Source organism: Lactuca sativa, chromosome 3 (assembly GCF_002870075.4).
Source record: "Lactuca sativa cultivar Salinas chromosome 3, Lsat_Salinas_v11, whole genome shotgun sequence".
In the NCBI taxonomy this organism is placed as follows: Eukaryota; Viridiplantae; Streptophyta; class Magnoliopsida; order Asterales; family Asteraceae; genus Lactuca; species Lactuca sativa.
Genome location: NC_056625.2, coordinates 66,916,849 through 66,988,937, shown reverse-complemented (window position 1 = coordinate 66,988,937; position 72,089 = coordinate 66,916,849). Strand labels below are relative to the sequence as shown.

General features: G+C 36.0%; 2 protein-coding genes across 2 annotated transcripts; both read left to right on the top strand.

Annotated features, from left to right (window-relative positions):
- The first annotated feature begins 11,327 nt into the window (after nt 1-11,327).
- On the top strand, nt 11,328-14,626 carry LOC111888368 (putative potassium transporter 12). The gene is made up of 5 exons (XM_023884556.1): nt 11,328-11,920; nt 11,999-12,227; nt 12,298-12,546; nt 12,631-13,365; nt 13,448-14,626. Exons 1-5 carry the CDS (start codon nt 11,651-11,653, stop codon nt 14,473-14,475), a joined length of 2,511 nt encoding a protein of 836 aa, XP_023740324.1. The 5' UTR covers nt 11,328-11,650; the 3' UTR covers nt 14,476-14,626.
- An 18,003-nt stretch (nt 14,627-32,629) lies between these two features.
- Nucleotides 32,630-38,751, top strand: LOC111888319 (AP-1 complex subunit gamma-2-like). The gene is made up of 18 exons (XM_042900494.2): nt 32,630-32,661; nt 33,113-33,415; nt 33,512-33,653; nt 33,764-33,937; nt 34,063-34,242; nt 34,318-34,472; nt 34,574-34,664; nt 34,748-34,911; nt 35,015-35,069; nt 36,472-36,594; nt 36,693-36,788; nt 36,923-37,050; nt 37,146-37,250; nt 37,333-37,599; nt 37,692-37,921; nt 38,011-38,186; nt 38,305-38,409; nt 38,517-38,751. Exons 1-18 carry the CDS (start codon nt 32,630-32,632, stop codon nt 38,610-38,612), a joined length of 2,622 nt encoding a protein of 873 aa, XP_042756428.1. The 3' UTR covers nt 38,613-38,751.
- The last annotated feature ends 33,338 nt before the right edge of the window (nt 38,752-72,089 follow it).

Genomic DNA, 72,089 nt, shown 5'->3' with positions numbered 1-72,089 from the left:
AAAAGTTACAATGTAATACATATCTATTTTTCTATAATCACGTATAAATACAACATAAACAAAAATTTGAATAAAAATAATTAACTATTATTATATAATCATAAATGAATAAGGCGATATCTTTTCCACTTTGTATTGTTTGGCTGTATATTAGCACTCCAACATCCCGTTTGTAGAAGCATCTTGATTTCCTCTACACACCGTCAAATAAAGACATAAATACAATTAACAATCAATTAAATGAAAAGGATTTAGAAAAACACATATGTCGTCAAATTATAAATGAAGAGACATGAAAAAAAAATATAAAATACATGTGAATTCCTATAATTGTAATTATATTCATACATGAATATATATATATATATATATATATATATATATATATATATATACACACACATACATACATATCATTAATAAAATATGAATACACTTCTAATCATAAATTAATATCATAGTACAAATTACATTAGGCTCTAAAATTGTTTGATTCCCTTAAATCTTTACATCAATCGAGAAACAACCGAGAAAAAGTGAAGGGAAAACAAAAAATAACTCACATGCAGAAGCAATGCTTGGAAGGCAATAGAACAGTTAAACAAAACACCATAAGCCTATAAAACAAGAAACTGATTAATCATAAAATGGAATACTTCAGAATCATGCAAATTCAAAGAAAATAATAGTTAGACATTTCATCAAACACTTACTATGCACAACAATCATTTTCATATCACCTGATGTTATTTCAAAGCATGGTCAGAACCCGGTTCTAAGTTAAAAAACCGATTAGGTTTTTGTAGGGAGTGCGATATAAAAAGAAGAAGAAAATAGGGGAGAGAGGAGGTGGAATAGGAGGCTCCGGTATCAATTGAATATCAGATGACGGTTCAAAAAATTGAATAAAGAAATACCTAGTAAACATGTAGGTTGATGATGGCTCCGATAGCGATTGAAGAGCACTTGTTTTGCAATAATTAACCTGTAGGTCTTGGTCTAGAAAAGAAGAATGAAGAATGATAGTTTCATTTTATTTACTTCTTTTTATAGTTTATTTTATCATATTTCATCCATAATCTAGTTAATTTTCATGCATATTTTCCTTTTTGTTATTTTATGACTATTTCGGGCACTTTCTAGTTTCGTGAGCTTTATTGCAGATTTCATGGAGACTAGTGGAGCGGGAATGTTCGGGACGTATGGAAAGCGATGGGAATTGGTGGAAAACAAGGATCTTAGGCTTGACGGGTGGTGGAGATGATGCATGGAGCGAGCTTGATGATTATTTGAAGGCTTGGAGAGAAATAAACATTTAAATTTGCAAGATGCTGGAGTATATTCAAGCATGCATAGATTATTAATCGGGCGAGTTTACGAGCTATGAATCATTTGGAGAAGCCAAATTGGGCTTAAATTGAAGAAAACTTGAAGAAAAATGGGCTAGGAGCTGATTGGGCTCGCACTGGGCCAAGCGGGCTAAGCTATGGAGGCCCAAAACCTCAAAGATGCTACATTCAGGGACCACCCGCGCAACCCACCCGCGCAACAGCACGCGGGTCGCGCAACCTCCTGCAGGGGCAGTTTCGGAAATTCTTCTTTTGAGCTATTTGAGGAAGGTTGGTGCCCATCTTTTGGAGACTCTTAGACATCCGATTTTTGGAGATTCTCTCTGGAGTTTTGAAGACTTTTGAAGGCCAAGAACACTTGAAGAACATCATATTTTTACCTCTTGATTCTTGCTTAATGTTTGGTACAATTTTCTCTAACTTTGTTTCTTTGGGTTTAGCCATGCTTGGCTAAACTAATCTTGGTTGACTTTTGGTTAATCCTTTGAACTATTGTTGAATGTTGAAGAATCCATGAACATGTTCTTAAATCTTTATGGGAATGTTTTGTGTTTTAACATCTTATCACTACTTGTATGTTTTAGTTCATGAGTTTAAATGTGTTTGTGGTGATTAGTTGGCTAATTTCTTGATTAAGTAAAGGATCCTCAAATTAGCAAGCAGCAAATGATTTTTGTGTTGTTTTTGCTTCACACAATCATAAAAACATTTCCTCCAACACGGTGGTGAAAGCATTTGACCCCTCTTGGATTTGGTGACTTTTTGGTTCTTAATGCTAGTTGACTTTCACTAATTACATGCTATTTGGAGTTAGTGACTTTGACTAAGGAAATTGTTATGAGCTTCTCTAGCCATTTCAACAATTAAGAAAAGTCTAGGTAATCTCAAGCTCCTTGGATTACTATAGCCAAATTAAGGATTTAAATCAAAGTATTGCACCATTGGATTCTAATGATATGTTCATCAAAAGTCAAAGTGAGGAAACTTTAAGTCAACCATCTCTCCCTTATTGATTTTACATCAAACTCTTATTTTTGTTGCATTTGTCTATTTAAATCATAGTTAATTCTAGTTTGTTTCAAGTATTTCAAAACACCAAAACCCCCATTTTATTTTTATTATCATTTTACAAGTATTTTTACAAAGAGATTTTTCATAGAGTTATAAATTGAACCAATCTCCGTGGATTCGATCCCTTTACCACTATACACTATTTTAGTGTGTAATATTTAGGGTTATTATTTGTGTTGGCCTCGACAACCACCAAATTTTTGGCGCCGTTGCCGGGGATTGGTTTTGATTTAATCAGTTTGTTTCTCTATGCCTACATTTCATTGTGCAGGTAATCTAATTTAAAACCCCGAAATTAAAAAAAAGTATGATTTGGAAATGAACACTCCTTGCACCGAAGACCAACTTTCTGAGCTAGCTCAGTTAGTTATGATGATTGAAAGTGACCAGAGTGTGCAGTTCACACCTCTTCTTTGTGATTTTTGTGCCCAAAATGGACAACATTCCGACACGTGTTCATATTTACAAGGAGAATGGGAAGAAGTGCAAGATAAGGGAAGCTACTACCGGTCAAACCAATGGAGTTATGATCAGCCTCAAAATGATCAATGGTGGGACAACAACCAAGTTTGGGGAAATAATCATTACCAAAACCCATACCAAACATGGGGAAATAACCAATACCAACCAACTCCACTGTTCCAAGAACCCTATCCTTACCCTCCTCAACAAACTGAAACGCCAAGCATGTCCTTAGAGGACATTGTGAAAAGCATTGCCACTTCTACCCAAATTTTCCAGGAAACAACTCAAGCTAGCCTCAAAAGCTTAGAGCAACAAATAACACAAATTGCTTAATCAATTAGTATAATGGAAGCTCAAGAAAAAATACCATCCGAAAAGAGCCCATCGCATAGCGCATGTTCCATTCCTTTGAATGATGAGAAATTTTTTGATGGCCCAAGAGTGTTATATGAAGAAAAGGAAGAAGAAGTAGAAGTGAAAGAGGTTGTTAAAGAAGAAGAAGAAATTGAAAAAGATGACAATGAAACTATAGAAGAAGTGATATGGGTTAATGAAAGAGAGGTTGAGCCACCCACTACCATTGAGAAACTAACTCCATTGGTAGACCAACCACAAGAGCCAGAAGCGATAAATTTGTCGAACTCTTCAAAGGATATGTATTACAAGAAAGAAGACGCCCAACCGGTCACCTACTCAAAAACCATGTCCAAGAGTTTAGAAAAGAAGGAAGAGTTGGTCACCTTAATGAACAAGTACAAGAAAGAATATGGTTGGATGATTGCTATTATCAAAGGTCTGAGTCCGGTATGGTTCTCCCGTAAAAAGAAAGTCAAATACAAGAAAAGAGTCCCAATGGAGGTGTGGAAATTAAAAAATGTCGACACGGGGAAAATTTACAAGGTTAATGGACATCGATTGAAGCCATTCAATGAAGTTTTTGATTCACATGTCCAAGATGTCGTCCATTTGGACGCCCTAAAGTGTTAAAGTGATGTTTGGAGGCGTCTCGCCAAAGACGTTAACGAATGGCATTTTTGGAACGCATTGTGTTTTCGTGTTTTTAATTTCAATAAATGAGTTTTGAAGATGCTTTTGGGATTCAAAAGAGTTGTTTTTGAAGAAATCAAGAGTTTCTAGGTGTTTGGGGCCTTCCAAAGAAAGAACGGGTGAAAAACGAAGAAAAATGAAGCAAAAATGAACATCAGGATCAGGATGTTGCGCGACCCGCGTGCTGTTGCGCGGGTGGGTTGCGCGACCAGGTGTAATGAAGCGACATTGGCCCAAGACTTAACTGCAAGGTCTGCGCGACCCGCGTGCTACACTGCGCGACCCGCGCACTGTGCTGGGCAATTTGGGCTATTTTTGGCTATTATTTGACCAAGTGTTGACCAAAGGTTTTAATGAGTTGACCTTTTGACTTTTCTTGACCAACATTGACCGAAATTGACCCTTTTTGACCCATAGATTAAAATGTTCAGCTTCCCTTCTTCTTCATTTAATCATCTTGACCTCCCACTCCATTCCTCTTATATAACCTTCCAGCAACCACCTCGCCGGAAAATTCAAGATTGTCGGAATTCTACCGGTCGTAATTTCACGAAACCACCGCCACAAACATCTCCCGTCATCCAATCCTCCGATTTAGGTCGTTTTTGCCCTTACCTTAAGCATTGAGGACAATGTTTGTTCTTAAGCTTGGGGTGGGGCATTTCATTTTCCTTTTATATTTTTTTTCCATGCATTTTTAATTAGGTTGCATAACATTTTAGATTTAAGCTAATTTTCATTCATTTTTTTTTAAAATCCAAAAAAAAATTATTTTTTCTTTTTCACCTTTTATATTTTTGCATAACATTTAGCTTAGGCATTAACATTCATGCATTTTTGTTGTCTGTTTATTCTCACCCCTAGATGCCATGGAATAGGTTCACAGTTATTGTATCATTATTGGTCAAGGATCTTGTTGTTATCTCACCCATCGAACCGGGACCATTAGCTGCAGTTTGGGATTTCATACATGGGATCAGATGCTGGTAGCTTAAAGGGGTAAGTGATCATGGCCAGGTAGTTTTCATGAAGAATTATGCATACAATACTAATGACTGTAGGATATACTATAGCAATGGATGTCCTAGCCTTGCGGTCACTACCGCCGAGAGGATCACACTTGATCATGTTTGAACTGTTAGGATGAAGCACTAGTGCTTGTCCCCGAGTAGAATCTATATCCGGTCTCTTTACATCACCATATCTTTTTGCGATTTTCTTAGGATTTTAGAGAAGTCTTTTAGTCCGCATGTGGACATTTTCATTATTTTTGAAAAAAAAAATCACAAATTTGAAGAGGAGCTTACATTATATCTTTATGCTCCACACATGGTCATTTATTTAGGTATTTTTTTATTGTATATAGATCGAATTGTTTTTCGCAAATTGGTGATGTTAGGGAGACTGTCGAGTCAGATACTACGGGAGGTTTGGGCCAACACCAAGTGATCCGATTCCTACAACGGTGCCCGAGCGATTAAACCTAGTCCAACATGAAAGAAACCGGCAAATGTGAGATCAGAGTGTACACTTACAGAAGAGCTCCACCCGAGCCCATCCAGCTGCTTTCTCCCTACTACAGATATTCTTCATTGTATGCATGTTCCATTGAGGCTGCGACTACTCATCCCTCCTTACTCACCTAAAGGAGTTATCTTGGCTGTGGTTTATGGTCCCTTTGTCATCGGATGAAAAAGTAATGAGATAATAGAAAGATCAGTTCTGACCATGTTGACTAACAGTGCTCAAGTTCTGCGGTTCTATCCATTCTTTTTATTTTCCTTAGGATAGTTCATCCCGAGTTCATTTTAGTCTTGTCTTACTTGAGGACAAGTAAGGTTTAAGCTTGGGGTGATTTGATAGTTTCATTTTATTTACTTCTTTTTATAGTTTATTTTATCATATTTCATCCATAATCTAGTTAATTTTCATGCATATTTTCCTTTTTGTTATTTTATGACTATTTCGGGCACTTTCTAGTTTCGTGAGCTTTATTGCAGATTTCATGGAGACTAGTGGAGCGGGAATGTTCGGGACGTATGGAAAGCGATGGGAATTGGTGGAAAACAAGGATCTTAGGCTTGATGGGTGGTGGAGATGATGCATGGAGCGAGCTTGATGATTATTTGAAGGCTTGGAGAGAAATAAACATTTAAATTTGCAAGATGCGGGAGTATATTCAAGCATGCATAGATTATTAATCGGGCGAGTTTACGAGCTATGAATCATTTGGAGAAGCCAAATTGGGCTTAAATTGAAGAAAACTTGAAGAAAAATGGGCTAGGAGCTGATTGGGCTCGCACTGGGCCAAGTGGGCTAAGCTATGGATGCCCAAAACCTCAAAGATGCTACATTCAGGGACCACCCGCGCAACCCACCCGCGCAACAGCACGCGGGTCGCGCAACCTCCTGCAGGGGCAGTTTCGGAAATTCTTCTTTTGAGCTATTTGAGGAAGGTTGGTGCCCATCTTTTGGAGACTCTTAGACATCCGATTTTTGGAGATTCTCTCTGGAGTTTTGAAGACTTTTGAAGGCCAAGAACACTTGAAGAACATCATATTTTTACCTCTTGATTCTTGCTTAATGTTTGGTACAATTTTCTCTAACTTTGTTTCTTTGGGTTTAGCCATGCTTGGCTAAACTAATCTTGGTTGACTTTTGGTTAATCCTTTGAACTATTGTTGAATGTTGAAGAATCCATGAACATGTTCTTAAATCTTTATGGGAATGTTTTGTGTTTTAACATCTTATCACTACTTATATGTTTTAGTTCATGAGTTTAAATGTGTTTGTGGTGATTAGTTGGCTAATTTCTTGATTAAGTAAAGGATCCTCTAATTAGCAAGCAACAAATGATTTTTGTGTTGTTTTTGCTTCACACAATCATAAAAACATTTCCTCCAACATGGTGGTGAAAGCATTTGACCCCTCTTGGATTTGGTGACTTTTTGGTTCTTAATGCTAGTTGACTTTCACTAATTACATGCTATTTGGAATTAGTGACTTTGACTAAGGAAATTGTTATGAGCTTCTTTAGCCATTTCAACAATTAAGAAAAGTCTAGGTAATCTCAAGCTCCTTGGATTACTATAGCCAAATTAAGGATTTAAATCAAAGTATTGCACCATTGGATTCTAATGATATGTTCATCAAAAGTCAAAGTGAGGAAACTTTAAGTCAACCATCTCTCCCTTATTGATTTTACATCAAACTCTTATTTTTGTTGCATTTGTCTATTTAAATCATAGTTAATTCTAGTTTGTTTCAAGTATTTCAAAACACCAAAACCCCCCATTTTATTTTTATGATCATTTTACAAGTATTTTTACAAAGAGATTTTTCATAGAGTTATAAATTGAACCAATCTCCGTGGATTCGATCCCTTTACCACTATACACTATTTTAGTGTGTAATATTTAGGGTTATTATTTGTGTTGGCCTCAATCTTTATATCAATCGAGAAACAACCGAGAAGAAGTGAAGGGAAAACAAAAAATAACTCACATGCAGAAGCAATGCTTGGAAGGCAATAAAACAGTTAAACAAAACACCATAAGCCTATAAAACAAGAAACTGATTAATCATAAAATGGAATACTTCAGAATCATGCAAATTCAAAGAAAATAATAGTTAGACATTTCATCAAACACTTACTATGCACAACAATCATTTTCATATCACCTGATGTTATTTCAAAGCATGGTCAGAACCCGGTTCTAAGTTAAAAAACCGATTAGGTTTTTGTAGGGAGTGCGATATAAAAAGAAGAAGAAAATAGGGGAGAGAGGCGGTGGAATAGGAGGCTCCGGTATCAATTGAATATCAGATGACGGTTCAAAAAATTGAATAAAGAAATACCTAGTAAACATGTAGGTTGATGATGGCTCCGATAGCGATTGAAGAGCACTTGTTTTGCAATAATTAACCTGTAGGTCTTGGTCTAGAAAAGAAGAATGAAGAGCACGAAGAGCAGAAGTGTTTCTTTTTGTTTTTGCTCTTGCGTGTCTGTGTATATTCGTAGCCCAGGAATCGAGAGAAAGGTAGACGCCTCATCTGGACTTAGCGGCGCCTCTTCTGGTGACACCGGTGTTGGACAAAAATAGTGGTTGCAGCGTGAGGTGATGATACGAGAAAGATGAAGGCAACTTTATTTTGAAACCCTAGAGAGAGAGATAAGAAAGGGGGAATATAGATACGAGAAAGATTTAAAGGAAAGGGGTGAAAGGGAGAGAAATTATAGGAAATAGGTATAGTTGCAATTCCTATTATGCCCTTCTGATCATTTAAAACTTACACTTTAATACCATTAGTTTTAGATTTTTTCATAATTCGTCCCTTTAATAATAACCTTAGATCTAAGTATTTAAATAGTCCAGATCTGTTCTTCCGTTCTCAACCTTTTAGGTATTCTCATTTGATCCTACTCCTATATATATATATATATATATATATATATATATATATATATATATATATATATATATATATATATATATATATAGGTTTAGGTTCTATGGAAAACAAAAAACCCTAAAAATGCATAAAAAAAACTTAGTGATCACAAAACTTTCTTTTTTTTTACTTTTTTTTATGAAAAAATCGAAGGTTTTTAAATAAATTCGCTGATTTTTTTTGAAAAAAAATTGAATTTTTTTTTAAAATTGATTTTTTATTTTTTTTTTACAGCGAATTTATTAAAAAACCTATGATTTTTTTATATAAAAATAAAAAAAAAGTTTTTTAATCTGTAAGTATTTTTTTATGCATTTTAGGGTTTTTTTTTTCAAATAACCCTTCAATATATATATATATATATATATATATATATATATATATATATATATATATATATATATATATATATATATATATATATATATATAAAGAGCTAGGTTCAATTGTTTCTAGCAACTATTGTGTGCATGAATGCACCAATAGGAATTTAGGAAAAAATAAATAATTAAATAAATCATTTAAGGGTATTATAGTAATCTTTGTATATTTAATTATGGTAGATAATTAATATGTTCATTATTCCTTTAAATATGGGATGTCAAAGTTAAAATCTGTTGAAAAAAACCCTAGCCAATTCTTTTTCTCTTTCTCTGGAATTCATCTTCACGCTCCAAAAATCACCACCGACATCAAAATTGAACCACCATTCAAGTTGATTTTGCAATTCGCTGATGAAGTCCAACTGCTGAATCAATGGTTTGAAGGTTGGCCTCTACCACTAATGTATGTTTATTTGATTTCTGATTCTTCTACTTCTTGATTGCCATTTTCTTGCAATTCTTCCTCTGAATGCTACTGATTTACGATTCTTCACATGAATTTTCCATTTGATTTGTTCTTTGATTTTCGATTCTTTGATTATCCAAATCAAAGCTTGATCAAAGTAACAACTCAACTTATGGGCAGAGAGAAAAAATGACGCTGAAAGTATATGTCGATCGACTCTCCCAGATATCTCGTTCTATTCTCCTCTTTTACAGGTAAATTACATTATTCATTTACATTAGGTGTTTTTTTTTCTGTTCCAACCTTTACTTTTTCACATTTGGCAGCTTCATTGTAGAAATGACATGAAAGAGAATTTGATTACTATGTTGCACGCCAGGTGTTTGTAGAAATGCCTCAAAGAGAATTTGATGTTCAAATTCTTGAAGAACACAAAAATATTTTTAACTTGGTTATTTATGTTACTTGGTTCTAACATGTGGTATGCTTATTTATTAATTTCCTAAAAGAGTATTTCTTTTATTTTCTTCATTAAACCTTTTGATATGTTTTTTTTTTGTTGTTGTTAATTCCTTATTTGTTAATTACCTAAGTTGCATCAATCTTTGCTATTGGAATTTGATTTTTTAATCAATTTAGGTTGATGATTTGATTAACGGTTTATAAGAGATTTCACAAATTTGAGTCAGTTTAGAACTTAAATATTGTATGAATGAGAAAACTCTTCTCAAAAACATTTGTAATCACCTGATTAAATAAGCAATATATGGAAAATATCAAAATCTAACCGTCTAATATTTGCAAAATATTAAACTTAACGTGTTCCACTATTCCAACAATTTTATAATCTTGATTTACTAGCAAATTCTATGGATTCTGTCAGAATGTATTTTACGTATTTTATCATATTCTATATATTCTTCCAGAATATATAAAGTGATAGGAATTGCAAGTAACATTCTAGTAATTCTGACAGAATGCATTTATACATTTTATGCTTTAGAATGTATATATATATATATATATATATATATATATATATATATATATATATATATATATATATATATATATATATATATATATATATATATATATACACACGATTGATAATAGCAAATCGCATGCTTTTAATTATTTATAGTGACATGTAAAGTTATAACTAACATATTTTATTTTATGTATTCTGCGAGAATGTATTATATGTATTATGCAAGATTGTGTTTTATATATTCTACCAGAATGTATTCTATGTATTCTGTCAGAATGTATAACTTGATAGTAATTGCAATGCTTTTAACCATTCTTAGTTTTTGTTGCATTTTTGATAGGAATGGTCGGAAGAATGACTTGAAGACCTGATAAAAAATGACTTGAAGAATGAGTCAAAGATTGATCACATATACAATTTAAGAATGTTCTTATTTTTTAAGAATTACACTTGTATTTATTCATTAATTGTATATTCAAGAATGCTGATTTTTTGTGATATTCTTTTAGAATACGTATAAATATATTAAAATGTATAAGGCTATTAGTATGTTAGTATATGTATAATTTTGTATTTAAGTTCGAATGTATATGAAAATATTAAAATGTTGTTATTCTTCAACGGAGAGTTCAAGAATTCTGTTATTCTTCATTAATATTCTAATAGAATAAAACTTTGAAAGAATATCAATCCAACAAAAAAACATTATTGACAGAATAAAATCGGTTATGTTTACAAATTATGTTTAGATTTAAACCGAATTAATTTAAAAAATTCAGATTTTTTAAATTTGAAGTATTAATTATCCCTAACAATCTGAAATTTTTTTCTTTTTTAAATATATTTAATTGTCCAAAATACCATTATGCTGAAATTTGTGTGATTATATGATATATATTACCATATCGTCATATCATAAACTCTCAGATCATTGATCATTGATTTTATTCAATCTGTGGTCCAAATCTGTGCATTCTGCTACATAATAATTAGTAAAAACAAAATTCGTTAAATAAAATACATTTCCATTTTATAGTTATTTTAGCGAACACGTAGGACTAGGGATGGTTACAAAATGGACCAATCATCTTAGAGTCACACACCAAGTAATCAACCAATACAAAACCGCCGCTACTGGATGTTGATCAAGTATTTAAAATCACAAGTTCTTCGTTCAAGGACTACAAACTCGAATCATTGTCCTGAACCAACCATGTTATCCTCGCCCCCACCCCAATACATGTCACAACAAATTTCCCATTCTAATTTCTATTTCTCTATCAAACACACACGTCATTCTATCTTCTTCACCTAGTGAACTACCAATAATTCAATATTATATGAAAACGATAAGAAATCATCAGAATATATTCCTTCAAGATTCCGAAGTTGTTTAACTTGATTTCAAGACACCTAAAATTGATTGCTTTCAAGATTTTTAAACTAGGGTTCTTGTGGGTTTTCGATTGTTTGAAAGAAATTAGAGATGGATGACGATGGGATCGAAGAGGTTAGTAGTAGCATTAGTGCTAGGTTACTAAGAAGGAGGAGCGGTGGTGGTGATTCAACTTCACGGTGGGTGGATGGTAGTGAAGTTGATTCAGAGTCACCACCATGGTCATTGGTTAACGATGATGAAAATCGAAGCGAAGGACATGGATCTATTCGAAGAAGGTTGGTGAAGAAGGCGAAAAGAGTTGACTCTTTTGATGTTGAAGCCATGGCTATCTCTGGCTCCCATGGCCACCATGACAAGGTTAGCTCAAACGTAATTACAAACTCTGTTACGAACTTTAATCGCTAATTAGAAACCTTCATCGTACGACAACACCAGGAGGTGTCGATATGGCAGACTCTTGGATTGGCTTTTCAGACGCTTGGAGTCGTGTATGGTGATATGGGGACGAGTCCTTTGTATGTGTTTACAGATGTTTTCAGCAAGGTCAAAGTCGAGTCAGACATTGATGTTTTGGGAGCTTTATCACTTGTTATATACACGATTGCTCTTGTTCCATTAGCAAAGTATGTTTTCATAGTGCTTAAAGCAAACGACAATGGCGAAGGTATGAATTATGAAGCACCCAATTCATTGGTTGACTTTACTTGACGCAAAGTTTTGTTTTTTACTTGCAGGAGGAACATTTGCACTGTATTCACTGATCTGCAGATATGCAAAGATCAATCTTCTACCAAATCGTCAAGTTGCAGATGAACGTATATCAAGTTTCAGGCTCAAATTGCCAACCCCAGAACTCGAAAGGGCATTGAAAATCAAAGAGAAATTAGAACACAATTCGTTTTACAAAACCCTTCTCTTGTTACTCGTTCTAATGGGAACTTCTATGATCATCGGCGATGGCATTCTAACCCCTGCTATCTCAGGTAACAATAGTAAATTAGTAATCATCTTCTCCATTTCGCCACTTAGAAATCCATAATCGAAACGTAATCTTTACCTTGTTGTAGTCATGTCGGCTGTGAGTGGTCTCCAAGGTAAAATTGAAGGATTTGGCACAAACGCTTTGGTCATCGTCTCAATTGTGATTCTCGTGGGATTGTTTGGGATTCAGCGATTTGGGACTAGTAAAGTAGGGCTGACGTTTGCTCCAATGCTCGGTTTGTGGTTCTTTAGTCTCGGATCGATTGGATTATATAACCTAATTAAACACGATGTATCAGTCGTGAAGGCGATTAACCCTGTTTACATTTACCTGTTCTTCAAAAAAAATTCCGTCAAAGCCTGGTCGTCTCTCGGTGGTTGTGTTCTATGCATTACAGGAGCAGAAGCCATGTTTGCCGATTTAGGGCATTTCACTGTTCCATCGATTCAGATTGCTTTCTCGTTTGTGGTGTTTCCATGTCTTCTGTTAGCTTACATGGGTCAAGCTGCGTATCTTATGAAACACCCTGATTCCGCCGCTAGAATCTTTTACGATTCCATTCCCGATGGACTTTTTTGGCCGGTTTTTGTGGTTGCCACCATTGCGGCTGTGATTGCTAGTCAAGCTATGATATCGGCTTCATTCTCCTGCATTAAGCAATCCATGGCTCTTGGATGCTTCCCAAGGTTGAAAATTGTTCATACATCAAGAAAGTTCATGGGTCAAATCTACATTCCTGTAATCAATTGGTTCTTGATGATTATGTGTGTTCTCGTTGTAGCCACATTTCAAAGCACAACCGACATAGCCAATGCATACGGTTCGGTTTCATAAACTATTAGTAAATGACCATTTTAACCTTTCACATTCAGAAGCTTTAAAAAGATTTATAATTTGTGCAGGGATAGCGGAAGTCGGTGTAATGATGGTTAGCACGACATTAGTAACCCTAGTGATGCTTCTAATATGGCAAACAAACGTATACATAGCCCTATGTTTCCCTCTCGTCTTCGGATCAATCGAGCTCCTATACATGTCAGCAGTCCTTTCCAAAATCACCGAAGGTGGTTGGCTTCCTCTTGCTTTCGCATCCTTCTTTCTCTGTGTCATGTACATTTGGAACTACGGAAGTGTCTTAAAATACCAAAGTGAAGTCCGAGGCAAAATCTCAATGGAATTCATGAACGACCTCGGATCAACTCTGGGAACTGTACGGGTCCCGGGAATCGGACTAGTCTACAACGAGCTGGTCCACGGGGTGCCCGGGGTTCTCGGGCGGTTCCTGTTAGAGCTGCCCGCAATCCACTCCACACTCGTTTTTGTCTGTATAAAGTATGTTCCTGTGCCCGTAGTCAATCAAGATGAACGGTTTCTTTTCAGAAGGATCTGCCCGAAAGATTACCATATGTTTCAATGTGTAGCGAGATATGGGTATAAAGATGTACGTAAGGAAGATCATCATGCGTTTGAGCAACTTTTGGTTGAGAGTTTGGAGAAGTTTATGAGGAAAGAAGCTCAAGAACTTGCGTTGGAGAGTGAGGTAAATGATGCTGAATTTGAAAGTGTGTCGGTGGGTGTGGGCCCGAGAAGCCCAAGAAGCTATTCTGGGGAATTGAGTGTGCCATTGATGATGGAAGCAGAGGGAGAGGGAGAGGGTGATTTGGTGTTGCCACCGAGTGTGATGGGTGACGTTGATGATGATCCGAGCTTGGAATATGAGCTTTCGGCTCTTAGAGAAGCTACGGAATCTGGGTTTACTTATTTGCTTGGACATGGTGATGTTAGAGCGAGAAAGGATTCGTTTTTTCTGAAGAAACTTGTGATTAATTACTTTTATTCGTTTTTGAGGAATAATTGTAGGGGTGGAGCTGCCACGATGAAGGTTCCGCACATGAATATCATACAGGTTGGGATGACATATATGGTATGATATATGTATTGTATGTGTTAGGGTGCTCTCTTTGTTATATTTATTCGTTAAGTTATGGCTCAAATGCTCAAGTCAAAGATCTCTGACTTGTTTGAAGTATGAAGATAATTTGTTTGTTTTGATGTGGCGATAGAATGAAGCCTATTAACTACTTTGTTAGCTTGTCATATTAATTGTATTAGTAATTAGAACAATAAAATAATTTATATAATAAGAAAAATAATACAATTGCAAAGAATAACTTTTATATAATAATTGATGCATATTGTATTATTGTTAACTCCTTAATTCCGAAGATAAAGATCCTCTTACACTTAATGATTGTAGACTCGTTAGTCTTATTGTAAGTCTATACAAGATTATTGTGATAAGACCTAAATTCGAGTACATACAAACTCCAATAATCAAAAGTTAACTTTTTATTCATTCCCCCTCAATAACTATGGAGCGTTATGTTTATAACGTCCTGCTACTAACAACAAATCCTAAATAATTGGAAAAGATAACTCCAACAAATCAAATACCAAATAAATACTAAATAAATACTGAATAACTAATTTTGTAAATTAAACCTAACTCCAATGATCGACCTTATCCCCTCCTGCGGTACACCAGACCAAACTTCTTTGAAATATTCCCTGACATAACATCACTCCCCGCCCAATTTTGAACCTTGTCCTCAAGGTTAAAATCAAGAAATTGCCCATTCAACACTTCAAACTATTCCCAAGTCGCTTCATACTTAGGTAAGTCCTTCCAACGAACCAACACTTCACGACCCTTGACACCCTCTCGAACTCCTTCCACGACATCAGGCTGTAAGATAACCTCCATGCCTTCAGTAAGGGTAGCTGGTAAATGAGGAACAACAACCCGGTCCCCAATGGCCCTTTTTAATTGGGACACGTGAAAAACAGCATGAATGCGAGCTGTTTCTGGCAACAGGAGACGGTACGCCACATGTCCGATCTTCTCAATGACTTCAAAAGGTCCAAAATACCTAGGTGCAAGTTTCTCATTAACCCGTCTCGCCACAGTGCGCTGTCGATACGGACGAAGCTTTAAGTAAACCTGATCTCCAATATCAAAACTTTCCTCTCTCCTATGTGCATCCGCATTTTTCTTCATCTGCTGTTGAGCCTCGAACAAATGGACTTTAAGTTCTTTTAGCACTCGATCCCGCTCCTCCAAATATTGCTTGACCATGCCTACCACCGTTTTTGTTTTCCCGTAATACACCAAATGAGGCGGATCCCTACCATACAATACCCGAAAAGGTGTTGTCTTTGTTGAAGTATGAAATGAAGTGTTATACCAGTATTCTGCCCACGGTAGCCATGTGACCCATTTCTTTGGTGCTTCCGCTGCAAAACAACGCAAATACGTCTCCAAACAACGGTTGACCTCCTCGGTTTGACCATCTGTTTGCGGGTGGTAAGCCATACTTCTTCTCAACTTGGTGCCCATCGCTTTAAATAATTCCCTCCAAAAATTACTAAGAAATACCTTGTCGCGGTCAGAAATAATGGACTCCGGTATCCCGTGAAGCTTCACGATCTCTCTTACAAATACATTTGCTACCGAAATGGCTGTGTACGGGTGTTTAAGGGGTATAAAATGCGCGTATTTGCTGAGACGATCCATAACAACAAAAATGACGGTATTACCCTCCGACTTTGGTAGCCCATCAATAAAATCCATTGTAAGCTCGGACCAAATTGTAGATGACAACTTGAGTGGCTGCAATAACCCACTTGGGGCCATCGTTGAGTACTTGTGTCGTTGACACGTGTCACACTCGGCCACCCTTTTCGCCACATCACCTTTCATTCCCACCCAGTACACTTCACGGGCAAGGCGTTGATACGTTTTTGTACACCTGAATGCCCGCCCATCACACCTTCGTGAAACTCCTTAAAAAGAACCGATACCCAATGCGACCCTTTGGGAATTACGAGTCGCCCTTCAAACAACAACCACTGCTGGTCCACCGAATACCGTGGTCCCTTCTTCGACTTTTTCTCTCATGGAACAATTCTCTTGATCTGACTACAAGTCAGCCCATAATGCCCCCCAATCAAACCCACAAGCTATAGCTATGATAGTACCCAGTTGTGCCTCCGAATTAATTCTTGATAACGCATTAGCCACTCTATTCTCGTTTCATGGCTTATAAACAATGTCAAATGTGTACCCCATAATTTTCGAGAGCCATTTCTGGTGATCTTCCGTGACACCCCGTTGCTCGAGTAAAAACTTCAAACTCCGTTGGTCGGTTCGAACATCAAACCTCCTACCCAGCAAATATGGTCTCCACTTCTGAATAGCTAACACAATGGCCATTAACTCTCTTTCGTAAACCGACTTGAGACATACTCGTGGTCCCAAAACATGACTATAATAAGCCAACGATCTACCATCTTTCATGAGCACTGCTCCCAAACCATACCCGGACGCATCCGTTTCAAGTACAAATTCCTTATAAAAATTCGGCAGCGCTAACACGGGTACATGGGCCATTGCCACCTGCAATTTTTTAAACGCTTCGGTTGCTTCCGGGGTCCACTTGAAATTATCTTTCTTTAATTGCTCTGTCAAGGGCCACACCATTTTACCATAATCCTTCACAAACTTACGGTAGTAACCGGTCAAACCTAAAAACCCCCAGAGTTCCTTCAAAGTCTTGGGTATCGGCCATTGCAACATGGCTGAAATCTTGGTTGGGTCAGCCAACACCCCTTCTTTGGATACGATGTCACCCAGGTACTCCACCTGCTCCTGGCTAAACAAGCATTTTTTCTTGTTTGCATATAAATTATTTTCCCTTAGAACCATGAGAACCCTTTCCAGATGTTCTAGGTGTTCCCTCTCAGACTTACTGTATACTAAAATGTCATCAAAAAAGACAAGTACAAACTTCCTTAAAAATGGCTGGAATACCATGTTCATGAGGGATTGAAAAGTCACGGGTGCGTTCGTAAGCCCAAAGGGCATTACCAAAAATTCGTAGTGGCCCTCGTGTGTTCGGAAAGCGCTTTTGTGCACGTCCCCCGCCTTCATATGTATTTGATGGTAACCGGACTTAACAACATCGAGTTTAGAAAATACAATCGCCCCGTGAAGCTCATCCAACAATTCATCAATTACCGGTATGGGAAACTTATCTAGCACCGTCTCCTTATTAAGTGCGCGGTAATCCACACAGAACCGCCAACTCCCGTCTTTCTTCTTAACTAACAATACCGAGCTTGAAAAAGGACTCGTGCTTGGTTGGATTACTCCCGCCTCGAGCATCTCACGGGCTAGTCTCTCGATCTCATCTTTCTGTGCGTGCGGGTACCGATAAGGCCTAACACTAATCGGTCCCCTACCCTCCCGAAGATTGATGGCATGTTCATGGCTCCTCTTTGGAGGTAGGCCTACCGGCATGTGAACCACATCGTCAAACGACTCCAGCACGGTCTGAACCCACTATGATGTTCCTCCTGATTTCCGTTCCCCTTCGATGGTCCCCACGTGGATCATGTATCCTTTCACCTCCTGCTGTAGCATCCTACACAAGGATTTACATGAAACCAAAGTTTTGGCCAAACTAGGGTCACCCCGGATAGTAACCAATCTTTTCCCCATTCCAAAATTGCATCCATAACTCCCGCCAATTAACCTTCATATCTCCTAAGGTTTGAAGCCATGACATGCCCAAAATCAGGTCAGACCCTCCCAAGTCTAGTGGAAAAAAGTCCTCTACCACCTGACATTCCGTAAGGCTGAGCACTACTGCCTTGCAAGTACCCCGACTCCTATCGCGTCGTCCGTTTCCTAGTGTCACATCCACTGAACCGGTGTCCTTCACTTCCATGCCGAGCTTTTCAATCACCTCTTTAGAGATGAAGGAATGTGTTGCCCCGCTGCCAATCAATACCACGACTGGTGCCCCATGGAGCTCTACCCTCAGTTTCATTGTTCGTGGTGATGTGAGCCCACTCACGGAATTAAGTGATACCTCAATGGTTTCAAGGTGCGGGTGTTCTTCTTTTCCCTCGGGCTCATCTTCGTCCTCGTCTACGTCACCCAAAATTAAGACCTGCAATGACTTGTTCGGGCAGCGATGACCAGGTGAGAACTTTCCGTCACACCGGAAACAAATTCCTTTGGCCCGTTTCTCTGCCAACTCAGCTGTTGTCAAACGCTTAAACGTCCCACCCCAATTCCTTTCTTCTCACCAGCTTCTATGTTAGAGATGGGGTCCCCTTAGCAGTTACACCGCTGTTCCCACGTGTTGATCTGGTCCCTCCTATACCAACCTTAACACCCCCAACGGCCCTGTTCTCATCGATTTTGATAGCCATACGGATGGCCTGGGCAAGGGATTCTAGTTCCGCAATTCGGACAACTGAACGTACCTCCGCTTTGAGCCCCTTGATAAAAGTACTCTCTTGAACCGACTCGGGTATAACCGACAGTTGGCCCGCAAAACCTTCAAACCGGTCCACGTATTCACGAACGGACCCTTTCTGCTGTATGTCTAAAAATTGCTCCTGAACACTACCCTCATGGGAGGATTGGAAACGCTCCAGTAATTTCCGTTTAAACTTCCTCCAAGAACAGAAAGGTGTTTTTGAGTCATGTCAGTGAAACCACGAGAGAGGAGCCCCCTCTAAACAAATTGCCACCGCTTTCAATTGATCCTTCTGACTGAATTCTTGAACTTTGAAATACCTTTCAACATGGTAGATCCACCCATGTACGTCCTCACCGTTGAAGATTGGGGTCTTCAATTTCCGGCAATCCTTGAGTGCGTTTCTTTTCTTGTTTCCTTTTTTTGATTTCTTTGAGCTCTGTGAATCTCGATCGGTATCATCGGATTCATCATCTTTATTTTCACGATCAGTTTCTGAATCAGAGGATGAATCAGAATTGCGATTCCGGTTTTTCTTGATGGGTTTCTTGATCGCCAGGGTTAAATTAGTCATTGCCTTGGTGAACTCTTCCATTTGCGTTGCCACCTCCACCCTATGAGCCTCCGTGGAATCCAAGATTCTGTTGACAGATGATTCCAATGCCGCCAAACGCTCCCCATTAGTTCCCTTTCCCTCTAGCTTCTCTGCCATCATAACCGTACAGCTCTGATACCAAGATGATAAGACCTGAATTCGAGTACAGGCAAACTCCAATAACCAAAGGTTAACTTTTTATTCATTCGCCCTCAATAACTATGGAGCGTTATGTTTATAACGTCCTGCTACTAACAACAAATCCTAAATAATTGGAAAAGATAACTCCAACAAATCAAATACCAGATAAATACTAAATAACTAATTTTGTAAATTAAACCTAACTCCAATTATTCCCATACATAACATATTGCCAAGGCATTAGCAAACGGAATTAAGCGGGTGGTAAGCTCAGTGGTGGACGATATTCAAACCGGGTTTATCGAAGACCACAACATATTAGACGGTCCTCTCATCATCAATGAGATCTTGGCTTGGGGGAATAAGGATAGGAAGAAAGCTTTTATTTTTAAAGTTGATTTCGATAAGACGTTTGATTCGGTTAATTGACATTACCTGGATAGTGTGCTTTCTCATATGAGGTTTGGGAACATGTGACATTTTTGGATTAGGGGTTGTCTTGCATCTTCAAGGGCTTTGGTCCTTACTAATGGTTGTCCGACAGATGAGTTTAAGATCACTAAAGGAGTTCGACAGGGAGATCCTCTCTCCCATTTTCTTTTCATTCTTGCCTTGGAGGGATTAAGCACCGCCATGAAATTCGCCGGCATGCTTCACTTTTCCATGACATTCAAATCCCGAATAATGGGCCCTCTTTATCTCATCTCTTTTACGTGGATGATGTGATATTTGTTAGAGATTGGTCTAATTTCAACTTCAATAATCTTCCAAGGATTCTTAGATGTTTTCATGTTGCTTTAGGTCTTAAAGTAAACTTCATAAATCCCGTGTTTTCGGGATCGGTGTGACTGACTTAGAGGTTACCAGGTGCGTGAATATTCTTGGTTGTCAGGCTGTCTCCTTTCCGTTCACTTACCTTGGTATCCTGGTGGGGGCAAATATGTGTTTGAAGCGAAATTGGAAACCTGGATAGGGTGGACAACAAGTTCTCGGCTTAGAAAGCTAAGACGTTCTCATTTGGAGGCCGTCTTACTCTTGTGAAATTGGTCTTAGGTAGTTTTCCTCTTTACTACTTCTCTCTTTTTCGCGCTGCAATTACAATTTTAAATGATATCGAGAAATTAAGAAGACAGTTCTTATGGGGCAACAACGACAGTATATATATATATATATATATATATATATATATATATATATATATATATATATATATATATATATATATATATATATATATTGGGTAAAATGGAAATTTGTCCTTATGTGTAAAGACAATAGTGGGCTTTATAGTGGTTCTCTTAAAAGCATCAACATGACGTTCCTTTTTATGTGGATTTGGCGATCGAAGAACGACAACTCTACTCTATGGCAACATGTGATCTCCGTAATTCATAATATTCATAGCAAACCGGTGACCAAACTCGCCTTAAAATCTATCCTGGGGGTGTGGAGTAACATCATCAAAACCATCGCAGACCTTGAAGAAATTGATGTAAGTTTCAATTAAATCTTATCTTGTTTTGTAGGTTCGGGGAACAATACTTTGTTTTGGCTTGATGATTGGACTGGAGGAGGTGCTCTGGACAACCGATTTCCCCATCTTGCTTCCTTGGATTCTAAGAAGCCTTGCACGGTGGCAGAAAGAATCTCTGTTGATAGCTTTACATGGATGTGGGAAATAAGACCCATGCTTCCCGAGGAACAACAGGAGTTGCAACATCTGATCACAATCATCTCTAATTTCCCTTTGTCCGACGTTGAAGACTTGTGGAGATCAAAGCTTGATGTCGATGCCTCGATGGTCACTTTTACATTTGCAAGCTCAGATACTTAATCGACTCCAAACTCACCATATCAGCGAGCAATCCTACCATCTGGTTGAAGTCGGTTCCCTCAAAGGTCACGAGTTTTATATGGAAAGCTTGCATGGATCGCATTCCTTCTGCCTTGGCGCTCATTCGTCGTAGGGTTAACATCGCTTCGTGCTCGTGCTCTCTCTCTCTCTCTCTCTCTCTCTCTCTCTCCTAACGGGGTCGATTCAAGGGACCATCTTTTAGCATCGTGACCTTACATTCGGGAGGTTCTGGTTTGGATTTTTAGGTGGTGTGACATTCCTTTTCGTATCTTTGATTAAGTTTCGGAGATCATCGACTATGCTGCCAATTGGGGCTGGTGCACAAAAAAGAGAAAACGATTCGCATCCATTATTTATGGTGCTATTTTGTGTGTTTGGAAAGCGAGAAATTACTAGATTTTCAACAAGTTGTCCATTCTTCCTACCAAGACGGCGGATTGCATTATAAATATGGTTTACAATCGGGAACTTTATAGGGGTAATTTGGGTACTTGTAATTGAGCGGATTGGATATTTTGTCCTTTCAAAAATATGTAGCGTTTTTTTCCCTTGCATTTTTCTCCTAGTCTGGACTTAGTTTTGTGTTTTTTGTTCTGTTTCCGCTCTATATAAAATCGTTGTTTCCAAAAAAATTAAATTTAAATAATGTTATTTACTTCATGATTAATGAGAAAAACATAAAAATGTAGAGTGAAAAATATTAAATTTGATATATTAAATATGACAACAACAATTATACATTATATAACAAAATAATTATTAAAAACAGATATAAATATATGATCTAATATTAAGAGATTTGAGGTTTGGAAGAAATTAATAATTGATATTGTTGACACATATAATAACGGAAAAAAATAATTTGTATCTTTTCTAATATGTAGGAAATTTTAATTGAAATACAGATAGAAAAGATGTCATGTGTATAATAGTTTGTTTAATAGAAGGACAAATAATAATTTTAGAATTTGTTTATCACAACTATATGGTTTCCAAATTAAATGGCCTCTTCCCCTTTGACTAGGTGTGAGACTCGTTTAGTAGTACACAAGTTTATTAAAAATACAAGTTTAATATCAATGTATAAATATTATATTTAAAAATATATATTTTTACATAAATGCGAACGATATAATAAATAAGTAAGTAATTCAATCTATGCTAATAAAAAACTATTGACATATTTTAAATAATAATGTTGAAAATTAAGGTGTAAACATTAAATATTTTTTAAATTAACTTTTGAAATAAATACAAACAAAATGATGAATAAGTAGTTATTGAATATATACTAATAAAAAAATTATTGACATATTGTAAATAATTGTTACGAATCAAAATTTTCAAATACTTTGAATATTGTCTTCTTTTTCATTTATTAGGGTAGAAATAGAGATGTATTATACACACATATTTCTTTATAAAATCAGAATAAATAATAAATTTGTTAGAATTCAAATTAAAAGTTCAAAAAATTAAAGGTATGTTTTGAATTCAAATATATCATCAAATACACGACCTTAATTGTGTCATTAGAACATCCATTTGAATTCATATATATGTGTAAATTAATAAACATTTAAATATAATGAATATTTTACATATATAATGGTCGACTCATTAATTAGTGGAATTGATTATTGATTAATAAAAAAATAAAAATACCACATACTATCGTGTGGAATTTAAATAATTGTAAAATCTCATATAATGACATATGAAAAAAGCTTTGATAAAGTGACAAGTGACAAAAAAAAAATCTTTATTTATTACAAAGGATTCATGAATAATATGACATCTAAAACTAACACCATATATTGCATCAACATATGGAATAAAATGAATTAATAAAGCTTTAAATATATGTTCAAATTTCAACATAATAAACTAAACTATTAATTTCAAATGAAGAAGTTAAAATTCTTTAAGTTCTAGAGAAAAATGAAAATAAAACCGTCAAAATTCATACATAATGCAAAAGAATTACTTTAAAGTTCGAAGGTAAAGTTTAAGATGTGTTGAAATTGAATATTTACTTTCGAACCAAAAAATATAAATACTTGTAACCATGGTTCTAAATAACGTAAAACGTGACTTGCCGACAATTTCAAGCCTCACGTTTTTTTTAGCCGTGACGAGCCACATCCTTTGTAAAGTGTAATTTAAGACAACAATTTTGTATATAATGAATAATTTTATATTTAGTTTCTATTATCATTCATTATATATATATATATATATATATATATATATATATATATATATATATATATATATATATATATATATATATATGTGTGACTTAAGGTAACACTTTGTTAAAACTTGGCGGCAAGTACAAGCATTGGAGTCATGACTGTTGGATTAGTGTCTAAGTCCATAACTATTTTGGTATGTACTTGACCCGATGGTGCATGGTCATTTTGGGTTGCCTTCACCAAAACAACTTGATAGGATGAATTATGGAGATAGAGGATTAATTATGATTTATTAATATATTATGAGAATAATATATTAAAGGAGAAATCATATTGTTTAATTAATATTAGTCAATAATTAATTAAGAATTAATTTTGTGGCTAAAAGAGATTAATTAAACTTAAGGGACTAGAACTGTCAATTGTATGATAGTTGAATTGGGCTAATGACTCCATATTAGAGGGATGGACGAATTCTATGGGGAAACCCATTAGAAATCGTCCAAGGCCTCCAAGAAGGGAGTCCATGGGTTGCTTAGGGCCTAAGCAATCAAATTAGGGTTTCCTTGTTAGATAACCCTAATAGCCTCACTATTTAAGGACCCCTAAGGTACCAAAAACGTGGCTAACTGATTCCTTAGGGTTTCTACACGTTTTTGGGAGCCTCCTCTCTTATCATTCTTGATCCTCTTGCTCTTGGTGTTTGTGAGCCATTAGAGGAGTGACACTTGTGACTCTAAGCTTTCTAAAGCCATTACAAGGAGGATTTGAGATTGTTATTGCTACATAACAATCAAGGTAAGATCTAAACCCCATTCTTATGTTAATATGATTAATTATATGCTAGATCTAGGGTTTATAGCTTTGGATATTCAATTGCATGTTCATTAGACAAACTAGATCCAAAAGCTATTAGGGTTTGCATGTACACCATAGGAATGATGTTTTGCTCATAACCCAACAATGACGCGCCATGACGAGCTTTTTAGAACATTGCTTGCAACTAATTATGGGCGTTGAATAGAATTCCATTTAACTTTCAATGAAAAAGTTAGCATTCTTAATAGTTAAATAAAAGGCTAATAAAGTTATAATTATGAGTAATTAACATTTTTTTTGAACAACCAAAATTGTTCAAACACAACTAGTAAGAAGCTGGAAGGAAAAAGAATTACAAGACATTACAACTCAAAGGATTTTGATACCACATGGTTCAATTAATGTTATTTCTACCATTCCTATCAGAATACAAATCAAACGAATAGATAACAATGTTTTCAAAAATGCTAATTTTCTTCATTTTTATGATTCGAAAACCACATTATTTCGGTATTTCCAAAGCATCTAAATTGTAGTTGTAACACTCCAAAAATCATAAAAATTTAAAATTTTCAAAACAACCATTAACGATCACTGTTTACAAAAAGAACCATTGTTTCCAAGGTAAAGTCATATCAGAGCATCCAAAAAATCAATATCATGAAAATAGGAAGATGTGCACGATCAGGCCTTCGGTTTCCCACGATCCTCTGAAATATCTGAAACAATAAATTAAAACTATAAGCCAAAACTTAGTGATTTCCCCTAAAGCCAAAACTTAGTGGTCTTCCAAACAACAGGCTACGATTTCCAGATCTAGTGTAGAGGCGGAGTATAGAGGCGTTGCCAATGCCGTCACAGAAACCTCCTGGCTACAAAATCTTCTTCTTGAGCTTCGTTGCCCCACCTAGAAAGCCACGCTCATCTATTGTGACAACGTTAGTGCAGTTTACATGTCTTCCAATCCAATCCAGCACCATCGAACCAAACATATAGAGATTGACATCCACTTTGTCCGGGACAAAGTTGCCCTCGGTCATGTTCGAGTTCTCCATGTTCCATCATCCTCTCAGTATGCCGATATCTTCACCAAAGGTCTCCCCACAAGCATATTTTTAGACTTTCGATCCAGTTTGAACGTTCGTCATATGCCTCCTGATAAAATTGAGGGGGATGTTAGTGTACAACCCATAATGTATAGCCCATTGTGTTTAGCCTTGTACAACCCAATGTATTTGTGTATATATGTATCGAGGTAATGTTGAATGAGATCAAGGAAAATCATTTTATAATAGTTGGAAGACCCATTCATTGGAAGGAAGCTTAGAGATCCAGATTTAGCTCCATATTTTAGTGACTTTTGAGGTATAAAGTTGATACCTTGTCTACTCTTTACTTTGATCCACTCTTTAGCTTGTTATGGTCCTTTTTGGTCCCTTTTGGTTGGTATTGATGATTTAAGACCATTTTAGAAGCTAAATCTTGTAGATCTGGATGTTTGGAGGGTTCCTTAAGCTTAAAAGGTGCAAATTTTATGCTGTTTATGGTCTTATGCATGTATTATGTAACATCCCAAAAATCATGACCAAAAATTTCTTTTAAAAACATTACTAATCCATAGCATTAAGTCAGGCAATCATAAAAAAGGGGTTATATGACAAATTAGAGTATCTTTTCCAAAACACTTATTCATTTTATCAGAGTAAACATCCCATGCTAAACTTCTTGGTGTGTGCCATGCAATCATCCCGAGCTCTTCATTCCGCTACCGGAAATACCTGAAACCAAACTAAAAACCGTAAGCACGAAGCTTAGTGAGTTCCCCAACCTACCACATACCATACATATCTACTGAGCACATAACCACATACTGGCCCCCCACCCGCTGCATTGGGCCTCGCCCGCCATCGAACCCTGTTCGTCATTAGGCCCCGCCTGGCATCAGGTCCCACCTGGCATCGAGCCCCGCCCGGTATACATATATGTTTCCTTTAGGCCCTGCCTGACTCTGGGCCTCGCCCGCCATACACATACATACGATTAAATAACATACTGAAGCATACATAAACATTCCCTAACCATACCCTTCTCTAAGGCCTCGCCTAACTTGGGCCCTGCTCCTGGTCTGCTACTAAAGTAGTGGATCCCCGTCCACACTCCTACTAGTAGTGAGATACGGGCCCTCGCCCACACTCATATCCTTCCTATCATGGGCCTCGCCCCTACTCTGCTAATATCGAGATATGGAACCCCATCCATACCCAGCTAATGATGAGATACGGGACCTCGCCCACACTCACCTCTTTACCAGGAACATACAAGTATCACGAAGACAACAAGTATAATCTAACACATTACATAAGAATCTTCCTCGGGAATACCCCGGCATCGGACCCCCGACCCAGAAGCATACTATTATCTAACGTACTTCGGGCTTACCCCGACATTGGACCCTTAGTCCAGATCCTATCATACCGACATATGTATGAATCACAAAGACCTCTAGCATCCTAACATTCCTCGGGCCTCGCCCGACATCAGGTCGTAACTCGGAACATATATCAATAAGTGCCTAGGGCTAACCCCCTGGTCTTCCTTCTAAACATAAGCATAAACATGAACATGAACATAATGGGACAACATTATGGCCATAGACCCATGCACATAGTGAGGAGACTCACCTTGAACTGCTGAAATTGCTGATAACCCTCCGGCTGCTATCCAACAACTCTCCGAACTGCTTTTCCTCTAGCTCCCCGAGCTACCAATACCAAAATAGCAACACATAGTCTAACTGTCCTTAAGAAGCCAAGTAAGTCAACTCTGGTCAAGGTCCTTCTCAAGGTCAAAGTCAACGGTCAGAGTCAAATTCCAGTTGACTCAACTCGCCGACTTGTTCTACCAACTCATCGAGTCCATGCTCCTCAAATCCCAAAACGACCTCGACTCTACTCGTCGAGTCTAGCAACAACTCGACAGGTACTCCTTCAACTAACATTCAAGACCATCTTCAACCGACTCGCCGAGTTCATCCTTGAACTCGTCGAGTTCATCTTCATAACTAAGAAGATTGCTTTGGACTCGCCGAGTTCCTCTTCAACTCGTCGAGTACTATGATATTTAAGTCCATTATGGAACCAGACTAGCTGAGCCCTTCTCTAACCCCACTCACTGATCTGACTCATGAACAGAAGGGCTTGGGTTTGCGGCCAGACTCGTCGAGTCCATCTTGTGACATCTCTATTTTGTCGATTACAGTCCATCCCAACACCTCCAACCCATAGATCTGGACTCCTTATGCTAGCATTACATGTAAAGTTGCTAACTTTATGTGCATGCAAGGTGTTATGGGGCTAAAACACTTAATCCAAGCTTCAAAGAAAACCTAGGTCATGAAATGGGATCTTAGCGATTTAAAGCCAACAACTCCAAGCTCCTAAAGCTCAAGAGTGTCCAGATATGTTGTCCAAATCCATCCTCAAGGGTTTAATACTCAGATTAACCTTGGAAATGATCCAAATGTGACCAAAAGCAAACTAGAAAGGGGATCTATCAATTGAAAGCTCAAGGTCCAAACTTTTTACCTTCTAACAGTTTCCAAAACGATATGAAGGCTGGATCTACACTTCCTTCCTTGCTCCTTTCTTCCAATCCTTCAAAATCCACTCCAATGGACCTCAATCTTCACCAAAAGCTCCAAAAATGAAGTTGGGTGGCTAGGTTTTTGGGGTTCTGGATGAGAGAGGTTGTAATGGGTCGGCATTGTGGCCATAGACCCATGCACACAGTGAGGAGACTCACCTTGAACTGCTGAAATTGCTGATAACCCTCCGGCTGCTATCCAACAACTCTCCCAACTGTTGTTCCTCTAGCTCCCCGAGCTACTAATACCAAAATAGCAACACATAGTCTAACTGTCCTCAAGAAGCCAACTAAGTCAACTCTGGTCAAGGTCCTTCTCAAGGTCAAAGTCAACTGTCAGAGTCAACTTCCAATTGACTCAACTCGCCGAGTTGTTCTACCAACTCGTCGAGTCCATGCTCCTCAAATCCCTAAACGACCTCGACTCTACTCGTCGAGTCTAGCAACAACTCGACGGGCTCTCCTTCAACTAACATTCAGGACCATCTTCAATCGACTCGTCGAGTTCATCCTTGAACTCGTTAAGTTCATCTTCATAACTAAGAAGATTGCCTTGTACTCGCCGAGTTCCTCTTCAACTCGTCAAGTACTATGATATTCAGGTCCATTATGGAACCAGACTGGCTAAGCCCTTATCTAACCCACTCACTGATCTGACTCATAAACAGAAGGGCTTGGGTTTGCGGCCCGACTCGTCGAGTCCATGAACTGACTCGCCGAGTCCATCTTGTGACATCTCTATTTTGTCGATTATAGTCCATCCCGACACCTCCAACTCATAGATCTGGACTACTTATGCTAGAATTGCATGTAAAGTTGCTAACTTTACGTGCATGCAAGGTGTTATGGGGCTACAGCACTTAATCCAAGATTCAAAGAAAACCTAGGTCATGAAATGGGATCTTAGCTTGATAAAGCCAACAACTCTGAGCTCCTAAAGCTCAAGAGTGTCCAGATCTATTGTCCAAATCCATCCTCAAGGGTTTAATACTCAGATTAACCTTGGAAATGATGCAAATGTGACCAAAAGCAAACTAGAAAGGGGATTTATCAATTGAAAGCTCAAGGTACAAACTTTTTACCTTCTAACAGTTTCCAAAACGATATGAAGGCTGGATCTACACTTCCTTCCTTGCTCCTTTCTTCCAAGCCTTCAAAATCCACTCCAATGGACCTCAATCTTCACCAAAAGCTCCAAAAATGAAGTTGGGTGGCTAGGGTTTTAGGGTTCTGGATGAGAGAGGATGTAATGAACCCTAGGGAAGAGAATAAGATGCTTAAATAGGGTACCAAGTCCCATAATTAGAGCCTTCCCAACCCAGACCAGACTCGCCTAGTCCACTCGCTGACTCGCCAAGTCGGTCACTTAATCTGCGACACAGATTCTGCGCTGACTCGTCGAGTTCCTCCTTAGACTTGACGAGTTGATCCCTTTGACTTAGGGTTTTTCTTTCCTTTTCGGGTTTTCTGGATTCTGGGTGTTACATATTAAGTCATTTATTAAGCTCTTTTGAGCTCTAGAGCCTCATTAAGCCATCCATGCACGTAAAGTTGGCAACTTTACATGATAAACCCCCTTAAGGAAGTCAAATATAAGTTGGGATGGAAGTCATAATCGATTAAAGAAGCTAAAAAGTGAAAGTTGGCAAAAGGGTGGAGTACGTTAGGCGTACAAGCATGTACACTATGTGTACAAGACCTCAAGCGATTACGTTGAGCATACAAGCCGAGTACGCCCCGCATACTCAGCAGTGAGCTGCGGAAGTTGGCTTTTCGGTATTGGGATTCATTTTGGACTTTAGGAGTCTAGGGCTTTATTTTGGGCCATAAGAATATTGTTTTGGGCTAAGAATATTTTTGGACCTTGGTTTAACGCCCATGAAGGGGTTTGAGCCCAATTTGGAAAATTGGGTCATAGTGGGCCTTGGGTGATTATTTTAGAAATTGGGCCTTTGGAAAATTTGGATTGGGCTTGGGCCTTAGGCTAAATACAAGGAAGGGTAAAAAGGTCTTTTACCCTAGTTCGGACTCTTAGGGTGAGTAAGGATCCAATTACTAATTCGATGATGTTTTGTGATTATAGCGCGAAGATTTTTAGCGGGCCAACAACTAGAGATTTATCCGTGAGATTCAACAGTGCGTGGTGAGTTTCCTCACCATATTTAGCAGGTCTAAGGCACCAATTCCGGCTCATGATCAGTGATGCTAGGATACTAGATGTCTGTGTGAATCTTGTATGTGTATGTGCTTCTATGATTTGTATGTTGGGCGGGGCCTGTTATGCGAGTTTGGGCAGGGCTCGGTATACTCAGTGGGCGGGGCCTGATATATAAGTTTGGGCGGGGCCTGTTATGCGAGTGTGGGCAGGGCCCGATACACTCATTGGGCGGGGTCCGTTATGTGTTTATTTATGTATGGTATATGGTATGATGGGGAACCCACTAAACTTTGTGCTTACAATTTTTAGTTTATGTTTCAGGTACTTCTGATTCCAAATGGAAGAGCCTGCAATGATTGCAGAGCACACACCACATGTTTTTGCATTTTGTGGTTTACTCTGATGATTGATGATGTATTGATACAATTTGTTTATCTGTATTTTTATGATAATGTTTTTGGGATATTGGTTTTATTAGATTAAAAATGAAATTTTTGGGTTTTATTTTTGGGATGTTACACCAAACATGTGGAAATAGATTTACATTTTGTTAGGGAACATGTTGTTATTAGTCATGTGCGCGTTTTGCATGTGCCATTAGCTCATCAATTTGTAGATATATTTACTAAGGGTCTACCTATACAGTTATTTTTAGATTTTCGGGACAATTTAAACATTTGTAAACCCCATGCTCAAACTAAGGGGATATGTTAGTTCATTATGTGTTTTTATACTTTATGTATAGTGTAGGGTCCCTTATGTAACATTATATATATATATATATATATATATATATATATATATATATATATATATATTCTTGCAATGCAAGGGCTTTTCACAATTAACAGTAAACTCTTTGATTTTTTTCAAGAGTAGTAACAAAACACCACATTTTGTCCGACGTTTGCAAGGATTCGTTGTTTAGATAATTTCCAATCAGAATAACAATAAAACTAAATTGGAGGAAAGGAGTAAGATATGTAGCTTTCAATGAAATTTATTATTCGTAAAATAAGTTTAGCTTTTGGATGATCATTTTTCTGTCATTGATGCACTTACAACTTTTCTCGAGACCTATGAGGCATTTCATCGAATGGGCGGTGAAGGGAAGCTACAAATTTCCACTCACGCCTAAGTCAGGTGTTTCTTTTAGCCCAAAGGGGTTAATCGATTCAAAAAATAAAAGCGTGGTAAATCCAATTGAAGAGCTTACCTATATGGATTTCAGGAAGATTCCAAGTTACGATTGGGGAGATGGTTTTGCAATATGCTACAATCATCCATACAATAAAAATTGAGTTTAAATATGAGTAATCATTCTTCAGATTTAATTTTCAGCAAGAAAATCAACTCAAAGAGGAGAAAATTATAATGTTCTGTCTAAGCCAATTAGAGCGCTCTAAAGCCATAATCACACATAAGATTTTTCGATAACAATATTTCATTTGATTCTAGAATGATGGTACCGATCGTCTATAGGGTGAGGGAAGGGAGCAGGTCCTCAACAACAGTGTCTTCGGCTAGGGTTTTACATGGAGTCGATCATACCATTGAGAGGGAAGAAGTTTCAGGTAAGCACATGAAGGTTAATGGGGAAGGGATGGTGGGTTACCTTCTTGTAGGTTGTAGCGGCGGTGTACGGAGGGTGGTGGTAACAAACGAATGCTGGGAACTCAAGAGAGAAAGGGAAGCGACACATGAGATGTGGTTCGACTTCGGCTGATGGCATGCAAAGGAGATTAGAGTTTTCGACGTGTTGAAAGAAAGACTGTAAGTTACAATTTGACACGCATGTATATTTTGGTCAAGGTGATGTCATCAAATAGATCTAAGGGTAGAAACTTCAGGATTGAAATTCAATCAAATGCTCTAATTATTTCATTGGTGAATTAATGAATTAAATGTTATCTTTTAATAATATTTAGAAATGGTTTGCATGAAACCTTAAATTAGAAACGAAAGAAAGAAAATGAGACATTGTTGCATACTTGTAATTGATTTAAGTGCTTTGTATTCTATACTTTGTCTTCCGCTTTTCAAAAAGGGAAAACAAAGATAGATGCATACTCGCTTACATCTCTCCCACCGAAGCGAAAGTGGAAGAATTTAGGGGGAGAAATCAAGATTTTTGGTCATCATCATCGCGTTTGCATTAGCATCCATAGGCTACAGATCTCAAATTCCTCTTCAGATCCTCGTAATTGACCATTCCCCAGATCTCAATTCGATCAAACATACATATAATTGCAGTCACCGGTCTACGACCCGGTTATATAGTTCGTTTTTGCATTAAACATCTCTGGATCTGATCGAGCTCTCTCGCGGTTTCAAAACCGACCCAATCATGAATCCCTTTTCGTCTGGGACGCGTTTGAGGTGAGTTGCTTGTTTACAACTGATCTTATGTTTTAAAGCTTTTCCTTGTGATCAATTTTGAACTAGTTGTTCTTCATTTCGACCTAATTTGTATTAAGGTGATCTCAAATTGTCTATATTGAGAGTTAGTTCGCGTTCGTAATAGTTGGGGCATTTGATTTGTGTACATTTAATGGAATTCATCCATGTATTTCTCGGGTCACACAAATGAGTAAGACACTATCACCAACTGCAATACTCATAAGATCCTAATCTGGGTATGAAGATAATCCATGGACTCTATCATGAACTATCCCTCGCAAACCATATGTCTCTCTACTTCAAGATTTTCCATCTTTTTCGTTTATCCTTCATCTGCAACAGATTTGATTACATTTCATACCACATGCTTAACTTGTTGTTATTTAGTTGGGTCTGAAACTGTGAATGAAATATTATTGGTCTACTGCAGGGACATGATTAGGGCAATACGAGCCTGCAAAACTGCTGCAGAAGAGCGTGCTGTTATTAGAAAAGAATGTGCTTCTATTCGTGCATCCGTTAGTGATAATGACAATGATTACAGACACCGTAACTTGGCAAAGCTCATGTTCATTCACATGTTAGGATACCCCACACATTTTGGCCAAATGGAATGCTTGAAACTTATAGCAGCTCCTGGATTCCCTGAAAAGAGAATAGGATATCTGGGACTTATGTTGCTTCTTGATGAAAGACAAGAAGTTTTGATGCTTGTCACCAATTCACTAAAGCAGTATGCTCCTGTCTTTCTTCAATCTTATCTTTCCTATATCTTGTGTTCAAGCAACATGGTTGAATCTGAGAATCTTTTTTTTGTCATCATCTGCAGAGATCTTAACCACACCAATCAGTACATTGTGGAACTAGCTCTTTGTGCTTTGGGTAATATATGTTCTGCAGAAATGGCTCGTGATCTTGCACCTGAAGTTGAAAGATTGCTGCAATTTCGAGATCCAAATATTCGTAAGAAAGTAAGCTGATGTTAACATTCATTTCATTTCATGATCTCTTAAGGATGTTTCATCTAATTCTCACATTTCATATGAAGAATCATACTCACATAAGCTCCTACAATTTACAGGCAGCATTGTGCTCAATAAGGATTGTAAAGAAGGTCCCGGACCTTGCAGAAAATTTTGTCAACCCTGTTGTTTCCTTACTTAAAGAAAAGCATCATGGGGTTCTTTTAACAGCAATCCAACTCTGTACAGATCTTTGTAACCTTAATGAAGAGGCTCTTGAATTTTTCAGGGAGGTAAATATACTTGCTCTTGTTAAAGATCCTCTATGTGCTAAGAATTGTTTGACATGTGATTCTTTATGGGTAAATTAGTAATTTTAGTGATGAGATATATTTTCTTTCTTCTTTTCTTGGTGTAGAAATGCACAGAGGTGTTGGTGAAAGTTTTGAAGGATGTTGTGAACAGCCCATATGCTCCCGAATATGACGTTTCAGGTATTGCAGACCCTTTTCTTCATATAAGACTGCTTCGCCTTTTGCGTGTTTTGGGCCATGGAGATGCTGATGCTAGTGATTCCATGAATGATATTCTTGCCCAGGTTAGCTTTTATTTTTTTAAAGCTTATTGTGATATATAATTCAAAATTATAATGATTAATGAATTCCTTGTGTAGGTGGCAACAAAAACCGAGTCAAACAAGAATGCAGGGAATGCAATACTTTATGAATGTGTAGAAACCATTATGAGCATTGAAGATAGTAGTGGTTTACGTGTTCTTGCAATCAATATTTTGGGAAGATTCTTGTCTAATCGTGACAATAATATCAGGTGAGTTATGTCTTAATATGTCTTAATATGTCTTATGAGTAATTGAGTTATGAGTATTCCCTTTTTTATGGTCTAAAATATTGGTATTTGTTATATGGCAGATATGTTGCATTGAACATGCTGATGAAAGCAATTTCAGTAGATGATCAAGCAGTTCAGAGACATCGTGCAACAATCTTGGAATGTGTAAAGGTAAAATTTCTCTCTTAACAAAAAGAAATATTAATCAAGTTATATAGTTTGTTGTGGTTTCTGAATGCTTCTTTATGATTCAGGATTCAGATGCTTCAATTCGTAAAAGAGCTCTTGAACTTGTATACCTTTTGGTGAATGAGACCAATGTAAAACCTTTGACCAAGGAGTTAATTGATTATCTACATGTAAGTGACCAGGACTTCAAGGGAGATCTTACTGAAAAAATTTGCTCCATTGTAGAAAAGTAAGTTAAAGGTTTCATTTTTACCTTTTGATTTGGTGAATGTAATATTTTGATGATTTCAACTTATCATACACACAATAACATTTCTTCTTTGGTGTTGTAGGATTTCCCCTGACAAGATTTGGTACATTGATCAGATGCTCATGGTTCTTTCTGAGGTATGTGTTATGGTAGTAGGTTCTTGTAAATGATGAATTTCATTTTCCATGCATTGCTAGTGACCTCTAAATTGTTATAAAAACCTTGGTGGAATGGAAGTTATTAGTATGCTATTAAAGACTTATAAGGGACTCCTGATTCTTGTTTAGTGTTAGTTACTTATTTATACAACATTGTTTCACATTTTCCCTAATTTATGATGTTTGTTTTTATACAAAATATGCAATGATATTTCAAAATACGACCAATTCATGCAACCTGTTACGACTTATGTGTATGATGTGGCATAAGTTTTTACATTTTTTGACACATCAGCTGCTTAGTTGTATTTTAACAGACAAAAATAAATGATTTATGGCATGTCAATTCCTCAACTCCACTCTGTTTTGCAAGACCACCACCATTGGTTCTGTATATTGATGGTTCTACCATGTTATTGGATATTTGCAGAATCGGTTGTTTTTGGGAAGATATCCTGCTATTTTTTTTCTTTATTATTTTTTTTATATTTGGTGATGGATTTTTTACGGGTTAATATCATAAAAGACCTTATATATTGTTTTTTTTTTTTTTTTTTTTTTTTTTTTGGTTTAAACCTCAACTTTTTTTTTCCTGAAAAAGACCTTGCATTTTCACTTTCTCCCAAAAAAACCCCTCGACTTTTTGTTTTTTCCGAAGAAACCCTCAAGTTTTTATTTTCTTTATTTAAAAAACCTTCGCATTTGACAAGTTTTTTCGGAAAAAAAAACTGCTAAAAGTGTCAAATCAAAAAACATGGAAAAATGCAAGGTCTTTTTCAGGAAAAAATAAAGTTGAGGTTTAATCCGGAAAAAATAAACACAGTTTATAAGGTCTTTTAAAATATTAACCTTTTTTACAAGCGGAATGTCCATGTATGTATAAGTAGTTAAAATATAAAAAATTAAAATGGTAACAGGTTAACCAGTTTTTCATTACTTTGTTGCCTGAATTGGTTCAATTTTGAAACGTTGTTGCATATTTTATATAAAAACAAACATTGTTGCATAAATTGATTTTTCTTTTTTTACATAAATAAACAATTTCACCTGGTATTTTTGTTCATGATAATTCATAATCCATGTAGGGTGGTTGTCTCAACTTAAAGCCATGTTCATTATAATTCACATGGTATTTTTGTTCGCCTCATAGTTTCAGTCACTTGTGCTTCATGATGTTTGTTTGACTTAAGATTTGGTCAAAACTATACTATAGTTTTTGAGGTAGTTTGCTCAGTGATTCCTGCACCTCAAATAGTTATCATTCCACTTCCACCTATTTGGAATTTTGGATCCCTACTGAATCTCTAATGGATGTTTTGGATTAGAATTAGAAGTAGTTTTTCACAATACTACTACTAATCTGATGTTGTATTGTTAGTAGGCTGGAAACCATGTAAAAGATGAAGTATGGCATGCTCTTATTGTTGTAATAACCAATGCTTCTAATCTCCATGGATATACAGTACGCTCCCTCTACAAGGCAGTCCAAACATCACTTGACCGGGTACCTTCACTTTCCTACTTTATATCTACAACTTAAACATATACATATACATATACATATACATATACATATACATATCCTTATTATTTGAAAATCAGGAAACACTTGTTCGGGTGGCTGTATGGTGCATAGGGGAATATGGTGACATGTTGGTAAACGGTATTGGAACGCTTGATCTTGAGGAACCTATAACTGTAAGTTTTCTTAAATCTTTATCTCTCTCTTTCTTATCACATATTATGCATATATATATATATATATATATATATATATATATATATATATATATATATATATATATATATATTCTTAAATGTTTTATGAACAGGTAACTGAAAATGATGCTGTTGATGTTGTTGAACTTGCAATCAAACACCATGCATCAGATCTTACTACCAGAGCTATGTGTTTGATTGCTTTGTTGAAACTGTCATCCCGTTTCCCTGTTTGCTCACAGTAAGTTTTGCTTGTTTGATTGTTATTCGTTAAAACCACTCAAGTTTAGTTTTATATGAAGTTTCTGATAACATGTCATGGGTGTTCAATTTTAGGAGAATAAAGGATATGGTTGTTCAATCTAAAGGAAGCCTTCTGCTTGAACTGCAACAAAGATCCATAGAATTTGATTCTATAATCGAAAAGCATCAGAATATATGGTATAATGGAACTACGGATACTAAGTTATATAATTTAATATAAAAAAGATTGAAGTGAAGTAATTAATAATGGTATGTGAAGGTCTGCACTGGTTGAAAGGATGCCAGTTCTTGATGAAGCAAGTTTCAGTGGAAGGAGAAATGGTTCTACTTCTATTCCTTCAACTTCAATGGGAAGTAGTAGTCTTCCTAATGGAGTTGTTAAAACAAATGCTGCTCCTTTAGTGGACTTGCTTGATTTAGGAGGAGGAGAAGAACCTCCTCCACCAAATACAAATAGCATGATGACAGGTGGCAACTTTCTTCAAGATCTTCTTGATGTTGGCATGTCCCCTTCTTCATCACAACCATGTTAGCTTTAGTTTCAAATCATATCAATTTGTTTCTCTCTTGTTGAAAATTGAAATCATATTTATTTTTGTTTGTTTCAAATTTAGTTACAAATGCAAACCAAGCTCAAAAAAGTGGCACAGATGTTCTGCTGGATCTACTATCAATCGGATCACCTCCTCATCAAAATGGTTCATCTACGCCACATCATGATGATATATTATCAATAAATCAAGATAATAATAAAAATAAAACTTCAGTTACTCCATTAGGCAGCCTTTCATCACCTTCACCTATGGTGGATTTATTAGACGGATTTGGTCCTACCCCTCCACCACCTAGTACGTTTATTTATTTATTATTTTATACTAAACTTTGGTAAAAGAAAAGTTATTTTTTAAATTCTAACCATTGTTTTTTAATGTAACAGAAAACGATGCTCCTGCTTATCCACCATTAGTTGCTTTTGAGAGCAGCTCTTTAAGGTTAATGTTCAACTTTACTAAACAACCTGGGAATCCACAAACAACCGAGATTGAAGCAAACTTCACAAACAAGTCTTCCAATGTCTATTCAGATTTTGTTTTCCAAGCAGCAGTACCAAAGGTAACATTTACATTTACTTACTACTTTAATAATCATATCTTTCATGTTTACTTAGCTCTTAATTTACTTGTTCTCTGAATACATATTGTGTGATATGAATATGCCATTCAATCGACAGTTTCTTCAGATGCATTTGGAACCTGCTAGCAGTAACTCTCTTCCTGGAAGTGGTAATGACTCAATAACACAAAAATTACGAGTTACCAACACTCAACATGGCAAGGTAACTATAAAATAAATCATCATGGAATGAAATGCTTGTGTGTGTGTGTGTGTGTTTTTTTTAAAAAATGTTTGTTTACATGATATGAATGTTGTTTATTATGGCAGAAAGCAATCATTATGCGCATAAGAATAAGTTACAAGTTGAACAACAAAGACATGTTGGAAGAAGGACAAATCAGCAACATCCCTCGTGAGATATGATAACATTTTTTACTCTGGTAAAAACCATCTTCTCTCACTATCTCTAGTGTTTTATCAAAAGTTTTTGGTTTGATGATAATATATTTATCATATTTTTAGCAAACGAGATTCTTAGTAAAAGGATTCAAAGCTTGTTGGATTTGTACATTAAGAAGAGAATTGTGGGTAATGAAATTTTCAATTTTGTCATGATAGAAGGAGGAGCTCTGAGGTTTCACATGTTTTTTTTTGAATTGTTATTTGTTGATAGAAAAAAATTCTAGTTGTGTAAAATAGATGGTATTGTTTTTTTAGCCATGGGAGTTTCAAGTATTTGTGGAATTGAAATTATCCGGGATGCAGTGTGTATGTAATGTTTGTTTTGAGCATGAATGTAAAAGGGTATGGTAATTTTATATAACAGCATACAAATTTCAAACTTGTAAAATGCAAAATATTTCTACCAGTAATACAAACATATTTATACTTTTTTACACGTAATTGCAACATACTTCCAATTCTAAAAATATGAATAAACTTCTATGTTTTCTTTTTACTGATAATAACAATACGTAACAAATAAAATACATTGCCAATATAGGTGTTAAATATCAAGTATGTTGCTATTATGAGTAGAAACAATAATATAAGCTGTTGGCATTGTGGATAAAAATTAAATTATATTGGTATTTTTGGTGAAGAAATTGTAGCGCGTAGCTAATAGGGTAGAAATATAAGTACGTTTTTTTTTATGGATGCTATTTTATACAATTTGTCCTATCTGTATCCGTGTTAGATGTGCATGCGTATACGTTTTGTTAAAACATATTTTATTTAACAAATAATTGAATATTGAATCTACGCCTTACTTTTCAACCATATTATTCAGAAATAATGATAAATTGTCGCTTTCCTTAATACCTTCCCCAAAATTAACCAAAAAAGTATGGATTTTCCACCAACAATGCATTTGCCAAAACAACGTTTTTGGAATTTTAAAGTGCCCCGTGAGCCGGGTCTAGTTGTCCATATTTAAGCTAATCTTTTTAGTGGGAATACATTTTTTTCCCTTTTCATTTTACAATACTGAGAAACACTTTTAAATCGTAATATTGAAAAGGAAAATAGGCCTATTTAAGTAAGTTTTTCTTATATAAATAGTAGGGGATCAACATTTTGCAATTTGTAGGGGTGCCATGCATAATGCTTATGGGTACCATGAAATACCAAAAATGACGTCGTTTTGGCATTTTACGCAATGCCCATAAGCATCTCGTACGGTGCTTTACAAAATGCATGGTTGTTGATGAAAAATCTTGATTTTTGGCTAATTTTTGGACAATAGTTAAAAAATGGCTATTTTTGTCAAAAAAATCTCTATATTTTAACTATAGTTGTTTCATTTGGAGGAAGGTTTAGGGCTCTTGAGGTATTTACTACTTGTCTATTTTTCGCATGCCAAACATTGTGAATAAATATTTGGAGTCTATTCGGGCAATGTTCTTTTTGGGTACTGACTCAACTGATCGTAGGATTCACTGGGAAGGAGTTACTGCGAGTAAACAAAAAGGTGGCTTGGAGATTGGTACGTTGGAGGCTTTTAATAAAGCTTTACACTGTAAAGAAAATGGCGTTTTTTAAACGAGAACAAAGCTTTATGGGTTCAGTGTTAAAAGCAATGAACGGTTTTGAGGATGCCCTCGGTACACATGATGATATGATTGTTACTAAAGGAGCATGGAGAAAGATCATTGGTACTATTAATAACTTAGACGAATTTGGCACTATAAATCGTGAGGCGAATAAAAAGAAATTAGGAGATGTGTTGTTAACAAGGTTTTGGAAAGATACTTAGGCTGGAGGGAACCATTTTAATTATAACTCAGTTTCATAGGCTATATGCTTTGGAGTTGATTCAAGCGTGTTACGTTAGTGAAAGGTTGGGTTATATAACAACTATTTTTGGCATTGACGATGTCCGATTAGAGGAGGAATTGAAGAAACTCAATTGAATGAGATGCTTAATGTCATTAATGGTGTACATCTTACGTATAAAGAAGACTTTTGGGTGTGGGATGTTGGCGGATTTGGACGTATTCAAGGTAGGAGAGGTCCGAAGGATTATTAATGATAACTTGTTGCCAAATGGCTTGATGGTGACGTGATGGAATAGTTTCATAGCAAGAAAAGTTATTATTATTATTATTTTTTATTGGAGATGTGATATGAATAGACTTCCTTCTTATGTTAATTTAGAGGCAAGAGGTATTGATATAGTATCTTTCATATTCTTGTGTATTTGTGAAGTAGTGGTGGGTTTGTTTGTGTTTATAGGGAAGTGGTGTGACATGCATATTACACACTTCAATGACTTGGGAGATGTGTGCGTGTAGATTGATTTTTTTCGGATTTCCAAAATGAAGCGTATGGTCTTGGAAGCTATTATTATGACGTTGTGGTGGGTGGTATGAAATTTTAGAAATGATAACTTTTTTTGTGATAAAAAAGCCTAAAATTGATGTGCTTGTGGATAGATTGATTGAATCTTCATATTCTTAGTTTGTTTATAGGAATTGTAAGATAAGTGTTAGTTGGTTGGAATGGTTAGAAATAGAAAACCTGTTGTTAGCAATTCTTTTTTTATTAGCAGTTTGCTAACTTCTCAATAAAATCATTCCGCTGTTAAAAAAAAAAAACAATTGTTAATTACCTATTACTCTATTAGTATATCAAAACTCTTTCGTTATTCACCATCTTTATTTCCATGTTTGTTTACAGCATATTTACAACAATTCGATCAAATTTGTCAGAAACATTTAAATGATATTTCATGTTTATCACAAGATCTCCTCGTTGAAAACGAAAAGAATTAAAAAAGAAATAAAGGCTACATTGAAACCTTGGAAAATAGAAAAGAAAAGGTGTTAACATGCTTTGGCCTAACTTACATTTTGTTATTTGAATATCGGATCTCTTTTACCAATTGATTCCATGTTTTTACCCTTGTCTTTCCTCTTAAAATCAAAGTAGGGGCAAAGATGCCGGTTCCTTTTATTTTATCTTCATAGAGAAAAAATAAATATATTAAAAAATTAACAAAAAGTTGCAAGTTGATTTTTTCCAAAATTTACGTACAAAGTGAAAGTGACGTCAAAAGAAAAATGCCAAACCAAATATATTGAGAAGATATGCACATTTTCTTTCAAACAAAATACAATCATACCATCAAAACATTATTATGGAACTTATTAATATATTCTATATAATAAAGAATTATTTCTTGAAGTTATATCATTTCCTTAAAAGATTAAAAAATTGTACTTCTTCTAACCCAAAAACCTATTCCAATTTCATTTTATTTTCTTATTAACCAAATACTTCTATTAATTAATGTCAAAATTTATATATTTGGATACAGAAATCTCAAAAGTTATATTATTTTGGCATAGTTTATGGAAAAGTTTTAAATTTTATTTTTTTTAATCGAAAAGACTGATTATCATGTAAAAAGTTCAAATCAACAATTTTGTCCGGTTTCATATATCTTACCCGGTAATATGTCATTTTCTATATAATAACTTTTCCTTAAATTTAGTCAAAATATTAGGATTTTTTGAAATTTTTTGTGCATAATTGTGTTATTACATTTAGAAAAGTCATAATATTTTGACAAAATTTATGAAAAAAAAAAAAGACAGATTACCAAACAAAAAAACTGATTTGAATTTTTTACGACCATGACTTTTTTATTAAAAAAAATAAATTTGGAAAGAAGATAACTCTTTTGGATAACAAAGTAACAATATGCTTGACGATAAGCTTCATATCTGAAATAGCCTTAGTATTTATGTGGACATAAAGTATATACACATTCATATCTTTCATAAGAGTTCAATTCATAACTTTTAAGTCTCATAAATTATAATTTAAAAAATAAAACAAAACCCTGGTCACATGACTCTTTACCTATCTTTTACAAGTATTTATGGACCCCCGGAATGCGACCTCATGGTTCCCACACTCCCTGAAAACCAGGCAATTCATAAAAAAATATGCCAGAAATATTCAAAATCTTGCATCACTTAATTATATTACAAGCTAATGGTTTTATTTAGTATTAAATTAAGACTGTCTTAAATTAAATGTATGTTTGATTATGAAGTGGTTTAGATTAGATATGCGCCGGGTAAGTGAGTATCAGGTCAAACAAATTTTTTAAATTCATATGGAAATAGTTTAGATTAGATTTCATTATGTAAAATAACTAGATTATGACCCGCGTTAAACGCGGGGAACGCATAAATAAAATATAAATGTATATAGATATTGCAGAATAATTATAAAAAAATCAGGGTTATTGATATTATTGAAATGTGTATAAAATACACTGAGGTTGGTAAACATATATAGTCGTTGAAGGACCTCTTTGTAGACAACATTTTTTTATTTTATTCGTTGAACGCCCTTCATCGCCACAAAGTACCTTCAAACTTTTTTTACTTATGACACCGGAAACAACTACATATAGTTAACCATGTGCAAAAACGGGTCTACGCAAGTATAATCCAACGTTTGACAATGTATTTTCAAAATACATTGTTATTTTATGGTTATATTGCGAAATAGAATTGTTTATTTTAAAAAATAGCAACTTATTTATGTTTATTTGAAATGAACCACATAACCCCCTCCCCCTACACACACACACACACACACACACACACACATATATATATATATATATATATATATATATATATATATATAGATATATATATATATATATATATATATATATATATAATATTAAATATAAAAAAACTCTAACAAAGAAATATAAAAACATTTATGCTTGCTCGATTTAGATATTGCTCATGACTCATTGAAAATATCAAAATACATAATTGGCACACAACTTACTTGTTATTATGAGACGAATTAAACAATTTAAACAAATGATGATTTTTTATTTTTATTTTATGACAATGATAAAATAATAGAAAAATGAATGCTTACTTCAAGACATTTGTAGACGTTTGAGTAAGGTCTATGGTCTTAACTGCTGAGTATTCATATCTTTCACATATAGCTATTAGATGGTTATTCAAGATAAATTAAAAGTTCATTGCTATTTCTTGCCAATTTAGAAGTATGCTTCGACCACTTTTGCATCAGATAAAAAACATATAGGTTCTTTTAGTATTACTGCAATCCTACTTTCATATAAAATTACTTTTTTGCATCAGACCAAACTCGGTGTTTTTAGGCATTATTATCATCCTATATTATACATTCTTGATAGTTTTTAAAACTTCGTTGCAATTTCTCATTTCTTTTTGAAAGTTCATTGTTATTTCTTGTTGCTTTTAGAAATAAGTTTTAGACTATTTTTTTGTATCAAACCAAATTTGAAGGTTATTTTTGCATTATTACCATAGTATATGTTAGATTTCATTTTTATTATTTGAATATAGTTTTTGTAGTTCAAAACCAATACGAATATAAAAATAATGACTACATATTAACCGAATCTCTATAATGTATAATTAAAAATCAAGACATTATAATCATAATTTATTGATGCTAGTTAATATGTAATTTATTTGGGGATGATGTTAGTTTTTGGTTACTTATTTGGGAAGTATAATATGTATTCTGCATTACAAGTGTTTATCTTTTAAATTTAGCATTTGTTACTTTAGAATTTTATTTTGGCTTGAAATAACCATGATCATCCCATATTTAGTATTTTTCTCTTTTTGCACCTTTACTTCCTACTGACTTGCATTCACTAAAACAAGATTTAACATTTTTTAAAAAAAACAAATATGAACAATAAACTATTAAACTCAATGGATATGCTAAAAGAGACATGAGGCTTGCTTTTTGTGAGATCAATAATATCAAATTGGACCACTTTCTGCAAAATAATTTAAAAACCGAAGAAAACCTGATTGCCCAAATATCTAATATCATTATTTAAGTCATAACATGTTATATGCCGACAAAATTGAAAATTTCAGCCAAAACTCTGTTACATTCCATCAAAGTTGAAAAAAATCCTTTAAAGTTAAATGCTAGTATTAATTTAAAAAATTATCTTTCACTTTTTGTTGGATGTATTTTTTTGATGACAAGAACAATTAACAGTCGAAACATAATCCGTAAAAGCCATCATGGTCAAATCATAGATCGTTTCATCAACAAAATAGAATACAACGGTCGTAGATGATAATCTAGTTAGAACATCTTTTTCTAAAAGATCAAGAAATGGACAATTTATTAGAATCTTATCACGCTGATAAAAGTCATAACAAAGTGACATAGATTGAATCGATAGTTTACTATAAATATAAAAAATGAAGCCCTATCAGAGATAGAAAAACCTGAGGATGAAACAAAAAAACATGTAACACTACAAAGTTGCAAACATAAAAAACACATGATGCTAAAAATCTAGAAAAAAAAAACCAAAATTTATACATGGTTGTGAGGTGAGCGTAGATAACTTGTGTCAGATTCTATGAGACATTTCGTCAAACACCTAAGATGTCTGTTCTAATAACCCATATTTTGAATGTAACATGACAAAAAATCCAATGTTACAGGAAAGTATAGAAATGAACTAAATTAACATGTATTTAGATTATACAAATTATTTTGAACAATGTTCCTTCAAAAATATACTTATTGTTGTTTCATACCTACATACAAAGTTTAATAAAAACAATGTTAATTGTAATTATGCAATTTGATTCTAAAATCAAATAAAAAATTTCTATAATACCGTAAATATGATATTCAAGGAAATAAGATTATTCTTAGTTTAGATTCTAACTTCGTGGCCTACTTTTGATATGGTTCATGTATTAATATTTAGAGAAACCGGTAGGAATGATGTTGATATTAAGTATTGTATATTGTTGTTACCGATAAAAACTAAGTTGTAGTTTAAATTAAAAGTTATTTTTCATGGTAAGTATGTTGCTATAAATTGTAAAAAAAATCACATAGCTATTGCAATTTGTAGAAGTTGTTGAGTATCAAGTCCAAGTTAATAGGTTAAGAATTTAATATAAAAAATTATACATTTTTGTTTTGTTTGACTTAATCTAGACTGAACGATGTTAATCGATTTCATGTAAGCTGTGATAAAGAATATCAGAATATATATGAATACGTATATTTGATACGTGAACAAAAATAATCGAAAAAAATATAAAAAAGCGAAAGAAGGTACTGACCTTTTAGTGCACAATAATGAAGGTTTGATGCAGATAATGATGATGGAAGTGATAAACAATAAGAATGAAGTTGTAGGAGAAAGTTTGAAGAAAAGCAACGATAGAAAATAAGTGTGAACCGCAAATTCAAGGTTGAATCGTATATGTATATGATAATTTGAATATGATTTTTTGGTATTAATGGTTTCCTAATAACAATGGATTTTATATCAATGGTTTGCTAATATAAACGGATTTATATTAATGGTTGATATTTAATGCCTTAATTGAAATGGTTTTCAGCAATATGTTTTTAAAGTTGACTATTTTAAAACCTATATAACCGGAAATTCAAGATTTAAAATAGGGGGAAATTTATTAAAATTAAATACATTCTATTTCAAAGGAGTTAAGTTAATTTTGTTTGACAATTGGAAAGCTTTTATTGAAATTAAATACATTCCATTTGGGAAAGATGATGTCACCAATTTGATCTAAGAGTGGAAAGCATAAGATTGAAATGCAATCAATGACCCAGATTGTTTCAGATGATATCATATGATTTTTGTTTTAATATATATTAAAGATAACATAATTATTGATATGCTTATTTAATGAGTTTTTTAAAAAGAAAAAACTAATCAGGTTTAAATTTTAAAGCCAAAAACTATAAATATTGGAATAAAATTATGAACAATATTAATTAGGGTTAATGATGACACAGATCCTCAAAAGATGTCTTGAAGGAGATGCTTGCTTTAGTTTGTAGAGATTTGTGTGAAGCCAAAACAGAGGTGTGATAATTGGAGATGCAAGGAAGAGACAATATGCAAAGTCTAAGAATACATGAGAAAAAGGAACCACCTTATGGTACTACATTCTGTTATGAACACACAAAGCACCAATTGAAGCACAACCATTGACATGAGGAAGAAGAGGATTAGGGAATTCTGGTTTAAGAGAAAAAAATAGAGGAGAAAGATAGGGGCGGTTATTCATGTTTTTGGCCATATTTATGGAGAAACTGATGTCTCATATATAAATAGAATGATATGTTTTAATTGATAACATAATTGCTGATTTTAAAGATTCTACAATTAAATGTAATTATGCCCAAATTGTGAAATTTATTTTCGAAAGTATGAATAGAATCTATAATTAAATATGAATAGATTCTATAATTAAAGATTCTATAATTTAATGTAATTGTGTTTGAAATGTAATTGGTAAATTTACAGATTCTATAATTAAACGTTTGAATTATATTTTGAAAAGATGATGTCATCAATTTGATCTAATGGTGAAAATCATATGATTGAAATACAATCAAGGGCCTTGATTGTTTCATTGGTGAATTAAGGGTTCTCTTTTAATAATATTTAGAGATTATTATGTTGACTATGCTTCAAAGATATAAATAAACTATAATAGTATATCTAAAAAGTTTTTAACTCTATGTACCATCTTTATTTTTGGGACAAAAGCTTTTGCTTTTTTTATTTTAAATGAAAAAGTAAATTTTTGGAAAATAAAATAAAATAAAAATAACTAACTTGAATTCAAACAAATAAACTAAATGTAGAAATAAATAAAATAAATAAAATGTAAAATTGGTCCTTATGGTTTGCAAAAAATCATTTATAAAATTCAAAAAGTTTTTAACTTGCATGCAAGTGAGTACACCTTCCAAACGACAATCCAAGATACATCAACATGAGTTTATTCAAACAATAACCAACGACTAAAGCTAGATCTTCGATCCACTTATTCAAATGAAAAACCCATACCCTTTAAGTTACTTTTTTACAAACTTATTTTTAATTTTAGCGCAAAATTTTATCGTAACGTTGTTTCGCAGATTTTGATGAGACTATTATCTATGGAATATAACACCATCTGTAAAAAAAAAAGGACTAAACATTCATTGCTTATAAGAGAACACTGAACACCTGTTAGCTATGGCTTCTATTGCGAGAATGAAGAAAGGAGGAAACATGTTTCCTTGTTGTAAACTCGTTTGATTTTAATCATCATATGATTATACCAGTCACCAAAACCGAAGTCATATAACAATTTATACAGTTCTAATCTGCCCCCCTCCATGATGAGAGATCTACTTTTTGATTGAATGACGACTCGGATGGAAATATGTCGGAGACTAATCCTTCATGCGAGTTTTCATCGTTAAAATTTTATAATAGATACATATTCTTGAATTTTAGACAATATAATAGATTCTATATGTTTGTAAACTTAGGATATATGTTGGCAAACTTATGTTACATTAACTTCATTCAATAAATAAATATAATTCGATATAAAATCAATTAAGATCATAATGTAGTATCAGCACTCATAATATAGTTTGATATCAACTGCATTTGAGCCTAATAACTTTCTTTTTCTTCGACGAAAAATATATTAAGTCTAAAGTCTCATCACTTGTAAAATTTTGAACTGTTGGTAATTACTTGTGTGCAAGAGAATAAATCATATAAATAAATTTAATATGAATAGCTTTGAATAATAAAAATAAAAATTGAAGTGGATTAATGAGTCATAATTTTTAGGGTAAATTACACGGTTCGTCCTATGGTTTAGGGTACTTTGCATGGTTTGTCCCTATAAAGAATTTTTAATTTGGACTATCCCAAATGTTTGTGTTTGTTGGGAGTTCGGTCTGTGACCAACATGAAAAGGCCAATATACCCTTATAGATTATTTTAACTTATTGCTATGGTAACAATTAATGAATTAAATAAATAATCTTTTTAGCTAAATATAGTACAACTTTTGCAAAATATCTCTCAAAGAAAAATGTTCTATTTTTGACGGGCAGAGGAAAACTTCGTGCTTTTTTAGTTTATTTATAATTAATAAAAAGGAATATTATTTAAGTGCATACAATATTTTTAATGATTATAAAAGGTAAAACATGAAACATTTGCTAAAAGAACAGTTTGCTATGAACATATCAAAACACCTTTTTGCTATGTATATGAAAAATACAATGTTTAACTTGATATGTAATCTAATAAATAATCTATCAAATTGAAAAAAAAAAACTTGGGAGCCTCTATTAAGATTGTCTTGCAATGATTGCTAGATGACAAATTAATAAATCTGAAAAAGAAACCATCCAAAAAAGAAAATATCACTTTCTTTAAATGACTCAAAATAAAACTGTGCTAGTTTTTGGGACAAAAAAAGTACATTCTTTAACTGACACATACGTTACTATAAATTAATTAGCTACTAAGATATCAATAAAATATGTTTATTAACAAAAAAACATTGTTTTTGGAACGCTATAATTATATTAAAAACCTAATAAGACATTATGCAAAAGAGAAATATAATTAGTTTATGACATAAGAGCCAGGGCTGTGATAATCGTAAGGATGTTGATGGTGGGGTGTGGTGCGGTTTACGATTAAAATCATGTCGCATATGTGGTTTGAGAGCTTTAAAAATTACATATATGATATGTTTCAAACCACAAAAGTCACACCACAAAATGCGGTTAATACTTAAGTTGCAAGTTCATTGAATTGCTACGGTATTTATGATTTTTCTAATAATAAACAATAAAGAATTAAACAAAAACATTACATTCATCGACAAACCATACAAGAAATTCATATAGGATCAAACTAATGTTAAATCTATGTATCTTTTTCCCCGAATGTAGGTATTTAGATGCAATGAAAATGTAAATATACTCAAACGCAAAAAGTTAAAACAATCAGAAGTAATTTAAACATGTGAAAGATGCAATATTGTAAGCGCCTATGATTTGCGATTTGATATTTCAAGTTTTGATATAGTATATTTCTCCAATGTAGATAATTCATACTTGAATGTTTTAAATTTCATGCAGTTTGAATCATGATTTTGTAACTATAAGCTGCAAACCGCACTACATAATGCAATTTACAAAAATTACAAACTGCAAACTGCACTATGAGAATTCAAAACATCATTATATTGTGCGTTGTAGTGCAATGTGAGCGGTTTGAGATGTTTGATGCACACCTCTAGACAATTAGGTCGAAATTTATAACTCCTATTTGAGGGTTAGAAAAATACCGTGTGCTAATTAAATCAAGAATAAAAGCCTCTGTCGATTTAACATTCTAAAAAGTATCTCGTCGTGAAGTTTCCAAATCGCCCAAAAATTGTTGCAATGACAACATGAAAACATTTATTTCCAAAGCTGTAAGTCTAAGTTGCGACTCACGGTTTAAAATTCGTCATAAGTGGTAACACTAAGCATGATAATCTCCCATCAACATGCAAGTTGTGATCAAATGTCCACCGCCATCGAACACATAAAAAAAATGTATGGTTCAAAGATTCAACATCCGAACCACTAGCCAACATAAGAGGGCGTCGACGTCACTTTAGTGCCATACTTGTCCATGTTAACGTTCACCATAAGTTTTGTTCAACTTCAGTCTCCAAGCTAACATGTTAACCTTGATCATGACAAGATTATTCAATTTAGGTCATTCGTCATACCCACCATTAACCACTATAGCAGTGGGTGTCACATCATCACCACATCCAACAACTAAACTCATGTGGTACCTATCACTAACATATCACTTCACATCATTTTTTTTAATTAATTTTAATTCAAAAATACATTAAAAATGCAATAAAAACATATAATTCTTTTAAACTAGTTTTCCATTCAATAAAAAACATTTCATTAATTTAAAAACACTACATTACTTAAAAAATTGAGAATAAAAAAAGACAAACAAACATAAAAAAATATAATATTCGTTCAAGTTTTATTGGTACAAATGCTATGCAATATCTTCTCGAAGATTGAAACACGTTTCACTGTTATGCATGTCAACTATTCGTGCTAAAAATTCAGTCATTTCGGAGACAAACTCTTCAATAGGGATAATTACGTCGTTCGGATCATACATACAAATCGCTTTATCTTGATTTTCAATAATCATATTATGCATTACAATACATGTATTTATCATTCGTTTAATTCTATCTGTATGTTAGAGTCGTGTAACGTATTTCAATATTTGCTATGTCTGCTCGAGGACTCCAAATACCCTCTCGATATCATTTTTACCTGATTCCTGATTTTTTGTGAACAACTTTGCCTTTTCAGTTTGAGCTACCGAGTATGCCTTCATAAATGTAGAATAATCAGGGTATATTCCATCACAAAGACAGTAACTATATTTGTACGAATGCCCGTTCACCATGAACGACATATCAAGGTGCGTTGCTGGTCCATATCTCTTTGAAAATAGGGGACCGACCAGGAACATTATGGTCGTTGTTAGACCCTGCAACTCCAAATAATGAATTCCATATCCACAAATCCTGGAATGCAATAGCTTCTAGTATTATAGTTGGCTGACCTTATATCACCTTGAGTAAATTGACCTCACCACACATTTGTACATTTTCTAATGTGACATGTGTCCAATCAAGGCTACCAATCATTCCTGGAAATCCATGCCTCTCTTCATGAGCCAAATATAATCTCTCAGTATCACGTGCAATAGATTTATGCAAATATTGTAACTTTCGTAAGTTAGGGCAAGATGATTTGAGTAAATATAAAAAAAGTTATTCATTTTATTGAATAATTTAATCCTCGAATATGATAATCGTTAATCGTGCGCATTGCAGACTACATATTATAAGCCTTTTTGTAGATTTATCGATAAGCTATAAAATAACTTTTTCGATAGAATATTATTTAGGATAAATAATCTTGATGAATTTGTAGTAGTCGTGATGGTGATTTTGTAGATATAAGGAACACTCAAATTTGAATTTGTATCAAGAAATGATGATTGTTTGAAGTTTTTCGTTCAACCCTATACGTCAAAGTGCGTCATAAATAGTGAATAAGAGATAGATTGCTTATTAGCTTTAGTAATCTAAAAGAAAGTCGTAATAGTCGTAAAAGTGAGAGCGTGCATATAGAGAGCGTCCAAATCTGACTTCATATGAGGAAAATATGATTTTTCAAAGTTTCAGCCTAGTAGTATGGCATTGAAATCGAAATTAAAATCGGTTGAGTGTTAGCAAAAACAATGTAAACGAGAGTTGAAGATATTGTAAATATGAACCTGTCGATATAAAGACAGTCGGGAATGAAGTTCGTATGAAAGAGTTATGATTTTTATACGAGTTTTAATAGTCAAAGCCCTTTAAAAATATAACCTTAAAAATAAAGTGAGAATAAGCTGATGAAGTATATATGAAAATTGTATTACTCGTCAATAGCTAAGTGTGGATATAAAGAACGTCGAAAATGGAGCTTGTATGGGAGAGATACAAAATTTTAAAGTTGTTTGAAATGCTTAGCGCATAGGGTAGGTGGCGTGGCGCACGAACCTTCTAGCAACACCATCGTGGACCACAACATGCTCGACATGTGGCAGCAGGAGAGACGACCATGTCACCAGGCGTGGCGCCCCCTACTGTGTTGTTATAAATAGGCCGAATTTCTTTCATTCTTCCTCACAAAAGCACTCCAAACCTCTCTAATCCTTGAGTCTGATTTTTCTGAGTACTCAGGGTATTTTAGCTAGGTTGTAACATAGCTAGGAGCCTAGTGAAATAGAGCTTTCAATTTCGGAGTTCTATCCTCGTAATTTCCTGGTTTTCGCAAAAATTTATGTAAGTTAAGTTGCACTTACTTATGGTTCAAGTGTTACTTATATTTATATTCATAGTCGTTATTATGAATTTATTAATAAGATTTATCAATGATTCCAAGTCATAATAGTGATTGATGTATTTACGGGAATGATATCTAGGCTAGATTTAATGAGGTGATTAAAGTGAGACTTCCAAACAGTAAACTCTATATACCAAACGGACCCTACCTCCAATATGATCTTACCTGGTTGTTCCTTATTTGATAGATCTTGATGTAGACATTAGGATTATTGAGGAATCTGGACTATCACTATTATAGTCGCAAGAAAAAATAAGACTAAGACTTAGTGTTACCTATACCTAGGTTTATTAAAGGGAAAATCTAAAGTGCTACGCGAAGTACTGCCCAAATCACCAGTCATCAACCTAAGTCAAGTGAGTGCATATTTACTTTCATGAACATGATTTTAATACAAGAATTAATTAAAAGTATTAAATATCTTTTGAAATCTAAATGTGAATTATATGCCTATTATTTGGAATATATGGTAGATGTATATATGGTGTGCGAACCAGATATGGTTCTATATGTGATAAGATTATATATTATTACATGATAATAATAGAAGTATTATTAATACTTAATACTCCATGTTACATGTATACACTATATTAGGACAGTGTTGCCTGAACAAAATTGGTATTGGAAGTAGATTATAAGCATTATAGTCTTGCGTGAGTGATGAAATAAGAATTATAAAGGATGCTTAGTTTAAATTAAGAGATGTTAGATTTACCCTGTACTGTAAAGATACTACATAGGCAGGAGCTTTGGGATGATCATGGGTATTACAATCTTGTTTAGTTATACATGAGGATTTGAAAATAGAAGTTTAGTTGAATTTAGTTTGGATAATGGGTAGTATCATATTTAGGGTACGTGTGTGAAGAGAACAGAAAGTAGACCTCTGAGATTGAAGATCAGTGGGGTATGTCCTACGTACGGGAGTACTACATTTGTATTTTCCCTCCTAAAATTCTAATTCACTGAAGATAATGGTGATGATGATCGTTGGGGACGTTTCACGTACATGCATGCTATATTAGCATTCCCATCTGTTGGAGTAGTGTCCAAGGTCATTAACTATTGGTAATATTTCTAATAATAGCAGAGTCCTTTTGGGTTGCTCTCAAGACCCAAATTGAGTATAATAAATAAATGAGAAATTAGTTTATTAATTATTATGGTTAATAATTAATTAGAAACTAATTGGAAATATATTTTGGGAATTAATTAACAGTTTAATTAATTAAAGGGTTGAATGTTCATTAATCGATAGTTAGTTAATCAGGAATGTTCCAGAACCTTATGAAATTAGGGTTGGATGAAAATCACTCCATCCCACATGGGAAAGGAGTGAAATTTTGTGGTTAGGCCTCCATCCCACATGGTAAGGAGTACTAAACCTAAGGAGGCATCCAAGGCTATAAATAGGGCCTTAGGGATTTCATTCCTCCTTGCACCTTGGCTTGAAGTATTCGCCAACCCTTCTTCCTCCCCCTCTTAGGGACGATTTCTAACCCCTTTGGGTTTGTGAAATTGACCCTTATCCTAGTTATTTTATTCCACTCTTTGGTGTCATTGGGTGTGATACCATTAGAGGGATTCTGGTTTGGATCCTTTCATCCAAGCAACTTCATGGAGGTTCAAGATCTCAAGCATGGAGATCAAGGGCTACATAAGAGGTATGTTTTCTTACTTATGTTTTAGTTTTCTAGGGTTGATGTAATTAGCATGAAGCCATAGATCCATAGGATGCATGTACACTTAGGTATATCGTTGTTTCGATTTTTCCGCTGCCTAGTTTTAGAGTGTATTTGATGCGTAGAAGAACCAACAGTGGTATCAGAGCCATTGGTTCTTGGTTACTTTCACCATAGATCCATGTTTTCTGTAAAAACTTTTTTGAAACTGAATGAAAGAAGATTAGATGAAAAATTCGTAATATGATAAAACCCTAGTCGCAGCTCACGACGTGAACTCGACAAAATTAGGGTTTTCAGATTTTTTTCAAAATTTCAAATATGAAGCTTTATAAAATATGGATATTTACCAAGTTTAAAATGTTTTATATTTGGAAAATTGATTAATATTATTTAAATGTGTTTATTTGAATTTGAATATTTATTTGATAGTGGATAAATATTATTTAAATATGTTTATTTGAATTTGAATATTTATTTGATTATTTGAATTTGAATATTTATTTGTTATTTGAATAGTGAATTTAAATATTTAATATTTTTATAATAGATATTTATAAATTTGAATATTACACCCTTATGATTTATTAATTGTTATATTGTGTCATCGCAATTAATTAGAATTAATAATAGACAACCAAATTTAAAGAGTTTTAAATTTACCCATTGTATTTATATATATTAGAATTGTGTCTACTATATGTATAAGAAAGTTACAACATGCGCTCTCGCATGTTTAAACATTGACATTGTCAGTCTTACCTCGACTAGGTTCACCCGTTCTAATGTAGGGGTTTAAGGAGGTCTCTTTGATTCCTAATGAGGTTGGTTTTTAATATGCTTCACACTTACCACCCTCACCGCCCTATTGCATTTTGAAAATGGAGTTACCGAAAGGGTTTGATAGTGATAATGGTCAATCTAAAAGTATTCTAAATACAAGTATAAAACAAAATCCCGTTTTATTAATAGAATGTGAGTTTATATTATCCATGAAAATTGCACATTCTCTTTATATTCTGTTGGTGGAGCTCGTGTGGTTAACCGACATATCAATCTAGAATATAGTTGAGAATGATATGGAAAATCTCAAGCGTAACTTGAGCCGGGGACCATGTGATTTTGTATGGTTAATTCTCAATCTATTTAATGTGAATCTTATGTTATCCATAAAAGTTGCACATTCTTTTTATAACTTGTTGATGGAGCTCATGTGGTTAACCGACACGCCAATTTGAGAGTATATGTAGAGAATGATGTGGAACTCGCGAATCTCAAGCGTAACTTGTTTCCATAACAAGAAAAGGACTAAGAAATCAAACTTGCCCAAATGTATATTTGAGGTGAAAGGAATGGAACATGAAGAAGTTAAATTTGATCACGGATCACGAGCCCGTGTTAATTTCCATTGGATCAAAAGATAACTAGTTCTTCCATGTTTGTTATTCAATCAAATATATGGATTTATAATGCCATCAAAACATTACTTCTAAACCTTGAGTGTTTTTCTAAGGATTAGTGCTGACATTTGCAAGAATGTGCAGTCACTAAAATGAAGTAAGAAGACTAAAAATGAAGAAGATAATTTGATCATGAATGTCAAGCCCTTGCTACATTCATAGGATCAAAAGACAAATCTTTTCAAAATGTTTAGTCTATGGTATTATAATTGAAATTGTTTATACTATGATTCATGAGATAGTTCTGACTTATTTAAATTTGGAGCATTCTAACATGTTAAATGAAAGTCATGAAATCTATGAAGCTAGTATAGTAGCAATAGTTCAAAATTGATTCGAACATTTGAATAAGATGTATTATTGTGAATATCTGTTGATGTTAGGTCAACCAATGGATCGCTCATATTGACCATTATAAGTACTTATTCAAATACATCCAAAATGTTTGGGTGAAATGTATTTGTGGAATCATAGTATTGGATACATAAATGAGAAATGCATTACCAAGTATCTAGTTGGAACAAATTTTTGATATCATTTGACCTCGAGTCTTATGATAAATGCAAATCTTGTTTATCAAGATAGATGATGAATGTGTCACTGAGTGATGTGAGTATTTGTTGGAATTAGTTCACACTAATGGACCGTTCAGATTAACCACGATACATAGTGAGACCAAATTCATATGAATGTGAGTCTGGAACCTCTCAGGTGTTCAGAGCTCTCATATAGCGAAGTTAAGAATCAATTGGGCAATAGGATGAGACACTCATAGTGAGAATATCAGTCCAAAATTTATCGATCATCTAAGTGATCATGAAAGAGTTTCATGATCTATCTCCACCCAAAACACTACCACTAGGAAGTGTTAGTTGGATAGAGAAACAAATCGTTCAATGATTTTGTACTAGATGAGTCGCACTGTGTTTGCTAACAGTTCGTGGATTGTACCATGAATAATGTTACAAGAAGTCCTTTGGTTCTTGAAACACTCTATGGTATGTGAAGTGGGATTCTATCCTCACTGCCATATATGGAAGTCTACGATTATGAGGCTTACGCTCATTGTGAAGCGCTCGACAATCTAGGACTTTGAATAGAGATGTGTTATCTCATCGGAGAGCCCATCAAGCATATTGGATAGTTGTTTAACAACCTTCTGAGAACAAAGTGTATGTTGCTCAAAGGGAAGTCTTCCAAGAGAGGGATCTGATTTCCAAAAGGGCTATTGAGAGCCACATTGATCTTGATAAGATTCAAGAGTCAACCAAAAAAGAGCCTAAAGTTGGACATAGCATTCAATTTGGAATTGAAAGAGCTATTAAGGAAACTGACATATTTCCATTTTTCCTTATAGATCTGATAGAAGACGTAATGGGCGTAGTTATATAAGAGTTTATATTGCTAAGGTATTTGAGTCACTGGTAGATAACAATCAGAGTGTACCAGCTATCGGAAGCTATGGTAGGCCCTAAAGGCAACAACATAGAAAGAGGAATTGGAAAGTGAGATTCAATCCATGTATGTTGTTATTTGGTAGACTTAGCACTTGACCTTAACCCTTAGGTGCAAGTGGATCTTCAAGTAGAGACAATCATGGATAGGAACAAACACATAATTAAACCAAGATAGGTTTTGAAGGATGTGTAAGCTTAACAAGTTCATTTATGGACCGAAATAAACATCTCGCAAGTAGGATCATTATTTCAATGAGAAAGTTCAAGGAGTTTGAATTTTGAGAAATAAAGATAAGCCATATAGATAGGTAAGCCATATATATGTCAGTGCTAGTGGGAGTAATTGGAATCTTTGTTTCAATGAGAAAAGTTCAAGGAGATTGAATTTCGAGAAACATAGATAAGCCATATATATATATATATATATATATATATATATATATATATATATATATATATATATATATATATATATGTCAGTGCTAGTGGGAGCACTGTAGTCACCCTTGTATTGTACATAGACAATGTACGATTTATAGGAAACTATATTCTATCCTAGCAAGTGTAAAAGCTTGGCTATATATGGGAATTACTTTGCTATGATATACATGGGAGATACAACACACATACATAATAAGGATCTATGGAGATAGATCTAAGTGATTCGTTGGATTGCGCCAAAGTACATGATATGTTGATGAAAGTTGACATGTAGAACTTGGAAAGGTTGTGCTTAATATGGCATGACATTGAGTGATGCTAATGTCCTAGTTCTACTAGGGGTTATGAGTCGTGTCCCACATGCTTCTGCTATGGGATTGATCATATATGCCATGACATGTACCAAATCTGATGACTCCTATGCCTTGTGCATGACAAGTTGGATTAGATCAATTTGGTGAGAATCAACGAATCAAGATCAAGAGCATTCTTAAGTGTCCTTGGAGGACAAAAGAGATGATATTGATAGTATCGAAGAGATCATTATAAGAGTTACATTGTTGCTAAGTTCCATACTGATACAGGAAATTCCGTTCGCAGTCGGAATTTCGTGCTTTTCTGAATGGTGAAGTTTTAGCTTGGAAGAGTACCAAGTATTACACCATAGTGGATTTTGCAAACTTAGAGTATGTTGCGGTTGGTTAAGTTGCAAAGAAGACAATGTGGCTGAAAGAGATTCATTAGTGACATCTTTGTTGAAATTCAATCATTGATGGTCTTTATGAAGTCTCTTTGTGACTTTAAGGGTGAACTTACCTCGAGTATGGATCCCAAGTCACACAAGCTCACATGACATATACTCAGTATATACCATCACATTTGATAGTGATTCAAATGTGAAGATGTCATAGTCAATATGTCACATCGAAAAATAATCTTGTAGATCCATTCCTAAGCCAATGCCACTGACCAAGTATGACAGTCAGACAAAGTCTAGAGGCATTAGATTTGCAAATGAATTGGCTTAAACACTCTTAGTTTGGTTTGTTTTAAAACCCAATAACTTTAAGAAGTATAAGTTTTAATTTGATTTGGCGATTATTAAGTGGTGATCTTAATATATGATGGATTTTGGTCATTTCAATTAGCCGATCACTGCGTTCTCACTTTTGCATGTTTGGAACCCACTTCCTGAGTATTAATTTACTCAAACGTCCACATTCGGTCATACTCTTGGAAGTAAGTAGTGTTTCAAGACTGTCGTGGGTATTAGTGGATTGTCCATTTTGATTGGACATAGCAAAGAGATTGCGCTAACACTCATGAGTGCTTAATAGAGATTTAAGTATTGGAACAACCCACGCTTAGAGATTACTTCATGGATTCAGTCACGAGTAATTCTAAGACGATAATATCCTCTATTCTTCAAACCTAGATACATGTGGGGGTTTTGCTCTATGATTCTGTTATGCATTGGACTACTCCAATGCTAACTGTAAATGGTAGTTATAAAGGGTATGTCCATGTGTGACATGATGAAATAGACAAAAACTATGTAGTCAAAGTTTATTCATTCCTTCTACCTTAATAGGAGAAGCGATATTGTCACACCCCCGAACCAGACGGCGGAAACGTCCGGGGGCTGTCGTGACTCAATTGCATACCATAACATTGAATATATATGAAACATAACAACATTCGTCACCATTCATTTCATATTACAACCAGTAGTGTTTACATATCATACATTGTTTAAACATTACATTCCCCAAAAATTAATTTGTTCAATTCATACAAAAATAAACTGCAACCGTCACTGAGTATGATTTCCCTTGATTCACTGGTTCCCTGAGAATACAAGTATTTTGAAAAACGTCAACATATGAAATGTTGGTGAGTTCATAAGTAGTGTTTGAAATCGAATGTTTATATTGTTTGAAAAACCACCAGAAAATCCGATATTTTCTGAAAAGAAAAGCTTTCAAAAACGTTTGTGAAGATCCATAGGTATGCTTGTTTGTTTCTATACTTGTAAAAAAAATGTTCGTTGAAGATGTATGCGTTCCAAATCTGTATGTAATGAAAACCCTAGGGAAACCCGATGTTCCCCTAGTTCTTTTGAAATCCCTTGAGTTGCGTTGAAAACATTATGAAAATAGCAGTATCGGTCCCAAGCGACGTTGGAAGGTTCTCGAGCATTGATTATTTACTACAAACCCGCATTACACAAACGCCCAGTTTGTAGTTATACTAACGAACCCGAAGGCGTCGTCCGTACTAATCACGTTATCCAATCGCCCGGACTATGTGTAGTCCCACATCCGAAGAGAAAGAGGTCACGAAGACCCCGGTAACTCTATTAACCGGCTGGGGAAAATATGCGTGCGAGGGGTCCCCGACCCGCCTCGTAAAATGTGTAGACTTTTCTAGCAATACCATGGACCCTTGGGGACCAGTGGTACAAGCCATTGAAAGTCACCCTACGTTGTGCCAAGTCGGTAAAACTCAACACTTCGTAGAAAAAAAATGTCTTCGGGCCTTAAGATCAGGTCATTGGGCTAGCTAGGCCCAACAAACAAGATTTTACACTTTTGGGGCCCGAAGATGGTGCGTAGACGTCTGTGCACACTCGTATGTATATGTATTACCAATCGTTATTTGTATGTATCAAAGAGTTAGTAGTTGTAGATTTCCATTGGCTCGAGACCGAGCCAATTCGTTTAGCAACGACTTTTGGTATTGTAATGAGTTGTATTTCGTTGATAGTCGAGGTGTCATTATTTGATCAAATTGTACACATTGAATCAGCCTTGAAATATTTCTGTTTTCAGCCCCTCATTATTTGTAAAATTTACATTTTCAACCCTTTTATTTAAATATTTCCCGGTTTGGTCCTTAAACTATTTTTCTTGACATTTTAACACCAAAAATTATTGAAATTAATATTTTCCAGCATATTTTTCAAAGAAACAGTTTAAGTCCCTGAAAATGCAGTTTTTCTCGGTTTTAGCCCATCTTTTCGCAATTTTGACAATTTTGGCCCAAAATGGAAAATTTTTGCAACTTTGGTCCTTTTTAAATTTAAAAAGCATTTTAAACCTTTGAAAAGGGTTTGGGACACTTATAGTCCACTGTTTTACAGAATTTCACAGTTTTGGCCCTTCAAAACAGAAAAATTCGCATAATGGGCCTTATTGGGCCGAAATTTTCATTTTTAGCCCAATAGGCTTGAAATTTATGTTTTTAATCCACTAATTGAATAGAATTCCAGAAATAGTTTTATGAAAACTGTTTTGGCACATTCCAACCATCAGAATCTGTAAAATGTCAATTTGGGCCCTTAATTTTGTATTTTTCACATTTTTGGCCCAAAATGTGTGTTTTTAGCTTAAAGAAAATTGTTGCTAACCACTTGGCTATTTATCTAGTATCACTTATTATGTAGGAACATATTTGAAGCTAATATCATAAAACATGAGTTATATCTCGGTTTTGAGGGGTTTAATGGCTAGATCCAACATTAAAACACATATAAGCATACATATAAGCATGGAAATCATACAAGGCATACAAATACATATAGATCTACACTTTCACTTGTATCCCCCCCCACAAAAACTCTTAAAAACAGAAAATAGGGGTATGAATCTCACCTTGAGTGGGTAGTTTCGGTTCTTGAAGAAAAATTGGAAGAAATGAAGTGATTTTTTTGGCCCTTGCACTCCTTGATGAACTTTTCGAGATTATGGGGTTTCTAGAGTGCAAGATCACGGTTTTTACATGGATTAGGAAGAGATTTTGATAACAAAAGAATTTAAACCATAGATCTATGCATAATCTTACCTTAGATGATGATTTACTTGCAAAATCCTCTTGGAAAGTCCCTAAATTTCGAGATTTTTGGAGAGGGGAGGGAAGGAGAGTTCTTTGAGTGTTCTAGAGAGAAAGTTGAGATATTTTGGTGTGTGTGATGATGCTTGGCCGAGAGCAAGAAGAGAAGAGAGAAAGAAGTGACTCTTGAAGTGATACATGCATGGAGGTATGTGATATATGCCTAGAAATCCATTAGGTAATAGTGAGGTGGCAACACTAGTCAATTCCCCTTGGATTTGGGCCTTGGGCCGAGAATATGAAGGGAAAGAGGAAAAATTTGGGCTTTTGCCCCCAAGCCCAACATTAGAGGTAGTTTAGGGTATTTATTGGACTTATAAAATAAAATTGTGATTTTTGTGCTTTATTAAGCTAGGTTAGGTTTAATTATGGATCAAAACTTGTGTTTTATTTCCTTCTAGGTTCTACCTAGCCCAAAATATTGAAATAAACGAATGTGGGTCCAATTAGAGCCCAATTAGGGTCCTAAACCCATGATAGTCCAATTGGAAGCTTATTGGTCCATTTGGATCCAATAAGGAAGTCTTAGTCCAAAATGGACTTAACCAAAACTTCTAGGGTCTCCAATTGTTTGATGACTATCTATAGTACTTGTATCTTGTATTTGGTTAAAGTTTTTGATTCACATTAACTTGAATGTATAGATTACATAGCTTAAAATTCACAGTGGTGACATCATCCCCCCGTTAAAGGGAATTTCGTCCCGAAATTCTGTTTGAAAGCTAGATTTGAGAAAACTAGAATAGGTGAGGGTACTTCTGCTTCATTTGATCTTCGCGTTCCCACGTGAATTCTGGCCCACGCTTTGCGTTCCACCGTACCTTCACGATCGGGATGCGACTCTGCTTAGTACGCTTCACCTCCCTGTCCATGATTTCGATTTCGTCAAGAGGAATGATAAGAGTTTCATCTGATAGGCACTTTTTCAGGTTAGAAACATGAAACACGGGGTGCACACCGTTTAGCTCCGGGGGTAGTTGTAGTCTGTAGGCTACCGGACCTATTCGGGCGACGATTTCGAAAGGTCCAATGTACCGTGGGTTTAGCTTTCCTCGTTTTCCGAAACGTATAACCCCTTTCCAGGGTGAGACCTTCAACAATACTCGATCACCGACCTGGAACTCTAAGGGCTTTCGCCGTTTATCAGCGTAGCTCTTTTGCCGGTCGCGCGATGCCTGTAATCGAGCTTTGATCTGGACAATCTTTTCTGTGGTCTCGCGAATGATTTCCGGTCCTGTCATTGCCCTATCCGACGTATGTGTTCCTGCTAGCTGGGTGTCACCTACTTCAGCCCAACATAACGGTGATCTACATTTACGCCCGTACAGTGCTTCGAAAGGGGCCACCTTAATGCTCGAATGATAACTATTGTTATATGAAAACTCGATCAACGGTAGGTGGGTATCCCAAGACTTTCCGAAGTCTATCACACAAGCACGAAGCATGTCTTCAAGCGTCTGAATGGTTTGTTCGCTTTGACCGTCCGTTTGTGGGTGATACGCGGTGCTCATATCAAGATGAGTTCCCATTGCCTTGTGGAGCGACTGCCAAAAGCGTGACGTGAATCTACTGTCCCTATCCGAAATGATGGATTTTGGCACTCCATGAAGTCTTACAATCTCTCGTAGGTATAAACGCGTCAGCCTCTCCATCTTGTAGGACTCTTTGATTGGCAGGAAATGGGCAGATTTCGTCAGTCGGTCGATTATTACCCATATGGTGTCCAATCCGTCCGATGTCTTGGGCAGCTTGGTCACGAAGTCCATAGAAATCCCCTCCCATTTCCACTCAGGGATTGCCGGTTGCTGTAACAATCCGGAAGGTTTCTGGTATTCCACTTTTACTTTGGCACACGTAAGGCACTTACTAACATAAGTTGCGATTTCCGCCTTCATGTTAGGCCACCAATAGTGCTGCTTAATGTCCAAATACATCTTGTCCGAACCAGGATGAATGGAGTATCGTGTCTTGTGGGCTTCCTTCATGACGGTCTCTCTGAATCCTCCGATTTTTGGAACCCAAATGCGGTTCATGAAGTAGTATACCCCATCCTCTTTGACTTCCAGGTTCTTCTCCATTCCGCGTAATGCCTCGCTAGTTCTATTTTCCGCTCTCATAGCCTCTGCCTGGGCTGATGCAATTTGAACGGTCAGATGAGACTGAATGGTTATCGAGTGCGTTTTCGTACGGCGATTTGTGTATTCCTTTCGACTTAATGCGTCAGCTACCACGTTGGCCTTGCCTGGATGGTACTTGATCTCGCATTCGTAGTCGTTTAACAATTCCACCCATCTTCGTTGTCTCATGTTCAGCTCCTTCTGATTCAAGATGTGCTGGAGGCTCTTGTGGTCCGTAAAGATGGTGCACTTTGTACCGTACAGGTAGTGCCTCCAAATTTTTAGAGCGAAGACCACAGCTCCCAGTTCTAGGTCATGGGTTGTGTAATTTACTTCGTGCGCCTTTAGTTGACGGGACGCATACGCTATCACTCTTCCACGTTGCATGAGAACGCAACCTAAGCCTTGATTTGACGCGTCACAGTATACTACAAAATCTTCCGTTCCTTCAGGTAGAGATAGTACAGGAGCGCTGCAAAGAGCTTGCTTCAAGGTTCGAAACGCAATCTCTTGTCTGTCTGTCCACTTGAATGGCACACTCTTTTGCGTAAGCAAGGTAAGTGGCTTGGCGATTTTTGAGAAGTTTTGGATGAATCTTCTATAGTAGCCTGCTAGGCCTAAGAACTGACGAATTTCCGTGGGAGTAGTCGGAGTTGCCCATCCTTCCACAGCTTTGACCTTAGAGGGATCCACATAAATCCCGTCTTGGCTAACTACGTGGCCTAAGAAATTCACACTCCGAAGCCAGAACTCGCACTTGGAGAGTTTGGCGTAAAGCTTTTCCGATCGCAGCGTTTCTAGGACTTGTCGAAGATGTTGGCCATGCTCCTCTTTGCTTCGAGAATAGACGAGGATGTCATCGATAAACACAATGACGAAGTTGTCCAAGAACGGTCGGCAGATTCGGTTCATCAGGTCCATAAATGCGGCGGGTGCATTTGTTAGACCGAAGGGCATTACGACGAATTCGTAATGTCCATAGCGGGTTCGGAAAGCGGTTTTAGGAATATCTTCTTCTCGGACCTTGAGTTGATGGTATCCGGACCGTAGATCTATTTTAGAAAAATAGCTAGCTCCTTGGAGCTGGTCGAATAAATCATCGATTCGCGGGAGTGGGTAGCGGTTTTTGACAGTGAGTTTGTTCAACTCTCTGTAATCGATGCACATTCTGAAAGATCCGTCCTTCTTTTTGACAAAGAGCACCAGAGCTCCCCATGGCGAGTAGCTAGGTCGGATAAATCCCTTGTCCAGAAGCTCACTGAGTTGGCTGGACAATTCCTGCATTTCAGCAGGAGCCAGTCGATATGGTGATTTAGCGAGGGGAGTTGCTCCTGGAACGAGGTCGATTCGGAACTCAACCTGTCTCTCTGGGGGTACTCCTGGAAGATCTTCGGGAAACACGTCCGGATATTCACACGCTACCGGAATGTCTTGGATGTTAGTTTCTTCTTTTGTCTTGTCCACTATGTGGGCCAAGAACGCTAAATTGTTCTTTCGCAAGTGTTTTTGCGCTTTGATGCACGAGATGAGGCGGAGATTCGTACTGGGTTTGTCTCCGTAAATTACTAGGGTTTCGTGATTTGGGAGACGAAGGCGAACGGCCTTCTCGTGGCACAAAATCTCGGCATGGTGGGGGCTTAACCAATCCATGCCGATAATCACATCGAAACTCCTAATTGATACTGGCATTAGGTCTATTCGAAAGACGTGCTGGTTAAGGGTTAGGGTACATCCGATGTAGATCTCCCTAGTGGATTCGGTTTTCCCATTGGCCATTTCCACCGTATAGGTTTCATTTAGCTTCTGGGGTTGTTGTTTTAGTAAATGTTTAAACTTCTCGCTTACGAAACTTCGCTCCGCTCCGGTATCAAATAAGATGCATGCATAAGTGTGGTTTAGGAGAAACGTACCGGTCACAACTGCGGGATCTTGAATTGCATCACTCTGACCCATAGTCAGCATTCTTCCTGTTCCTCTGTTTCCGGAGTTGTTGTTGTTGTTAGGGCAATCTCGACGGAAATGTCCCGTCCTTCCACACCCGAAACAGGTGTGGCTAGGCCCTGCGTTGTTGCCGCCGGCATTGGTGTTGTTGGTGTTGCGGTGATTGTTGTTGTTGTTCTGGTTGTTTCCCTGACTCTGGTTCTGAGAAGGATAAGTCCTGCAGAACTTTGCAGTGTGTCCCCTTCGGTTGCAACTGGTGCAATGGAACTCCCTACATTCTCCTTGGTGATGGAAACCGCACTTGTTGCATTTGGGATGAGTGCCGGAATAGGGTCTTGAAGTATTTGAAGTAGCTGAGGCTGGAGCATGTGATGTGACTGGTACCGGCGCAGTGACAGCGTGAACTGCCACCGTTTGCTGCTTTTTAGAGGTCTCGGGACCTTGACGCCCCTTCCTCTTGTTGTTCCATCCTTTCTTACCATCGCTCTCCTTCTTCTTCTCAGTCTCTACCGGTTTCTCGCCCTTTTTGTGGTTATGATCATAGAGCCTCTTTGCCAATCTCTTCGCGCTGTCAAATGTTTCAGGGTTAGCAGCTATCACGTTCCCTTGAATGGGGGATGTCAATCCCCAAATGAATCGTTCAATCTTCTTCCCCTCTGATGTGATCATACCCGGGCACAACAGAGATAGTTCGCTGAATCTCGATATGTAAGCATCGATGTTCCCATTCTGCACCGTGAGATTCCATAGTTCCTGCTCCATCTTCTGTATTTCGCCTCGGGGGCAGTACTCAGCCGTCAACATCTCTTTCATCTCTGCCCAGGGAATAGAGTTGGCGACAGGGAGTGTCATAGCTTCTATGTGGCCATTCCACCAAGTGAGTGCTTGGTCCACGAAAGTGCAGGCCGCGAACTTCACTTTCATCTGCTCGGGGCACTCGCATATCTCGAACACCGACTCTACCTTCTCGATCCATCGCTTTAGGGCGATCACTCCTCCGGTACCGTTGAAAGTTCGGGGTTTAGCGTTCGCAAAATCCTTGTAGGTGCACGTTTTAGTGAGTCCTTGGTTCGTCCCGTTGTTCGAACTTCCGGATCCTTGCCCGTTACCTCCTCCGTTGTTCCCTCGGTGAAGTTGTGCCATAGCCGCTGTGACCGCAGCAGACACGGCTGCCTGGAAAGCAGTGGAGTCAACTTCCGGCGGGGTTGGTTCGGGATTTCCACGAGTAGCTGGGCGAGGCATCTTTCTGTCATGAAACGGAAAGATGTTGAGTGTACGTGGTTTTGGTGAGGTTATGATCCTACTAACTAGGTGTAGGGTACGAACCTAAGCATTACTATCATTAAGCATATAATCATAACAACTCAACACATAACAACTGTGAATATCATAGCAAAACACACAAAAGTTTATTAATATTATCCGTGTTTAGTACAAGAAAATTTGCTCGTAGGAGCATACATAAGTAACACTAATCCGACAGCATAACGGCTCCATGAGTAGTGTAGTCACTTAAACATAGAGCCGGAGTACCTAACATAGTTACTAATATCCTACTACGATAGGTCTATCCCTAACCGCGATGAGCTGCGTCAGGAGGTGGTGCCGAAGTCATATGCCGAAATGTTGCGCTAGTAGCTGCGCCATCTCTGCCATGTCTCCTATAACTTCATCCCTCTCGTGCTCTGCCCTCACTGCCCGAGCTTCCATAGCATACAGCTGTTGTCGCAGTGCGGCGATCTCAGCTTCGAGGGAACGGTTCTCCCTCGGGGGGTTCACTGGTGGAGCGGGGTGATCTGGTTGTGCCTCGTCCTCGCATGGTGGAATGGGGTCCTGGCCCCCGACCTGACCCTCCTTGTCGTCATCGTCGACCTTTCCAAATTCGTAGTCGGTGTCTATATATTCGTCGGGTTCGACGTCGTGTGCTTCTCCTGGATGCTCTCCCGGCTCATCCACCAGCATCCCGTGAGCTACTAAGGCCTGATGAAACTGGATACCCGGCTGCTCCTCCTCAGGCTCCTCCTCCTCCTCTAGCCACCCGTTGTTTCCCTGATTAGGGAAGTAGGGGTCTCCAGGGTGATGAAAACCAGCCATGCTGTCTGCGCGAGTACGTAATTATGCTACATTATTCCTAGGGTACTATGACTATTACACAGACTAAGCAGATATTCTCTTTTTGGGTGATATAGGGTAAAATTTTTAGGTTCCCTGGCTATTCCGATCTCATCAAGACATGTGTTAGTTTTACCTTGGAGAGAATGTAGTTGATCAGGCTACATTCACCCCTTGGTATCACTAAGAACAGTTCCGAGTTAACCGGGATACCAGCATTATGGTGTTTGATTCAGTGTTAGGTCCTTACTCCTAATGCAAGCAAGTGTATTTTATTCATTTGTTTTGTTCAGAGTTATGTTAGTCCCTCTTTTTGGTTTATAGTTGCATATCAATGTATGGCTCGACATGCTAGTTCACTATAAACAAAGCTCTGATACCAACCTGTCACACCCCCGAACCAGACGGCGGAAACGTCCGGGGGCTGTCGTGACTCAATTGCATACCATAACATTGAATATATATGAAACATAACAACATTCGTCACCATTCATTTCATATTACAACCAGTAGTGTTTACATATCATACATTGTTTAAACATTACATTCCCCAAAAATTAATTTGTTCAATTCATACAAAAATAAACTGCAACCGTCACTGAGTATGATTTCCCTTGATTCACTGGTTCCCTGAGAATACAAGTATTTTGAAAAACGTCAACATATGAAATGTTGGTGAGTTCATAAGTAGTGTTTGAAATCGAATGTTTATATTGTTTGAAAAACCACCAGAAAATCCGATATTTTCTGAAAAGAAAAGCTTTCAAAAACGTTTGTGAAGATCCATAGGTATGCTTGTTTGTTTCTATACTTGTAAAAAAAATGTTCGTTGAAGATGTATGCGTTCCAAATCTGTATGTAATGAAAACCCTAGGGAAACCCGATGTTCCCCTAGTTCTTTTGAAATCCCTTGAGTTGCGTTGAAAACATTATGAAAATAGCAGTATCGGTCCCAAGCGACGTTGGAAGGTTCTCGAGCATTGATTATTTACTACAAACCCGCATTACACAAACGCCCAGTTTGTAGTTATACTAACGAACCCGAAGGCGTCGTCCGTACTAATCACGTTATCCAATCGCCCGGACTATGTGTAGTCCCACATCCGAAGAGAAAGAGGTCACGAAGACCCCGGTAACTCTATTAACCGGCTGGGGAAAATATGCGTGCGAGGGGTCCCCGACCCGCCTCGTAAAATGTGTAGACTTTTCTAGCAATACCATGGACCCTTGGGGACCAGTGGTACAAGCCATTGAAAGTCACCCTACGTTGTGCCAAGTCGGTAAAACTCAACACTTCGTAGAAAAAAAATGTCTTCGGGCCTTAAGATCAGGTCATTGGGCTAGCTAGGCCCAACAAACAAGATTTTACACTTTTGGGGCCCGAAGATGGTGCGTAGACGTCTGTGCACACTCGTATGTATATGTATTACCAATCGTTATTTGTATGTATCAAAGAGTTAGTAGTTGTAGATTTCCATTGGCTCGAGACCGAGCCAATTCGTTTAGCAACGACTTTTGGTATTGTAATGAGTTGTATTTCGTTGATAGTCGAGGTGTCATTATTTGATCAAATTGTACACATTGAATCAGCCTTGAAATATTTCTGTTTTCAGCCCCTCATTATTTGTAAAATTTACATTTTCAACCCTTTTATTTAAATATTTCCCGGTTTGGTCCTTAAACTATTTTTCTTGACATTTTAACACCAAAAATTATTGAAATTAATATTTTCCAGCATATTTTTCAAAGAAACAGTTTAAGTCCCTGAAAATGCAGTTTTTCTCGGTTTTAGCCCATCTTTTCGCAATTTTGACAATTTTGGCCCAAAATGGAAAATTTTTGCAACTTTGGTCCTTTTTAAATTTAAAAAGCATTTTAAACCTTTGAAAAGGGTTTGGGACACTTATAGTCCACTGTTTTACAGAATTTCACAGTTTTGGCCCTTCAAAACAGAAAAATTCGCATAATGGGCCTTATTGGGCCGAAATTTTCATTTTTAGCCCAATAGGCTTGAAATTTATGTTTTTAATCCACTAATTGAATAGAATTCCAGAAATAGTTTTATGAAAACTGTTTTGGCACATTCCAACCATCAGAATCTGTAAAATGTCAATTTGGGCCCTTAATTTTGTATTTTTCACATTTTTGGCCCAAAATGTGTGTTTTTAGCTTAAAGAAAATTGTTGCTAACCACTTGGCTATTTATCTAGTATCACTTATTATGTAGGAACATATTTGAAGCTAATATCATAAAACATGAGTTATATCTCGGTTTTGAGGGGTTTAATGGCTAGATCCAACATTAAAACACATATAAGCATACATATAAGCATGGAAATCATACAAGGCATACAAATACATATAGATCTACACTTTCACTTGTATCCCCCCCCACAAAAACTCTTAAAAACAGAAAATAGGGGTATGAATCTCACCTTGAGTGGGTAGTTTCGGTTCTTGAAGAAAAATTGGAAGAAATGAAGTGATTTTTTTGGCCCTTGCACTCCTTGATGAACTTTTCGAGATTATGGGGTTTCTAGAGTGCAAGATCACGGTTTTTACATGGATTAGGAAGAGATTTTGATAACAAAAGAATTTAAACCATAGATCTATGCATAATCTTACCTTAGATGATGATTTACTTGCAAAATCCTCTTGGAAAGTCCCTAAATTTCGAGATTTTTGGAGAGGGGAGGGAAGGAGAGTTCTTTGAGTGTTCTAGAGAGAAAGTTGAGATATTTTGGTGTGTGTGATGATGCTTGGCCGAGAGCAAGAAGAGAAGAGAGAAAGAAGTGACTCTTGAAGTGATACATGCATGGAGGTATGTGATATATGCCTAGAAATCCATTAGGTAATAGTGAGGTGGCAACACTAGTCAATTCCCCTTGGATTTGGGCCTTGGGCCGAGAATATGAAGGGAAAGAGGAAAAATTTGGGCTTTTGCCCCCAAGCCCAACATTAGAGGTAGTTTAGGGTATTTATTGGACTTATAAAATAAAATTGTGATTTTTGTGCTTTATTAAGCTAGGTTAGGTTTAATTATGGATCAAAACTTGTGTTTTATTTCCTTCTAGGTTCTACCTAGCCCAAAATATTGAAATAAACGAATGTGGGTCCAGTTAGAGCCCAATTAGGGTCCTAAACCCATGATAGTCCAATTGGAAGCTTATTGGTCCATTTGGATCCAATAAGGAAGTCTTAGTCCAAAATGGACTTAACCAAAACTTCTAGGGTCTCCAATTGTTTGATGACTATCTATAGTACTTGTATCTTGTATTTGGTTAAAGTTTTTGATTCACATTAACTTGAATGTATAGATTACATAGCTTAAAATTCACAGTGGTGACAGATATCTATAGGCCCCTCGATGATTTGGTGCTGACATCTAATGAGCTTGGCCGAGCCCTGACTAGAATTGATGTGTTCAATTTAGTAGTCAGATGCAGTCGTCACAAATCTATATCGGGAAACATAATCTTGAATTCTTGAGATTGACCATTATCCCTGTCTCAAATTCATACATATATCATAGAACGAAGGGATAGTTGATCACTTATCTAAGGGCTGAATCTTGATTAGATCAAGAGCTCGGTAGTTGCATTGGATGGCTAACTCTTTGTTGATTATTGGAGAAATATTAGTCCTTGTATAGTTGATGACTTGTCCAATTGGGAGACTGTTGGAATAGTGTCCAAACTCATTAACTATTGGTAATATTTCTAATAATAGCAGGGTCCTTTTGGGTTGCCCTCAAGACCCTAATTGAGTAGAATAAATAAAGGAGAAATTAGTTTATTAATTATTATGGTTAATAATTAATTAGAAACTAATTGGAAATATATTTTGGGAATTAATTAACAGTTTAATTAATTAAAGGGTTGAATGTTCATTAATCGATAGTTGGTTAATCAGGAATGTTCCAGAACCTTATGGAATTAGGGTTGGATGAAAATACTCCATCCCACATGGGAAAGGAGTGAAATTTTGTGGTTAGGCCTCCATCCAACATGGGAAGGAGTACTAAACCTAAGGAGGCATCCAAGGCTATAAATAGGGCCTTAGGGATTTCATTCCTCCTTGCACCTTGGCTTGAAGTATTCGCCAACCCTTCTTCCTCCCCCTCTTAGGGACGATTTCTAACCCCTTTGGGTTTGTGAAATTGACCCTTATCCTAGTTATTTTATTCCACTCTTTGGTGTCATTGGGTGTGATACCATTAGAGGGATTCTGGTTTGGATCCTTTCATCCAAGCAACTTCATGGAGGTTCAAGATCTCAAGCATGGAGATCAAGGGCTACATAAGAGGTATGTTTTCTTACTTATGTTTTAGTTTTCTAGGGTTGATGTAGTTAGCATGAAGCCATAGATCCATAGGATGTATGTACACTTAGGTATATCGTTGTTTCGATTTTTCTGCTGCCTAGTTTTAGAGTGTATT

Excerpts from the sequence above, each read along its gene's own strand:
- LOC111888368 (XM_023884556.1), top strand. The coding sequence starts at position 11,651 with ATGGATGACGATGGGATCGAAGAGGTTAGTAGTAGCATTAGTGCTAGG. Across the intron at positions 11,921-11,998 it reads CCCATGGCCACCATGACAAG|GAGGTGTCGATATGGCAGAC; the intron begins GTTAGCTCAAAC and ends CGACAACACCAG. Across the intron at positions 12,547-12,630 it reads TCTAACCCCTGCTATCTCAG|TCATGTCGGCTGTGAGTGGT; the intron begins GTAACAATAGTA and ends ACCTTGTTGTAG.
- LOC111888319 (XM_042900494.2), top strand. The coding sequence starts at position 32,630 with ATGAATCCCTTTTCGTCTGGGACGCGTTTGAG. Across the intron at positions 34,665-34,747 it reads CAATCTTGGAATGTGTAAAG|GATTCAGATGCTTCAATTCG; the intron begins GTAAAATTTCTC and ends TTTATGATTCAG. Across the intron at positions 35,070-36,471 it reads TGCTCATGGTTCTTTCTGAG|GCTGGAAACCATGTAAAAGA; the intron begins GTATGTGTTATG and ends TATTGTTAGTAG.